This window comes from Neolamprologus brichardi, chromosome 10 (assembly GCF_056152115.1).
Source record: "Neolamprologus brichardi isolate AB-2024 chromosome 10, ASM5615211v1, whole genome shotgun sequence".
Lineage (NCBI taxonomy): Eukaryota > Metazoa > Chordata > Actinopteri > Cichliformes > Cichlidae > Neolamprologus > Neolamprologus brichardi.
In genome coordinates this window covers 17,739,035-17,806,734 of record NC_142113.1, presented here as the reverse complement: position 1 = coordinate 17,806,734, position 67,700 = coordinate 17,739,035, and the positions used below count along the sequence as shown (strand labels likewise).

At 41.2% G+C, this 67,700-nt stretch overlaps 8 protein-coding genes across 13 annotated transcripts in view; 4 read left to right on the top strand and 4 right to left on the bottom strand.

The window, feature by feature from the left end:
- Positions 1-12,360, top strand: part of synj1 (synaptojanin 1) — a 24,237-nt gene extending 11,877 nt beyond the window's left edge. For 3 of the 4 annotated variants that reach the window (XM_087847322.1, XM_087847323.1, XM_087847321.1), the window contains 16 exons: positions 397-588; positions 1,262-1,346; positions 1,689-1,829; positions 1,916-2,108; positions 2,191-2,349; positions 2,733-2,889; positions 3,051-3,177; positions 3,345-3,557; positions 3,642-3,720; positions 3,894-4,059; positions 4,177-4,359; positions 4,811-4,939; positions 8,520-8,572; positions 8,678-8,867; positions 9,332-9,660; positions 10,737-12,360. In XM_087847322.1, the coding sequence (XP_087703448.1) occupies positions 397-588; positions 1,262-1,346; positions 1,689-1,829; positions 1,916-2,108; positions 2,191-2,349; positions 2,733-2,889; positions 3,051-3,177; positions 3,345-3,557; positions 3,642-3,720; positions 3,894-4,059; positions 4,177-4,359; positions 4,811-4,939; positions 8,520-8,572; positions 8,678-8,867; positions 9,332-9,660; positions 10,737-11,732 (3,392 nt within the window). In that variant the 3' untranslated portion in view covers positions 11,733-12,360. Of the gene's footprint in view, positions 1-396; positions 589-1,261; positions 1,347-1,688; positions 1,830-1,915; positions 2,109-2,190; positions 2,350-2,732; positions 2,890-3,050; positions 3,178-3,344; positions 3,558-3,641; positions 3,721-3,893; positions 4,060-4,176; positions 4,360-4,810; positions 4,940-5,131; positions 5,171-5,375; positions 5,415-5,636; positions 5,676-7,865; positions 7,905-8,519; positions 8,573-8,677; positions 8,868-9,331; positions 9,661-10,736 lie in introns of all 4 variants that reach the window. The other variant, XM_087847324.1, reaches the window with a different exon arrangement.
- Positions 12,361-14,653: 2,293 nt separating this feature from the next.
- Positions 14,654-17,183, top strand: cfap298 (cilia and flagella associated protein 298). The gene is made up of 8 exons (XM_006800091.3): positions 14,654-14,782; positions 15,029-15,199; positions 15,384-15,551; positions 15,772-15,839; positions 15,932-16,090; positions 16,299-16,430; positions 16,546-16,641; positions 16,718-17,183. Exons 2-8 carry the CDS (start codon positions 15,061-15,063, stop codon positions 16,826-16,828), a joined length of 873 nt encoding a protein of 290 aa, XP_006800154.1. The 5' UTR covers positions 14,654-14,782; positions 15,029-15,060; the 3' UTR covers positions 16,829-17,183.
- Positions 17,184-18,283: 1,100 nt separating this feature from the next.
- Positions 18,284-23,482, bottom strand: eva1c (eva-1 homolog C (C. elegans)). Of its 3 annotated transcripts, none has more exons than XM_087847320.1 (9): positions 22,903-23,482; positions 21,906-22,105; positions 21,591-21,714; positions 21,282-21,434; positions 20,431-20,574; positions 20,172-20,255; positions 19,830-19,907; positions 19,646-19,738; positions 18,284-19,567 (listed from the first exon to the last, which is right to left on the bottom strand). In XM_087847320.1, exons 1-9 carry the CDS (start codon positions 23,012-23,014, stop codon positions 19,191-19,193), a joined length of 1,365 nt encoding a protein of 454 aa, XP_087703446.1. In that variant the 5' UTR covers positions 23,015-23,482; the 3' UTR covers positions 18,284-19,190. The 3 variants fall into 3 exon arrangements, with proteins under 3 accessions (XP_087703446.1, XP_006800153.2, XP_087703445.1); XM_006800090.3 differs by lacking the exon at positions 20,172-20,255 and having other exon boundaries at positions 22,903-23,192; positions 23,335-23,482; XM_087847319.1 differs by lacking the exon at positions 20,172-20,255.
- A 1,655-nt stretch (positions 23,483-25,137) lies between these two features.
- haus1 (HAUS augmin-like complex, subunit 1) lies at positions 25,138-29,285 on the bottom strand. The gene is made up of 9 exons (XM_006800089.3): positions 29,178-29,285; positions 28,918-29,092; positions 27,685-27,820; positions 27,454-27,588; positions 27,242-27,365; positions 26,011-26,076; positions 25,832-25,903; positions 25,576-25,623; positions 25,138-25,488 (listed from the first exon to the last, which is right to left on the bottom strand). The coding sequence occupies exons 1-9, from the start codon at positions 29,196-29,198 to the stop codon at positions 25,444-25,446; spliced, it is 822 nt and encodes a 273-aa protein (XP_006800152.1). The 5' UTR covers positions 29,199-29,285; the 3' UTR covers positions 25,138-25,443.
- A 1,492-nt stretch (positions 29,286-30,777) lies between these two features.
- On the top strand, positions 30,778-37,296 carry mis18a (MIS18 kinetochore protein A). The gene is made up of 5 exons (XM_006800087.3): positions 30,778-31,094; positions 31,643-31,709; positions 32,866-32,988; positions 33,684-33,786; positions 36,597-37,296. Exons 1-5 carry the CDS (start codon positions 30,854-30,856, stop codon positions 36,675-36,677), a joined length of 615 nt encoding a protein of 204 aa, XP_006800150.2. The 5' UTR covers positions 30,778-30,853; the 3' UTR covers positions 36,678-37,296.
- A 4,891-nt stretch (positions 37,297-42,187) lies between these two features.
- LOC148100892 (homeodomain-interacting protein kinase 2-like) lies at positions 42,188-44,913 on the bottom strand. The gene is made up of 2 exons (XM_087846839.1): positions 43,903-44,913; positions 42,188-42,712 (listed from the first exon to the last, which is right to left on the bottom strand). Exons 1-2 carry the CDS (start codon positions 44,911-44,913, stop codon positions 42,596-42,598), a joined length of 1,128 nt encoding a protein of 375 aa, XP_087702965.1. The 3' UTR covers positions 42,188-42,595.
- A 4,820-nt stretch (positions 44,914-49,733) lies between these two features.
- Positions 49,734-59,587, bottom strand: hunk (hormonally up-regulated Neu-associated kinase). Its single transcript, XM_006800086.3, has 9 exons — positions 58,873-59,587; positions 55,991-56,283; positions 55,319-55,374; positions 54,983-55,118; positions 54,761-54,888; positions 53,478-53,604; positions 53,206-53,374; positions 52,766-52,928; positions 49,734-52,089 (listed from the first exon to the last, which is right to left on the bottom strand). The coding sequence occupies exons 1-9, from the start codon at positions 59,110-59,112 to the stop codon at positions 51,341-51,343; spliced, it is 2,061 nt and encodes a 686-aa protein (XP_006800149.1). The 5' UTR covers positions 59,113-59,587; the 3' UTR covers positions 49,734-51,340.
- A 3,667-nt stretch (positions 59,588-63,254) lies between these two features.
- scaf4a (SR-related CTD-associated factor 4a) overlaps positions 63,255-67,700 on the top strand; it is a 10,625-nt gene continuing 6,179 nt past the window's right edge. Inside the window, exons 1-10 of the mRNA XM_006800085.3 lie at positions 63,255-63,424; positions 64,874-64,957; positions 65,059-65,103; positions 65,197-65,358; positions 66,213-66,345; positions 66,442-66,578; positions 66,708-66,902; positions 67,148-67,233; positions 67,360-67,441; positions 67,660-67,700. The exon at positions 67,660-67,700 is cut by the window's right edge and continues 136 nt beyond it. Of these exons, the coding sequence (XP_006800148.2) occupies positions 63,395-63,424; positions 64,874-64,957; positions 65,059-65,103; positions 65,197-65,358; positions 66,213-66,345; positions 66,442-66,578; positions 66,708-66,902; positions 67,148-67,233; positions 67,360-67,441; positions 67,660-67,700 (995 nt within the window). The 5' untranslated portion in view covers positions 63,255-63,394. The remainder of the gene's footprint in view (positions 63,425-64,873; positions 64,958-65,058; positions 65,104-65,196; positions 65,359-66,212; positions 66,346-66,441; positions 66,579-66,707; positions 66,903-67,147; positions 67,234-67,359; positions 67,442-67,659) is intronic.

Here is a 67,700-nt window from a genome sequence, read left to right as displayed (position 1 = left end):
TAGTGGTTTAATTGACTATCTGTTGCATATCATCAGGCTTCTTAAACTGTCATTTTTAAAAAAGATGTTTTTAATTTTGCATTGAAATGTAACACGCCTTTAAGTGAAATTTAACAGACAGCAGTGAACCATTACCAAGGTTGATTATGTGAACCTTTTGTTGTATTTCAGCACAAGCTCTGATTTGCATCCTTTTCTCCCATGCCCCATGTTTTATGACATTGTTGTGGTCTTCATTCATAGTATATGAATACCACCTTTCCATTGGTTTTGTTGCTTTTGGTTAGCGTTTCCCATTCTAGTTTTGTTACCCTGAGTGCAGCCGTCCATATATACATAAACTTACTAAACTAACTGTAGAATTACATTTTAATTCAAATCCTTTCCCTTCTGCAGCATCTCCAAGAGTATTGTTGGGAATGTGTCAGAACTACCATAAATACACAAGGCCCAAGCAGATTCGTGTTTGCATCGGTACCTGGAATGTCAATGGGGGTAAACAGTTTCGAAGCATTGCTTTCCGCAACCAGACACTCAACGACTGGCTGCTGGATGCTCCCAAGAATGCAGGACATCCTGAGTTCCAGGGTATGTCAGTGTTTTGGACTTTTTGTATATATAATCTACAGATATATATTTATATATCTGTAGATTTATTGGGTGCATTTAAGAGGGTAAGAGAAATATTTGAGTGGGGTTTTTTTTTTTTGGTTGTTTTTTTCTGACAGTTTGCACATTTTTTCCCTTAGATGGGAAGAATTCTCATGTCTATACTAAATATGAAAAGTTACTGCTTATATAGGTTCACGAAACTGAGATAGCAATTGGAATGGCAAAATAAGTTTGATGTCACATCTAAATCTGATTATTTAACGTTTATAGAGTACAATAAATTGTAATTAATGCTTCTAGAAAAGGTGGATTGTTATGAATACATTTTCATGCTCCTTTTCTGGTACTTAATGCTTATTGGTATAAATGTTAAGATGCTGATATTTTCTGACTAACTTGTACAGTTATATACTTGCTTGCTGTCCTTTATCAGAACCCTGTAGGTACAGTATAGTTAATCACTTTTGCTGTTCCTACAGTAATTATGCAATACTATGCCAACATACTTTTTATTAGTTAAAATTGAAATATTGCATGTGTAGTTAAAAGACATTTATTGAAATCCTCCATATTCTTATGATGGAATATATCAAGGTATTAGAATATTTACACGTATGGATCATTAATTAGATTTTTGTCCTTTTTACAGACAGCAGAACAAACCCCATAGATATCTTTGCCATCGGTTTTGAGGAAATGGTTGAACTGAATGCGGGAAACATTGTCAGTGCCAGGTATGTGTGCAAGATAGTGATCTAAGATTAAAGACCTTTGTCTCGTAGTTATTACAACGACACTAGAGCTTTTTTTTCCTTTAAAAAACTGAAGATAAGAAATATAAGCTTTAATGATACACTGATTGCTTTAAAAGTGAAAAATAAATAAAGTAGAAAAAAAAAGGTGTTACGGATTTACAGTTTGGACCTGAGTTTGCTAAAACTTGCTCAGGTCATTAGACAATGCCAGAACTATGACATGAACTGCTTTGAGGGTTTTTTAACAGTTAGACAGTTAACATGATAATTTGGTTAACTTTATCATCTGCACTGTAATGCCTCATTTTGTTCCTGTCTCAGTACTACCAACCAGAAGCTGTGGGCTGCTGAGCTCCAAAAAAATATCTCACGGGACCACAAGTATGTGCTGCTTGCCTCAGAGCAGCTGGTGGGAGTGTGTCTTTTTGTTTTCATCCGCCCACAGCATGCACCATTTATCAGGTATAAGCTGCACAGAAACCACATTAGTAGTTATATAATTAGGGGTGTATGGTAGTAGATGTAATCTGATATTCGTTGTGTTCCAGGGATGTAGCCGTTGATACTGTAAAAACTGGAATGGGTGGCGCCACAGGTAATAAAGGAGGTGTGGCAATCCGCCTGTTGTTTCATACCACCAGCATCTGCTTCGTCTGCTCCCACTTTGCTGCCGGCCAATCACAGGTCAAAGAGAGGAATGACGACTACAATGAGATCACACGCAGACTCAGCTTCCCCATGGTAATAACCATAACATTATTAAGTCAAGAAAACACCCTGTTGTCTAAGTTAAATGCTTAATAACATCAGTCTTACCCTCCAGGGCCGTCTGCTGTATTCACATGATTATGTGTTCTGGTGTGGAGACTTTAACTATCGTATAAGTCTGCCTAATGAGGAAGTAAAAGACCTCATCAAGCAGCAGAACTGGGATGCCTTGACAGCAGGGGACCAGTTGTTGGACCAGAAGAATGCCGGTTTGGTAAAGCCTACAGCACACATGCATAATTATGCAGATGTTATACTTTATGCATCCACGTTTGAGTGTCTGCTAATTTGTGGGACTGAGCCTGGACATCTGCTAACAATGTGATGATACCAGCAGAGCAGTATTTTTCACTGTTTCAATATATATTGCAATATGTCAGATTTACATAAATAATTTATGTTGTGCTTTTCCTGATATCAAACTTTTGGTACTCAAAAGTTTGTAAAAATAAATAAATAAATAAAAATTGAGTGTTCTGTGTTGTAATGTTAATTATATAAAATGACAGTATAGTATGGTCTCTTCCTTCATGTAAATGTACTTTGGATTACAAAGATCCTGTGATGAAGATATTAATCTAAAAATGTCTTCCACAGGTCTTTCGAGGTTTTATTGAGGGAAAATTAGATTTTGCCCCCACCTATAAGTATGACCTCTTCTCAGAAGACTATGACACCAGTGAGAAGTGCCGCACGCCCGCCTGGACTGACCGTATACTTTGGAAGAGGAGAAAGTGGAACTTTGACAAAACAGGTTAGGTTATACTCACTGACTTTGCATCTATCTAAACCAAATTATTTTTCCCTTTTTATTACAGATCTCTAAAGCAACACAGGGAAAATAGAAATAGGAGCTCAGAGGATATGCTTGCATTGATATATATTTGTGTTTGTGTATTTTTTTTTTTTTTACAGCCGAGGAGATGAATATAGTAGGAGCAGCTTCTTCATCTAGAGATAGTGATGATGATGTAGAACAAACCTGGAGCCCTGGCACTTTAAAGTACTACGGAAGGGCTGAGCTGAAGACCTCAGACCACAGGTAACTCACAGCATGCATAGAATTGTGAAGGTTTAGATTAAACTTTGTAAAGTTAAACTATCTCAACACATAGATTAGAAACAGCAGTGGTTAAAATGTGGCATTTTTTTGTAAATCAAGTGTTGCTATAATCGGAGTGACCTGCGTTCCCTTGTATCTATCTGTAGGCCTGTGGTGGCAGTGATAGATGTGGACATCCTAGAAGTGGACCCAGAGGCTCGGCATCAGGTCTACAAGGATGTCATTGCCCGGCAGGGGCCTCCAGATGGCACCATTCTGGTGTCACTCTGCTCCTCCGGGCCTGACGACTACTTTGATGATGCACTCATAGACGAGCTGCTGGAAAAGTTTGCTAATTTTGGAGAAGTTATCCTCATTAGGTGAGCCTGATATCCTAATACAAAGAGGCAGGCATATCACCTTCAGATGGTTAGTGTGTATTGACAGTGGCCTTGTTTGGGCAGGTTCGTTGAGGAGAAGATGTGGGTGACTTTCTTGGAAGGGTACTCTGCTCTAGCTGCTCTGTCTCTCAGTGCTTCCACTGTAAGTCTTCACGAGTATAAAATTATTCCAAAGCTAAAAGACAAAAAATTTTAAATCTCTATCACTATTAAACTCTCATATAAATATCTATCATCTTTCTATCTTGTCAGTGGCGTATGTGGTAACTACTCTCTTTATTCTGCCTTGTCTGTATCACCTGGTTTACATTTAAGGTCCTTGGCAAGGTGATCGATATCCGTCTGAAGAGTCCAGGCTGGATCAAGAGTCTGGAGGAAGAGATGAGTGTGGAGAGGATCTGTGGAAGCATTCCTACATCTGCCAGCTCCACCCTGCTTGCTGAAGATACAGACGTGGGTGATGATGATTACGACATGGAAGGTGAAGAATGGCTGCCAAGCAATCCCAGTCCTTATCCTGAAAAATGTGCACTATAAATGATGGCTGTAGGGCACTGTTTCCAGTTATTAATTCATGCCCTCTTGTGTCCCGTACCAGGTGATGTGGACGAGGAGGTTGAGGAGATCCTTCCTCAGCACCTGCAGCCTGGAGCAGGGACTGGCCCTGGATCTTCCCCTCTCCCTTCGCCCAGGAGTAGCCCCTGTCCCTCCCCCACCCATGGAGAACCTGCTGCACCCAGCAGACCTAGCCGTGGAGCACAGCCCTCCCGACCATCACAAGGTAAATACGGCACTTAGTAAAGAAGTGCTTTCATGGCGGTCTGTGTCTGCTGGAATGTAAACTGTAATTTTGTTGTTTGTAATGTGTGGGAGCAGATTGAAGTCCATTGTAACTGAGGAAGGAATATCAGGGAATGTTATACGTGATGATGTAATTTATGTTTAGTGTTGGCAGATGATGTGTATATTACAGTAAACTACTTTTTTCTCTTTGTTTAAGTGACATTTTTAACATAATCTTTTCTTAAGTCCAAACTAAACAGGTGCTTTGTTAGATCAAGAAATTGTATAAGAACCATTGGGGAAAATGTGCATGTTTTCACAATGTCTCTAAACTGGGCAGGAATACATTTTCTCAACCCATTTGGAAATGGTGAAAATTGTCACTTAATCTACTTACTTTTTTAAAAATAAATAAATTTACCTCTTACATATATATCTTTTCCTCACAGGGCCTCCTGTTGACTTCCAGCCTGGTGCCCCCACAGCTCAAGGCCTGGAGCCCAAACGTCCACCTCCTCCTCGCCCCAACGCCCCCCCTGCCAGAGCAGCACCTCCACAACGCCCACCACCACCTTCAGGTAGAGTAAATTCTGGAGTCTTATGCATACATTTCATTGAAGCCTGATTTTTAAGAACAAATAAGCAGGCAACCTTAGAGAAAATAGATGTCACTTTTAAGTGGAAGTTTGTAGATTTGATTTTTCTGGCTGGTATTGCATTGTGGAGTTTAACATTTTCACTTTCTCCCACGCTTTGCCTTATTTCTGAAGGAGGCATGAGCCCTCTGCCAGTTAGAAGGTACTCTGGAGGTAAAGTGATTGCTGTGCAGTTAAATGCTTAGGTTGCTTAAGCATTTCATGCAGTAGGCACTGTTTTATATGCCAGCTACACAGCTGAAAATTAACATTAATTAGAAGTTTGAATATGTTTTTTAATTATTCTGCCTGGTTTTGTGACATATAGGCAGACAATAACATTTTCACCTTTTTTCCATGCTTTGCCTGATATCTGAAGGAGGCATGAGCCCTCTGCCAGATAGAAGGAGCTCTGGAGGTAAAGTGATTGCTATGTAGTTAAATGCTTACATTACGTATGCATTTGCTTTTAGCAAGTGCTGTTTTCCATTAGAGCTATGCAGAGAAAAATTGTTAAATAAATCTTTAATTTGAAGTTTGGATTTTAATTTGTAGTTTAATATTTTTCCCCGGTATTGTATGGCACGTAGGCAGATGCTAACAATTTCACTTTCCCGCATGCTTTGCCTTATTTCTAAAGGAGGCATGAGCCCTGAGCCAATTAGAAGGCACTCTGGAGGTAAAGTGATTGCTGTGCAGTTGATGTGTGTAAGCACTGGATGTAGCAGATGCTGTTTTTCATTTGAATTGCACGCAGACAGGAGCAATGAATCTGTGCTAATTTGGGAACATTTAGTCTTTGCGTGTGCGTGTGTGTGTGTGTGTGTGTGTGTGTGCTGTAAAACAAGAATATGCTATGAGATTTCAGATTAATGTAAATATTGAATATTGTCACCATTTTGCTTCTAGAGTTTAATTACAAACAAGCTTTGTAGGAATAACATATTACAAAAAGCTTATTAATAATTACTGGCCATCCATGCTCAGCTGTCATAGAGATGCTCTTGAGCAAATAACACCAGACGTTGTGCTGGATATATAACTTAACATTATATAGTCTGATTATTTTTTTTTTTTTAATTTTGCTAACTGAGAGCTGCTCAGGCTTAAAGGCATTTCTTTTGAAATTGGCTTATAGTTAAGTTTAATTTACACACAATATTTTTCTCCCAAATTTATGTTTTTTTGCTGCAACGCTAATGCAACACATACCTTTCACACCTTAATGAATGTACACACATCTGGATGGACTGTGGATTTAGCTGGAGCTTTTCAGCTGGGGTGTCATGAAAACTTGAAATGAGATATTTGGATCTGTTGGTTTACGGGGAGCAGCTACAAGATTAACTGTGTTTATGAAGTTTGTCAGTTGAAATGTGCTGAAGACCACTTAGGTCAAGTTTAAATGTGCATCCTCCCAGTACTTCCCATAGTGCGTGTGTGTGTGTGTGGTTTTTTTATTTGTTTGTTTTTTGTAGTTGATACAAATCAGGGATGTCAAGCTCTTTTTACATTGCAGTCCACATACAACCTATTTAGATCTGATATGGGTCAGACTGGTGAAACCAGTGATTTATGTCAGCATAAAGAAGTTTTATTTTCAACATTTGGTCTCAGTTTTGCTACGTTATAATGAAATGCTGGTGTGGTAAGAAATCTGTCCGTATGACTCTTTGGGCTTAAATTCTAAAAAGTAAATGTGTAACATTACTAATTATAATTTATTATGTTGATGTGTTGTGAATGGCCATGGTGGAGGTCTTCATCAGTAAGAAAAGCAGTAAAACTTTTTAAAACGCAGTTAAAAGATAAAAATGTATGACGTCCTTCACAGGTTGGAGTCTTGGCAGGCCAGTTATGGCCCCAAGACCTTATGTTTGATACCCCTGATATAAATTCTTATATAGTCATTAGTGTCTCCCCCTCTGTACTCCCTCTGTGAGTCCTGCAGTATTCTTAGTGTTTTAGACATTGGTTACTCTTTCTTGTATTTATTTGATTTCTGAGTAGTATGTAATATACATATATATACATAGTAGACATTGTCATGATGTTTCAACAACACCAAAACTTGGTAATTTTGGTTTTAATAAATTGGTTATCATGTGTCCTTCTGTACTTTATTTTCAAAACATCGTTTTCCCTCTTTGACTTTAAGACTGTGTCCAGTTTCCCAAACCACGGCTTGGTAGGAGGGGCAGTCAAGGTAACCAGAGAGGAGTTGTTTTTAGATCCCTGTATTTTTGCGCCCGGTCATCAATGTGAATTAGACTTTTTATGACATTGATGATTTACAGATGTTTTACTCTGGGTTTTTTTTTTTTAATCTTGTGTGTGCGTGTTTGAGAAAGAGAGATGTGTTGCAGGTTAGGTTATATTTCTTCCTTCCCATTTAATATTCACTGGCAGTACACGACATCCACCAGAGGTCATTGGGTTCTAGAAATATATTTTACAACTGTATAAAAAGTTGGACAATGAAAATAAATCAGGGGTCATGAGTTCCATACTTTGTTAAAAACCATTTGCACATACTGATGAAAAGGATACCTGACAAGTGTGTCATTTGTCATTACGGACTAAACGAGTAGTTGTCTGATTGTTGTCGTCAAAACTGGGGAGATGATGTGAGTTGAAGGGAAATCTCTTGGTCTTTGAGGTGGTCTTTAATTCAGTTTGGCTAATCCCTTTTGATAAGTTGGAGGTGGCAGGTGGGTGTTCACAGCATCACATGCTTCACTGCACTGCTGCATTATTGCCAGCATATGCTTTTGCTACTGCTTTTTATACCGTACTATCCTTGGGGCCATCAGTACTATCCCAGTTTGTGTATAACAAAATGTGGTTTGGTTTCCTTTGTGCTGCAAAGGACAAAAAAGCCCTGCTCTTCCTCGGCCAGATGCTGCAGGTGAGTGCCTGATAGCATGCAAAGCTTCACTGAGCATCCATATACTATTAAAGACAAGGGAGCTTATCTTTGTGTTGTGTTTTACTTGGGTATGTGTTAATACCCTGATACAAAATACGCCTGTCCTTGGCTGGAGGATGGTGACTCTGGTTAGCTAAATTTCTCTGTTACATTAAGGGTGCGTGTGGTTGGCAGGGGTAACTGTATAGTTAACGGAGTTAGTTAGACAGAGACAGACATCCAAGTGGCGTGAGAAAAATGTTTGCAGGCTCTGAGAGGAGCTCAAGAAGAGAATAGTGAAAGATGAGGAGTATGCTTTCTCTGTGGTAAGCAGTTGGCTCACAGAACAAGGCCTGCCTCTCTCCCAGACCTCCTGCAGCTCAGGAATGACTGAGTCATCATTAATTATAAAGTCAGCCACAGGGAATTTGGTCTGTCATAGGTTTGGGTCAGTTTGCAGTCTGTTCGAATGATATTTAGTGCCGTTTTAAAATTTTCTTTAGCTTGAACTTATTAATCTTAAGTCCCTGTTCTGTGAATCTCAACCTACAGGGCACACCCTGCATGGTCAGTATTGTTTGGAACAAATTATCTTACACTTTGTTTGTCTCTCAGGTCGAGGGCAGACAGCAGCAGGAGCACCTGGACCAGGAGGTGCTTCCAGACCAGTGAGTTTAATACTTAAGATTTATCATCATTCTTTCTTTTTTCCTTCTTTTTTAAATTTTGCCCACCTCTTAATTTCTATTCACTTTTCTTTCTTCACCCTCCAGAATATCCCTCCTCGAGCTGGGGTAATCAGTGTGACACCTCAGTCTCGCCCACCACCTCCATCTCACCCTGGAGCACCAAGGCCCATTCCAGAGGTGCATCCCGGGGCCCCTCGCCCTATTTCAGATACCCACCCTGGAGCCCCACGACCTGTGCCCAGTGCCCAGACCAAACCAGCTGACCTGCCTCTGGGTAAAGAAATATGTTTTCATAGAGGTTAATGAATTATATTTTCGATAGTGGGGCATTACTGAGCTATTCCAATGTGAAAAATGTCGCCAAAATCGTCCTTCAAACTAAAACGGCTTCTGGTGTGTTTAATAAATTGCCATTTTGATTAAAGAACAAGATGAATTGGTGAAATCCAGCTACCACTGTTTGTTTCTGTAAGGATCAAAAGTCTTAGAGGGGCAGGTTCCTATTGCGAGCCAGTCAGGACATGTTAGGCTCAAAGGAAGGACAGCTAAAAGAGACGGGAGCTAAAACAGCCCATCTCAGACAGAGGCTACATTTAGAGGTGTTCAAATGTCCAGTTAATTTAATTATACACAGAAAAAAATAAACCTGGAAATTTGATTAATAAGTCTTTTGTTGTGACACAGCAACTTTAAGCCTTAACCGTTTTCTGTTTCCTCACTCTTGCCTCACTTCTTCAGGTCCTCAACCCTCAGGAGCACCTCCTGCAGCTCCACCTGCAGTGAAGCCCCAGGTTTCATCACCCATGCAGCCTCCCATGCAGCCTCAGCCAGCTGCCCCTCCAGCTCAGTCTCAGCTTCCACCTCCAATGCAGCCCACACTTCCAGCTCCTCTCCAGCCACAGCCAGCGCCAGCCCCTAAAGCAGCAGGTCCATCTGCTGCACCTGCTGCTGCCGCCCCCGCCGGGCCTCAGCCGAGTTTAGCCTCTCCTAAACCCCCACCACGTTCCCGCTCCTCTCATGCTCTGCCGCCTGACGCTGCCAAGTCTGAGACTGCCCCAGCTGCACAGGTAGTTGCCAACTTTCTTTTCATTTAATTATTGGAAGTAGTGAACACACACTTACACAATTATTTAATTAGTACAATGAGATTATTTTTCCAGATTGCTGTTTGGGTTTGCTTTGACAGATTTTGAACTCCGGTTAACTAAATAAGATGCTATACACCTACTTATGAAACTGATGTGGGTTAAAGACTACAAAAATAGAAAAAGATCTTTTTCTGCTTCCTTTTCTGTCAGATGAGCTGAGTGTTCTTTGTCTTTCTTCCTGCTTTGCTCTTTCTGATACATTTGTCTCTTTTTCACAAGCTGGAGAAGCCCTCAGGGTGAAAGGTACTTAATATTAAACCACCTTTTTGTCTCATCACCCATAGCACAGTCCTGATGTTAAAACCTTTCATACATTAAACCCAGTAACTTCCCTTTTTCTTATTTTGTAATCGATTTTATTTTTAATGCCAAACCTGAATGTTTTGCTCTCCTATGAGGCCTTGCATATTTTTTGTGTTTGTGTGTTAGGCTCATAAAGCGGAGCGTCATTTGTTTTTACTTCTTTTGTCCGTCAACATACCATAAAAAAACCATAAAAGATTTGAGAAGGATGGGAAAAAAAGAAAAACAGATGAAAATGTTATGCTTACTGTTATCCATTTCCTGTCACTTGTCCTTTCATATGGGTTCACTGTGCTGCAGATGTTGAGTGAGCTCATATCCAATGACATCAGAATTTTTTTTGACATTTCCTTTGATTTGTTTTATTTTAACCATTTTTTTGTAGATCCTAGTGATGTTTGTAGAGTCTGTGTGTGCGTGTGTGCGTGTGTGTGTGCGCGTGTGTCACACCATTTATGGGTGGGGAAACAAGTTGGAGGGGGGAAAAAGCTTCGGCAATGTTGTGTTAGGAATGTCATTCAAGTCAAGTTTGTTTACAAGGAATAACCAAGGGGTCCCTTCAACATTTGTTTCAAAATATATGGTTCATTTGATAGTTAAGTACTCCAGTCATATTAGTGCGTGGTTCGTATCTTCACAGTGCATTTGTTGTTGTCTCTCAGAAGCATTTTCTTTGTTTTGTCCTTTCTTAGACAAACGGACTGAATGGGATTCAAGGAGAAGCACAATGGAAGCCCGACCCCTTTGACACACTTGCATCTGATTTATTGTCCTCCTCATCCTCTTGGCACACCACCCAATCACTGACCAGAGGATCCTCCCGGCGTACGCCAGCTGTCTTTTCCTCCACCACTCTCCCATCATCCTTCTCCCACCAGTCCTCCACTCTAGCAGATTTGCAAGCCTTTGATTCATCCTCTTCTTCTTCACTCTCCACCCCGTCACCATTTGCCTCGACGCTGCTCCCTCCTCCTCCGTTCCCGTCTCGCAGTCGCTCTCAGGAGACGCTACGCGCCTCCCCCAACCCTTTCTCAGCTGACCCACTTCCTGCCCGACCCAGCAGCACCAACCCCTTCACTGGCCCGCTGGTGCAGCAGCAGCATCGCCCGCTCACACCTGACTTCACTTTTCAGCTTTCGCCTCCAACAGCAAACCCTCAGAGAACTGTGTCTCTTACTCCACCACTGATACCCACCCCAGCTCAAACAGGAGCTCCTGCAGCTGTACCCACCACCCAACTCCAAAAGACCATGTCTCTGTTTGGACCATCATCCAGTCTTAATCCTGCCCCTGCTTCTTTACTCCCTCTTACCCTTAACCCATCTCCTCCTCCCACTTTACCCATGGTGGCACCCTCATCTCTTCCACCTGCCGTCGCGCCTCGACACCAGCCACCTGGCCCAGTAGCAAAGCAAGCTAAGCAATGGGTCACTTTCGATGATGATTTTCAACCTCCCAGCAAAACTTCACAAAACCCAGTCTTTCCTCCCAGTTCCCTCGTGCCCCAAACTCAGATGCAGCCTTCCAGCTCTGTGTTTAATTTAGAACCAGAGTGGTTATCTTCCATGCCTGCAGCAATCCCGACCCTCTCTCCTCCCATCCCAAATAGAACTGCAACCAGTAACCCAAAGCTCCCAGAGGGACCCAGTGACAACGGCTTATTCCCCAGGGATTTAATGGAAAGATAGAATCACAGTTCATATGTAAAGGGCATATCCAGATATGTATAGATCTATGATAAATGTGTATATGTGTGTATGTACAAAAGAGACAGTATTTAAGAAGTATAGACCAATTCCCTTCTGAATTACAGGAAAGGCTTTGTACCTCAAGCAGTACGATGAGAAGAGTATGAGCCCAAAAGTGTGTTGTTGACTTTACGTTCCCGGATATTAACACTTATTTTACTAAGAATCATTCTGATCGTTATTTTTTATTCATGGCAGCAAACATGTGCTTGTGTCTACAGTATGTTAATCAAAGTATATCTATACGCACAAATCATTTGTGTAGTCACTTGTGCAATATCAAAATATTCCTTGGCCGTGCACCACGCTGCATTTGCCTGCAAAGTTTTACCTAAACCTGTGTAACTTTTAAAATTGCACACCACGGTTCATATCCTTCATTTTGAATGAGCTCCTCGCCGGAGTTGATCTACTTTTCACAGTATCGTCACAGAAGGTTATGCACTGCAGGTTTACATTTGCCCCGATGTTTGCTGCTGTCCGCAGCAGTTTTCTTTGATTTGCAAATATAGTTAATTCTACGTTTTATTTCTGTTCTTTTGTATGTGAGATAAAAATTGAAGCATTACATGGTATGCTTGCTTTTATCATGAATGTACTTTATTTTGCACTGGAGGTTGTCATCACCTCCTTGCTAAAGCCACAGTGTGGAAAAAGACAGCACAGGTCAGTTAATGTGACTGCTCACCCAGGGAGCCATGCTCTTTAATATCATCTCATCCAGCTGATAGAAATGCATTTTGTTTTCTCTCTGTTCATTCAGGTTTCGTACGCTTAGCTGAACATATTCTGTAGCCCTCTATCAAAACCTATACATAGAAGTTATGTATAAATGTGTGTTTCCAGTATGGAAAATAATTGCTAAGTGTGTGTGTGTGTGTGTGGGGGGGGGTTGACCAGTGTCAGTGGTTTGCATAGAGTAACTGAAATGCACTGCGTGTGCGCTCCTGGCTGTTGAGCCTGAAGACTGAGTGAGCATAAGAGGGCTTTTTTTTTTTTTTTTTTTTTTTTTTTTTTTTTTTTTTTTTTTTTTTGTTATTTTGATCCTTCTTGATTCATCCAAAGCATCACACTAAACTATTAAAGAATGTGGTGTGTGTGTGTTACAGTACAAAGATGATGTGAGCTGTGTTCATGGCAGCAAGCACATGCCATGCATCAACAAGAGGGCACTTCTTTTTTTTTCCACTTTAGTCTTTGTTTAAGATGCTTCTTATTTCTAATAGAACTTATTCTGAATAATCGTAATGTTACTGTGGTGAGAAGTGATGTGTTTGAAGTGCATACTCGTCTCTTATCGTGTTTGACAGTGTTTGTATTTGGATGTGAGTGCGTGTACAGACTTAAGAGTGGAATACCGGAGCTTTTCCCTTTTGAGTATAAGCGGTGTATTTCCTTACAGACTCTGCACTAACAGCTACTGTATTCACTTTTTTCCTGGCTGCAGCTGTGTATGTATTCCCTCAGCCTGCCAGAGGCTACACACAGGCTGTTACGCAGCAATGTTGACAATACAAGACAGGACTGTTTCGGGGGGTTCTCATGCCACTCTCCATCTAAATAAGAATGCCTCTGTACAATTGAGTACTCTGAGTACCATCTTGACTGACTTCATTAGACTGAACTACACACTCTGCTCAGACCCAGGTGCGTCAGCAGAACACATTTCCAATGTGGCCCACATTCCTGACAGAAGTTTGATTTGAGTGTTGGGTGTCAAAATCTCAGCTTTTTCTGATCCACATGTGATATCTATCCCTTAGTTGTTTGAGGGTGTTTTATGACTGAGCCTCACTGATATCGTAACCATTCTTCAGGTGTGTGCGCGTGTGTGTTGTCAGAGGTGATGTGTCAGTATTTTGTCCTGTATTACCTACTTCACTTTTTCACTGCTGTTAGTCAGCGTTAACGTTGACGGTGATGATAAGCAATAGATTTGCAGAAGGATGAGCAACAGGTACCATGCCTCGACACATGCCATTTCCCCCAGCCTTCAGGAATTATGTTATTTGAAAAGCATTACAGTGGTTCATGACAGATGAACATCAGATTTATGAACGCGCCACCTAACTAATGCTTCTGCTTTCTGTTCAAACACTTGTAAAATACGCAAAGATAATCTTCATTCACTGCAATGAAGGCAGTAGCTCTCTATGTAAGCAAGTGTATCGGCTGCCTCTGCTTACATGTAAGTGTCATCTCTAAAATGCATTTGTGTTATTCAAAGTGTGCAGTAGATACTGTATCTGCATTAACAGTAGGTGACTAGCCAGCGCTTTGTGTCATGTCACAGTTCGAGATGACATTTTATAGGAAATAAAATGCTCCTTTTGTGAGGTTGGTGTCCCTTTTTATGGCTATAATCCATAGTAACTAAGAGTCTGTGTTGTGGAACATATTCTGTATGTATTAAAGTGAAAACTTGGAGCTGTAATTCACATTAATATCCAATGTTCCATAATTTATGTGCACAGCAGACAGCACATTTATGTATGAAGCAGTTTATGTTGTATGTATGCAAAAAATAAATAAATGTATGTTGACATGAGTACTTGTTGGTTTTTGACTGCATAAAAATGCCCCTTATTCCTGGAAAGTCTTTTCAAATTTTAGAAACATACAGTACATTGTTATTCCATAATATTTATTTTAAATTGAGGACTTTTAAAAGATCCTAATTATTTCCTTAAGACATCATGAGTAACGAGGAAAGGATTTTAACGTGACGAGCATGGCAAACAAGGTGAGCGCTTCTAGCCGGTTTCTCTTTGCACAGTGGAAATGGAGCACAGTGTTGCCGCTGTGCTCCATTAGGGGGCAGTGTCATAACTTTTATAGCACGAAGTGTCCTCCAAATTACAGTCGAAGAAAGCAGCCGGGCTGACCAATCGTGAAGTAATGCCACCGGTTGTAAACAGTGTTAGCTATTTAGTGTGAGCGCAGGTTAAACTGGAGGGACCGAACACAGTGCTTCACGTTTTACTGCATAGGTACGTGTTACCGCTGTAGGTCACTGTGAGAAAATAACAACAGACAGTATGAGCTGGTCACTGTGAGCAGCCATAACAGTTAGCTTCCATAGAGGTAATGTTAGCTACGTGTGTTCTGGAAGCATCCGCGACAGGCACGGCTGTCGCTATGGTTACGCACTGTTGTCCTACTGAGGGAAAGTGGTTGGTTGGTGTTCAAGTTTCATTTAGGCCCCAACTTTCTTCTCTTTCAACCATATCTTTCAGGAAGGTGGGGTAAGCAGGTGTTGCTTAGCGAAATGGTGCAACTTCACGTGAAGCGTGGAGACGAAAGCCTTTTTCTTTTTAACACCACCGTGGACACCCCTCTGGAAACTCTGATCCAGCAAATTACTGCCATTTACAACGGAAGGCTCAAAGTGGAGAGACTATGTTCAGGTGAAAACACACCCTCGGTGCTGCCACGACTTAAACCTGCACCTCACTACTGTTGAAACTTTACATCAGTGCTGGTGCACTCTATTTTGACCAGTTTCGTGTCTCTGAGTTCCCTAAATAGCATAATTCAATCCTGTAAGTGGACCTCTGACAAAGATCTGCTTGTTCCTCTGTGTGCCCTCAGAGATTCCCGAGCTTGTAGACCATGGCATCTCACTGCCACCCAACATGCAGGGGCTGACAGAGGAGCAGATTGAGGAGCTAAACCTGAGGGATGAATGGGGAGAAAAGTGCATCCCCAGTGGAGGCTCTGTGTTTAGAAAGGATGAGATTGGGAGGAGGAATGGACAAGGTGAGACTGTAACATGCGTTTGGGTTTGCATGATTTAATATAGCTCTGTAGTTAAAGCCTTGTTTCCTGACTTTGTGCAATTATATGAAATGATATCTGATAGCATGTAACAGCTGTAGATAATGCTACTCAAATTTCCTTTATAAAGATGACAATTTTGCAAGCAATCCTTTTTATTTGCAAGAATGCATGTTTAAACCATCCCTTTGCCTTCTACTAGCGCCTAATGATAAAATGAAAGAGGTGCTGATGAGAACGGTGGAGGCTGCAACGGCGCTCATCTCCAAAGTGAGTTATTTGCTTTAACGGTTGATCGTTACTTTTTGCTTTGTTCAAAAAGGGGGTCACAAACAAATTACGTCATTCTCTTTATCATGCAGAAACAAGTTCAAGCCAATGTTTGTGTCACTGTGGAAATGATAAAGGAAGCACTGGATCAGCTAAGGGGGGCGGTCATGATCGTGTACCCCATGGGGCTGCCTCCTCACGACCCAATCAGGATGGAATTAGAGGACAAGGAAGACCTTTCAGGAACACAGGTGAAACAGCTGAAATGGAGGCTGATGGCCACATAAAATTAGCAGAAGCATTTAACTTAACTGCTATAGGAATTTTTATCTTCCATTTATAGTATGATCATTGGAGGTGTTATTTTAAAAAGGTGTTTTATTTTTAAATTAATTTGAAGCTCATGAAATTGCCTTCGCCCTCTCTCAACTGTTTCTGCTACTTTTCTCTTCATCTCAGGCGTCTCTGCAGGTGATCACAGAGGACGAATGCCAGCTGTGGTGGGCTGCCAAAGAGATGCAGAGGGGCAAAAAACTGCAGGACTACATTGGCAGAAATGAAAAGACAAAGCTAGTGGTTAAAATCCAAAAGGTGAGAGCCATTTCAATCTAAAGTATGTTTGAGGCCCGTGACCTTCATCATATCTGACATATTATGTTTTTGAGAGTTTTTTTTTTTTTTTAAACCCTTTTGCTATTCGCTTTAGAAAGGACAGGGGGCGCCAGCGAGAGAACCTGTGATCACCAATGAGCAGCAGAAACAGATGATGATGCACTATTACAGAAGGCAGGAAGAGCTCAAGGTGAGGAAATGTGTCACATGTTATAAACATTTGGCTTTGAACAAACATTCTAATCTTTTCTTTGTCACATTTTTAGAAACTGGAGGAGGCGGACGATGATAGCTACCTGGACTCAGAGTGGTCAGACAGGCAGGCCCTCAAAAGACAGTTTCAGGGTCTCACTAATATCAAATGGGGGCCGAGATGAAGACCAGCAACACTCTACAAACCCACCTCGGAGCCACTTCTGTCATCTGGAGTTCAACAGCTCTGTATTCAGCTGGACAAGTTGCCTTTTCAAAATCTTAAAATGAGCTTCCTCTTGGTCTCATGTGACATCATCCAGATAGTACTAATGATTCAGCCTGTGTGCTCTTATATCTTGGAGTTTCTCCTACTCTGTAACCGTCCTGAAGTTCAGATCCTGACATAATGTGAAACTGAGGCTGGTGTTTGATTTATTTAAATATAAATTTGCTCCCAGTGTTCCTTTATCATTTTCACCATGTTGTTTTTTATTAAATCTGTACAAAAAAAATAAAGTTTATTCCGTGTTTTTATATTTTGATCACGTGAACACAAAAATGTATCAATATCAGTAGTTTTACATCCCTGGGAGTGCAGGGACAAGGATGCTACACCTTTCCTCTCTTTGTCTTCTCGGTAATGAGACAAACAAACGCCTGTGAAAGTTGCTCGCAGTCAGGAAGTTTCCACACAGTTCAGGTCATCCCAGGAGGACTGTAGAGTTCAGACTGAGTTGTCATCCCCTTGAACTTTTGACGGAGACGAAGCAGTTATCCAGAGAGTTCTATCAAGTTTCACAAAATGCCTCCAAAAAGTCTGAAATTCTCCTAAAGTTTTTTCTTTTTTGATTGGTCAAAGCTTTACTCTAGAAGATTATATCAACCTCATCACCAAAGGTGCTGTCACTTGCTGTGTATTAAGTCCGCAGTGGATGATCCAATTAAAGAATATCTAATAGGAGGTGATAAGGAAATATCTGTCATAAAGTTATCACTAGTCTCAGAGAATACCTTAGACTTGAACATTTGTTATTTTTCCTCCTCCTGATTCTTTTTTTGTAAAACATCAAATGGTCTTTACATGCATTTGTATTTCTTAGTTTAGTGATCTCTTTAATAATGGATTGGATTTATATAGCGCTTTTCAAGGCACCCAAAGCGCTTTACAATGCCACTATTCATTCACTCTCACACTCACACACTGGTGGAAGCAAGCTACGGTTGTAGCCACAGCTGCCCTGGGACAGACTGACAGAAGCGAGGCTGCCATATCGCGCCATCGGCCCCTCTGGCCAACACCAGTAGGCGGTAGGGTAAAGTGTCTTGCCCAAGGACACAACGACCAGGACAGAGAGCCCAGGGATCGAGCCGGCGACCTTCCGGTTACAGATACGCTTCCCAACCCCCTGAGCCACGGTCGCCCCAACGATTAGATCACAGGATCTGTTCCCTGACATGTTCTTCGGTTTATATCACAAACACAGCCGCTATGAGACTGCTTGATCAGGAATTAGTGCAGTAATACACCCTCTAGCCGCTTAATTAGCTACACCTGTTCAAGAGATGCAAATATCTAATCAGTCACTCACATGACAGCAAGTAATGAATAGCCAGACTTCTTCCAGCTGATAGGAAACAGTAACTCAAATAAGCATCTTTGAAGCAGAGGACCACACTGCTGCTCCTGTCAGCTATGAGCACGAAACTGAGGTTACAATTCACACAGGGTCATCGAAATTGGACTGTAAAGACTGTAAAATCACAGTCAGCTGTGACGTTTGGATTGAAGGTGAGAATTTGGTGTAAACATCTTTAAAGTATAAATCATCATGCATTGTATTAAGTGATGGTGTAATGATGTGAGGAATATTTCCTTGGCACGGCTGGCGCAAATATTGTAGCTGACCATGTCCGTCCCTGTATGACCACAGTGTACCCATCTTCCCATGGCTGCTTAAAGAGCCGTGCCACAAAGCTCAAGTCATCTCACACTGGATCTTGAACTTGACAGTGAGTTTACAGCACTCAAATGACCTCCCTAGTCACGGGATATTGGTCCAATAGATGTCGTGGAACGAAGATTCCACATGGATATGCAGCTGACAAATCTGTAGTGACTGTGTGATGCTATCATGTCAATACGAACCAAATATGGATCAAAATGTCAGCATCTCTGCTGAAGAATTAATGAAGTTTTAAATGCAAAAAGGGGACCAACGTGGTACTAACCTGTGAACCTGATAAAGTCGTTGGTGAATGCTTTTTTGTTTGTTTGTTTGCTGTTTTTTTTTTTTTTACAATAAATAATGTTTCAGCCTGAAATGTTAAAGCTATATTTAGTGGTGAGTCTGTATAAATGCAAAAGACATAAAACTTTGTTGATCATGGAAACTTTTGAAAACTTTTTCTTCACATATTGTACGCAAAAATGGCAAAACACAACAAACTGCAATGTTAAAAAAGGAGCTTCTTGCGGTGGTGATCAGTATACCTGCTGGGAAAAAAACACCAGATGCTGAGTAGCATCCACAGGTCATGAGTTATTTAACACGAGCTGCCATTCAGATAGGCGTTCATCCAGATCTCCTGCATGATCATCTCTCTGCGCTCAATCCTCTCCGCCCGCTCGGCCGCTTCGCTCACATAAGTCACTTCCTCCCAACTGTATATCGCCTTCCTTTCCGTGGCTGAGAGCAAAGATCTTCCCGTTCCCTCGTGGTCATCTTCTTCTTCATCTGTGTCATCCTCATCCTCGTCATTTTCCTGATATTTAACAGTAGGGGTTCCTGCCTTGGGTGCAAGTCTGTGATCTCTGACCCAGTGTGCCCTGCAGGTCACTCGAACAGATACAGCCAGCAGGGTGAGCAGGAGACCAACACACACGCTGGAGGTAAACAGCAGAGCTGCCATTTCAGGATGCTCTGTGTAGGAAACAAAGAGGGGGAGTTGCGATAAAGCATGGATTGGGAGTTAGTTCATGAGCGCATGTGTGTCAATACCTTTGATGTAAGCATATGTCAGGAGAGAGTTGCTCATCATCGCTCCTGAGTTGTCAGGCCTTCTTGAGCCTTTAGGAAAGGGCTCCTCCAGATCTGCAGGAGAAGATTGTGAAGATTACAAGTACGATGTGAAGAAGTCACAATAAAATCTTGGAACTGCGTGGACGGCATGACGTTATTGTACCTTTTTCTGGGCCCACGCTAGGAGATGAGGTGAGGCTTACTATGTTGGGGTCTGCCACCCTTAGTAAACTCTGCGGTACTATTGGGAAAAGGACAGAAGAAGTCTTTGTATAGCTGTGAACAAAATGACTACACATTCAGATCAAAAATACTTTCCCTACTATTGTATTAATAATAAACGCCCTTCAAGGCTAACGCACATTGTTTTGCTCTATATGGAGCCAACACATCCAGTCAGAAGAATTCTTTCAACACCAGGCTCCAAATCACAATGCATGAATGGGACCTCGATGGCATTTGTGCCAATCACAGGAAGTTTATCAGGATGTCAACTCCAACTCACAAATCAGTTGCTCACAGTCCAATCTTCCCCTGCTACTGCGCTCGTGGGTGTGATGGGATAAGAGCAGCTGATAGCTGGGATCAGCTGATAAGAATCCAGAGTGGGAAGTTAGAAATGTTCACCGATGGAGCTACCGCGTAATGAACGAGACCAAAACAAAAACCTTCCTTTGTGTATGTGCTCCTACTTTAAAACAGCTATGTTCAATTCGTCACAGGGGTTGCAATGAAGGTGAATGAGGAAACAGAGAGGGTCCTACCACAAGAATAGATCACACTGAGGTACTTCCTGGTTCCTGGAAAGCATGGGTCCCTAAAGGTCTGGTTGCTGACGGGAACAGCACACTTCTGTTTGCTGTAGCAGGACTTGGAGACCAAGTGTACGGCCTCGTGGTTCAGACACTCTGCAGGGAAAGAGTCAATTGCAAAAAGAGTTACTGAATAAGAAACATTGATTAACTGTAGTTAATCCATCCATTGTCTTCCGCTTATCCATATCAGGGTCGTGGGAGGGGCTTGAGCCTATCTCAGCTATTGTAGGGCAAGAGGCGGGGTGCACCCTGGACAGGTCGCCAATGTGACACAGGACTAACATAGTTGTGGTTAAATTTGAATAAAATCAAAAGCATCCAGAGAGCTAACTGTATCCTGTCATTGTACAATGTGAAAGCAGTCACGTACAGTTTGAATGTCACACCAGGAAATGTTCCCAGAACGAAATGATAACAATGGCTGTGACGGACTCAAATGAGTAAATGTATTATTCCATTATTCGTGTTATTATCTGCACCTGCTTTTTCATGCTATGGGAAATGTCAAGACAGATATTTGTTTATGATAACATCAGAACATTTTCTTCCGCTTAACCAGGTCTGGGAACAGCAGCAATTAAATAAGTATCCCTCCACAAACTGCCACCTTATCACGGTCCCACACACAGAAGTGTCACAAGATTATACAATGAATTATTCAATTATACTGAGAAGCAATATGTCGCCCTTTTTAAACTTTCACAGTGCTGTACTCTAAATGTAAAACAAACTGCGTCCTCTTTAACTTATTCGTGCATCTTGAGACCTTTCATTCCTGGAAACGTCTGCTAGAAACTCACCAAACGGGGGTGGTCTTGTCAGGTGTGAGGGGCAGGTGTCGGTGTGACCCAGCCTTCGCCCATAGACAGCTGCATAGATGTTCAGCAGCCTGGGGGGCTTACAGCGCAGGACCATGGTTTCTCCTTCACACACCACATGTCTTTTGTGTTCAGCTGAGTGAGGGGGAAAAAAGGAGTAAAGACAACTTGAAGGAGGGTCTGACGGTGGTAGGAAACTGATGGCTGAAACTGGGTGTGGGGAGGATTTTTATGTGTGGCCGTGTAGCTATTCGCGTAAGAATGAGACAAAATTTGACCTGATGAACTCACTAGGTTTACACTTGTAGTCCACATGGAGGTATTTGGTAGTGCCGGGGCAGGGGTCCTTCCCAAATAGCAGGTGATTGACAGGCATCTGGCAGTCTCTGTGGCTCTGACACTCCGACAAAAGCTTCTGCACAATAAACATGGACGACAGTCAGCAAACACCATCCACAGTGAAGGAAGGACAACCAAATCAGATGCAAAGAGCCAAGCTGGTTGACATGACGATTTTGAAACTGTGTGAAAGTGACGAGCAGCCACTAAGTAACAGCTGACCCAGTGAGAGTGAAAACAGCTCTTTACCCCACATATAACATGCACCTGTAGGGCTGTGAAAGCTGAGCAGCTGCGATTGTGTGCCCCGAGTGGAGGGTGTGGAGCTACTCTGCAAAGCTGCATCTCGCTGCTCCCGTAGAAGGCAGACTGGATGGAGATGGTGGAGTGGCGTGGACAGTGGAGCCGCAGAGGTTGCCCATCACACGCGTGGGCAGAGTGGCTCGTAATGATCCTGGACAGGTAGTCTGTTAGACAGAAGACATGTATGCATGCACAGAAGGGAGACTTTGCTAATTTTACACATTACATTCAGAATTTCACCGAATCGTACTCAATTAAAAAAAAACTAAACTGCAGTAATTTATTAGCTACATAAATAAAACCCTTTTTTTCTTGGATCTACTGCATCAGTAGCTGCAGAGCAGGTTGCGTGGCCTCTTTGGCGCTCTTGCAGGTGTCTCAGGTTGCTTTAAAAAAAATCACTGTGGTCTTGCCTCACTCACTGTCTTTTTTTTTTTCCAAAGGGGCATATTTGGCGAACCGGCATTCAACAAACATAACCGCCCTGTGCTGTACGGTTATACATTACATTACTTACTGATTCCAAGGTGTTTAGCTGAACATGTGCACAGTGTATCTAAAGATAAATACATTTATAAATCCAACACTGGGGAGATGGTTCAGATAAAACACTAGAGTATGAGAAGAAATGCTGCACAATCATTTTGTCAGCTTTACCAATACAGCAAGAAGACACAAAATAGAGAATTAAGATGTTACATTATACCATTCAGGCTTTCTTGCTGTATCATGAACACTAGCAATGAGAAAGAGTACAGCCACATTATCTATAACACCCCCCCCCCCCCCCCTTTCCCCCCCAGCCACCCAACCCCACTGGCAGCTGTTATTACACACCATATAACAGTGGGGCTCATACCCAACCTGCTGTAACAGAAATACTTCGTGTTCTCATTGTCTGCACGACCACCACCACCACCCTGTATCTGTGACGTGGGGGGCCACATCACCATCATCTTACCTGAGAAGTCAGCCAGTCCACTCATGTTTCTGGTCCACAGGAGTAAAGTCAGACAGAAGAGGCTGTGGCTCCAGTCCAGTCCGCGACAACGGGTCCAGCTCATGACTCGCATCCCCCGTCTCACTGATCATATTAAAAGCTGGGACGCTTAAAAAAAACCCACCGTAGGACTTCCCAGACTTCACAAGAACCCACGCCGGATGGTGAAGGCGCTCAAAGAGGCCGCGATACCGAGCGTCATCTCTGTGTCGCCTGAGCTGAGATCAAATCACTTCTTCATCCGTCTTCACCTGCAGCACAGGAGAGAGAGAAAAACAGCGGCCGTTTGGGGTTGAGTAAGATCTGCGTGCAGCAGCAGCAGCAGCAGCAGCAGCAATGGACCACAGAGGAGGTTGGGAATAGCAGCTGCGCAACAAGTTGTTCAAAACTGACAGACGAGGTGACGGATCCGAGCGACGCGTGGAGTGGCGAGTCTCCCACGGCGACTTCCCAAACGCTCAAGCCCGCAGATCCGTGAATGGATCCATGTGGAAACTGAAGGCGACCCACAGTAACAGCTGAGCGGGAATCATAATGTGGGCGTGGCGCATAAAACTATTTTAAAGGGAAGAAGGGCGACACACTCGCTGGTAATGACGCACTGGCTCCCTCCCCCTCCGCGAGGCACATGTTTACTTTTTGGAACTTGCTGTTTTATTCTGCCCGTTTCCTTCGCCTTTCTCTACAACTCCTAAGCTTTATTTGATTTTTCCACATCATAGCTTTATACCAGTGTATTATATTTGGCGGAATATTTCGGCTTTCTTCGCATATTCATCTTACATCTTCACAAAAGTAATAGAAAAACTCTCATAGGACATTGTCCAAAGGTTTAATCAGTAGAAAACCTCTTAGAATTAGAAGTGCCAAATTTTGAGGTTTCTAAGTGACATTTTGATTCAGTTTCTTCTCATAATCTGTTGACACCCTAACCATGGCGCCTTTCAGTGAAGCTGGGGGCCTACTGAGTAAACTGCTCCCCAGCCCACATCCATGACCCACTCCATGGTAACCAGTCAGTCTCCGTGTCAGACTGCACAGCAGACGTACAACAGTCAAACTGACAGAGACAGTTGGGGTCTCCACGCTCAGCTCCACATAAGTGGGAGAGAGGCAAGGGTGGGTTTGGATCACAAGGGGGGTATTTTGCATATAAACTGGACAAGTTTGCTGCATTCTCCGTATTTTGGCTCCGTGTGCTCAGGCAGTGGCCCCAAAACCACTTTTACCATTATCCTTCCAAAGCCTGTGGACATCTGCTGTCTATCACAAAAGGTTTCCTGCACTTTGTTTTTAAGACGTAATATAGCCATCTAGGCTAGTCAGTAAAATAACAGTGGCACATGGGTAAACAAGAAATTCATGTAATGAGGTAGTGGAAAGGCTTCTGAAATGTGTTGATGATGCAGTCTTTTTTTAAAGTATAGAAATAATGCTTTTTATTATAATTTCTTTTGTTCAAGACAACTATATCAACATTCACCACAGGTGACCTATCAGTAATAACACAGACTATAAATCAGGGGTGTCAAACATAGACCTGGGGCCCAGAATTGGCTGGAAAAAAGCTCAAATCTGACCCCACTGGGCAGCTTTGGAAAATTTCAAGGAAATCTTTGGATTTTTAACTGTATATTTACAAGTTTTACAGCTTCTTCTACAGATAAAGATCTCCACCATGGCCATTTATACTACACCAAAGTAAATAAGCAATAGAAAAATAATGAAATAATGTAAAGTTTCACTTTTCCAGGCAGTGAAATACCACAACCTTTCCTGTTATTTTCACACATTTACTTCTTACAATTTAGTTGTGTTGGCAGATTTGAGAAGCTTCTCTGGTCCAGCCCACTAAAGATCAAGGTGGGCTGTATGTAGCTCATGATGTAAGAGGAGTTTGACATTCCTGCTATAAGTATTTGGGAGACAAACATCTTTTACGTGGTTACCAAATCCTGTTTTTTTTAAATGTTGCCATCACAACAAAACTATTCATTTAATGCCATCTATCGTCTCTGTATTTGGGCAGAAAGATCAGACTCTCACGACATGTTGTTAGTACTTCTTCGGAGTGGATACAACCCCTCATTTAGACTGCAGTGAACAGAAAATAAAGACAACGCTCTTGATTTGTGTTAATGATGTCTGTAACAAACAGGAAGAGGTGCAGAAACAGAAAACGGATGAAGCCAAATGTTTTTGTTCACCCCCCTAGTTCTTTCTTTACTGCAGAGAGGTCACAGTGCCAGTGAAATACTCTAATAGGTAACTGTGAAATAAAGAGAAATGTAAAGAATAATATTGACAAGACTTTAAAGCTGGAAGTTTTAAAAAAGTGCCTCTAAGCAGCTCTTACTTTTAGAGCACAAGGAGACTTTTGTCTCTGCACAGATCTGTTGGGTTGCATAAAAAGAAGCCAGAAGGTGGCTGTCAAAGCAAAGAAATTTAAGTGACTTTTATTATTTAACAAACACAGTAAATAATACAGTAACATTAGACAAATTATTTAAAATCCACATTCATCTCAAGCTGGGAATCAAGTGCAGCCTGAAAACAAACAAAGAAATAGGATAAAATTCAATAAATCAGCCACCACATCTCATCCATTATTGAGCCAGTTTTTAGGATGCTTACCAGCTCTCTTTTTGCCTCTTCTATCTTCACTTGAGCCAGAGACGGGCTCTGTTTAGAGGAGGAAAAACAAAATTCAGAAACCCAAATTCAGGAAGTTTGTTTCCACACGTCTGAACACGGTTCAACCCTTTCCTTCAGGGTGGTTTTAATAAAGTCATTTGTGCGCAAAAAAACATTACCCAAAAGGATAAAGACAGATTAAGGGGTTTGGTCGTGGAGTCTTTAAAAGTCAGTAACAGAGTGAAAACAAACATACCGGGCTCAGGTCCATGTAGGGCTCCAGTTTCTTCTTTAAGGGGATTATTTCTTTTTTCAGCTCGGTGACTTCCTGTAGAGAGAAAAATAAGATGACACTTTCAGACCCTCTAAGCAGACGGTATTACATTTTCATTTCCATGGCAATGAATGGGGGCGCATGTGGAAAAGCTGAAATACCTCTGACAGCTGCACAAGAGCCTGGTGGGTGATAGACTTGTCCATGTTCCTGGACACAAGCTGAGCCTGCAGGACAGAAAGAGCAAAATAAAATCAGTGATCTTTAGAATATCTGCTCCCTCCTGACATTAACAGAAACTCTTGGACCTGTTCTGCAGAAACATCTCTGTTCTCTAAACTAGAGGCAGTAATGTGATGCACACATTATATGTGGGAGATCAAACACTGATGCATAACAAAAAATCTGGAAAACTGGTCATCCCAATGAGGAAAACAGTGCATTTTTCTACACCTTTTATTATATTATTTGAAACCTTTATCTCTTTTTTGTGGTAGTGTCGTCAACGCATCATACCATCCCTCAAACGTTTTTAAAAAATACTTTTTCTTCTGCATCTTTTCTCCTTTACTATGACCATTCTTAGAGTTTTATATACATAAAATTGATCTTTTTGGCTTCTGATGATGTATATTTTTACTGTAACTGGAGGGTAACTGTACCTCTAAAGCTGCAGGGCAAAATCTTATTTGTACATTTTGTTATAGTTTCTCATCCAAAGCAAACCTCCCATTAATTTAGTCAACACAAAGAAACACAGAGCACTTTTAAATATCTTGATGAGTTCTGCAAAAATGGTACAGGCAGTATTATCACTAGCTCTTCTTTCTTTTTCAAACTGCCTCAGATATCACTGCAATATACACATTATTCAGTCTGCCTATTGGAGTACTGGTAATGCAAGTACAAGTAGCCAATCACAACTCAGAGCATCAAGACCATCTGCTGAAGTTCAAACAGAGCATCAGAATGAGCAAGAAATGGGATTAAAGTGACTTTGAACCTGGTTGATGGTTGGAGGTGCAGACAGGAGTACTGTATTATTGTAGCTTCTGGCTGAAAACGCCTCATTGATGCCAGACGGGAAGGACCAGACTGCATTGAGCTGACAGGAAGTAACTCAAATAACCACCCGTTACAACCAAGGTATGCAGAAGAACCTCTCTGAATATAATACAACTAAGCTTGCAGCAGATGAGCTACAGCAGAAGAAGACTACACTGGGTGCCACTCCTGTCAGCTAAGATCAGGAAACTGAGGCAACAATTTGCCTGGGCTAAGAAAAAATTGGATTTCTAAAAAATGATATGAAAAAGAGCCTGGTCTCATGAGAAAAAAAGGGGTCCAACTCTACACTAACAAGGTATACCTAATGAAACACAAACAACATACCTCGCACCGCTCCCGTCTGTTACTGAGCTCGTTCACCTTTGCTGTCACAAAATCCATTTTGAGCAGCTTCTCCTCAGCTTTAGCGCTCTCCACTGCCTGATCTTTGACAGTTTTGTTGATATCCCTGAAAAGATATAAGATTGCCAGTATTACAAAATATGCTACATATCATCCATATAAGAACAGGTCAGTATCATCCTCTGTGTACCTACTCTTGTAAACTTCCCCGGAGCACCAGAGTTGACCCGAGTCTCTTTCTGAGGGCCCGGAGCTCTCTCTCAAGTCTTCTATTTGACTTCTCCGCTTCCAGAAGTTCACTAGTGAGGTTGTTTACAGCTGGCATAAAGCTGCACACAAGATGACGAGACACGAGCCAGTCTATCTCACCTGTTTTTTTAAACTGGCCAACTTCAATGAATTAGGGACTCAGAAAAAAAACATACCTGCCCAGTGAAGTGTCTTTCACTCCAAGCACCATAGCATTGTCTACTAAAGCAGATAAGCAGTCAGCAACTGGCTTTGACAAACTGGCAGAGGACAGGCCAACACTTTGTAGAAGAACATCCTGGAGATGAGCACCTGAGTGGAGAAAACACTGAAAACTTTAAGGTGGAAGTTAATGTCTCACATAAATAGCACAGAGAAAAGTAAATCATTATAAATAAAGCCTTATTAATATCATTTGTAACCACTTGGATTTTGTTTAATATTTTTGGCCGATATGCATCAGAGGATGAGTACCACAGTGCAAAAGTAAGACAGATGAGGCATCAGGCAAACCTACAAAGAGAAAACTAAGATGAACAGTTAAATGGTTTTAATGTAGAAATCATTGTATACTGTTTATTACTTCACTAACAGTATCTGTTCACTAGTTTAAGACTAGACAAATGTGTTTCTCTATACCAAGTATAATGTGAGCACACTTTATAATACACCACACGTTACAGTGTAAAGGTTGCAGGCACTTTGAATTTTTAATTTCTCATCCATCACATAATAGCCATGTGCAAAAGTCAGTCCTGAAAGAGTTGGAGTAACCATGGTGAACGTTTCGCTGCCTGCAACATCATTTGTGAGGAAAACGGGACGCTGGTGGGAGGACCTGCCAGTTCTGGTGTTCTCAGGCGAATGCCAGTTAATCTGCATGGTGTTCGGTTGTGAGCACAGGTCCCACTAAAGGACTTCAGACCTTAATGCCACCGTCATAGTGTCTGTGTTTAGGTTTGGTAACAAAACATGCACATGATTAGCCCACTGGAGGTAATTTTGCAGGGCTCTGGCAGCACTCCTTTTGTCCCTCCTCACACAAAGGGGCCGATACTGATCTCACTGCTCGGTCGATGCCCTTCAACCCTGTCCAGCTCTCCTTGTGTCACCACTGTTTTGAGACCAAGATGGAAGATACAGCAAACCGTACTGATGTACCATCCTGGAGAAGTCGCACTCTCTCTGCTGCCTGTGAATGACCTGCATCTACCCTATCAGCAGTTTCTGCCTCCTGCTTGGACAGACTGATATTCCTGAACTTTAACTGACTTTCTATTATACTGTGACCTGCTAAATGCCTTTAAAATGAGTGCAAGTGCACTTGGATGCTGTCTTAAACCCACAGCATATTTACCCCCCCCCCCCCGATTAAATGAACTTTGTATAACTGCCTGTAAATTACTCACCCTCAGCCTGGTACTCTGCTGCTTTCTGTTTGAGGTCCTCTATAAGGAGGGCTGTGTCACTGCAGCGGGCTTCGCTGGACTGGGCGAGCTGGTACAGGATGTCCACTGTCCGTGTGTTGACTTCAAACTGTGGCACAACCTGCTCACCAAACACGGCGCCGAGCCAGCTGTTCACCTGAGGATGCCACAACAAGCAGGGACGTATAAACACGGGGCGGCAAAAGTAATCAACAGGATATGCTCCCGAAACAGAAAAATACCTTCTTAATCTTCTCACACATGACTACTGAAAGGCCGTCACAAACCAAAACAAACGTCTTCTTGAAAACGGCAAATGTTTTCGCGCCCCCAAAATCATTCCAATAACTTCCTGGTTACCGGCCAATGAGAACACAGGGCAAAATCACGTCAAGTAACAAACGAGAGACATATGTTTTTCTATATTTTCTAAGATATTTCATAATATAAAATTAAATAAAAGATAAACAGGCGTAATCAATCACAGTTGGTAAGTTAAATAAAAATATATATTAAAATCTTTTTCCAACACACTCTTTCCGGTTCATGTTTCCTGTGGGGCAACAAAGATGAAGAAAAACTTAAAATAGATGCCCTCCATTTCCGTTCAGTTCGACGGAGCTAAAGAGACTTGTAGACTTGGATTGTATAGCTAACCAAAGCTAAACTCAAAGCTACAACTCTTGAAATGAAACTACAAATTACAATTTCAACAAAATAACAAAACAACATGAACCTACCTAAATAAAAATGTGGATGTGTCTTAAATTTTTCAACTTTTCCAATTTAGTCACATTTTTTACAAGTGATATTGGCTTTTTTGTTGTATTATTGTTCTGAATCAGTCTGGATTCAGTCTAACACTCTGACATTTTCTTCTTTTTTCAACTCCTTACTTTAGGGGTCATTACAACAGACCATCTGCTTCCATCTCACCCTATCCCTAGCATCCTCTTCTGTCACAACAACCTTCTGCATGTCTTCCTTCACTACTTCGCTGAATATTCTCTTTGGTCTTCCTCTTTCCCTTCTCCCTGGTAGTTTCATATTCATCATCCTTTCCCCACTATGTCCACCATTCCTCCTATGTCCAAATCATATTAGCTGTGCTTCTCTAACTTTGTCTCCAAAATGTTCAACCTGAACTATCCCTCTGAAGACTTTAGTATCTTCAGTTTAGCCACCTCTGGTCTTTTTGGGAGTGCCACTGCCTCCAAACCAAATATCATGGCACATCTCACTAGAATCTTCCAAAGCTTCTCTTTCATGCTCGCTGCTATCCTTCTGTCTTCTGTCTTTACATTCATATCCACCATGCTTGCACTGTGTTCTTCACATCTTATGTGTATTGTTTATTGCTTTGGATGACTGACCCTAGGTATTTATTCTCATTTACCTTCACCATCTCTACTCATCTCTGTGTGCGTTGAGACAACGGGTTTTGTGGTTTGGTGCTGTATAAATAAAACAGAATTTAATTACTCTTTGGAGTTTCACAACTTCTAGTAACGTTTTACCTGACCTGCTGTTTTTATTGTTGGTGTCAGATTAATTATAACACAGTGAATGATGAATGTTGGTTAGAGGGGGCCCCTGTGATTTGTTTTTATTTATTTATTTTTATTTATTTATTTGCCCAGAGACCCAACAGAATCGCCACTGATATACACTTTGTTCTCACCGGGCTGAGTGCCACAAACTAATAAATAAATACGTTAACGGACACCAACAAACAACAACAAGCTAAGAAATATTCAAATTTAAAATTATTATTTAAAAAAATGCATCCGAGCGGAAGGACGAAAGCGGAAGTGCGTGCAGGTTAACGTTTCGTATTGTCGGATACCTCTCGGATGCTTACTTCACCGTCAACAACCCGCCGAAGTTCAAAATAGCTTGTTTGAAAAAGCGAGTAGAAATGGCGACGAGGAAACAGTTGGAAAAATCATATACTAAAAGTGTAAATAACTCCACGTTTGACGCGTCCAGCATAGACTCCACCACGGTCGGGGAAAAGCTTTTCCGCCCCACCGAGGAGGAGGAGGAGAACGGCGATGACGGACCTGTGGTCTTCATCTGCGCGAAATGCAAGCTGCCTGTCGGCGATTCATTGTCCTGGGATGGAAGTGAAGATGGTCTAAACCAAATCAGACTGAAGCGTAAGTTTGGGATTGTTTGCCCCTTTTAGCCCAGAGCCGGCCCAAGTTGTTATGGGGCCTTAAGAAGCAGAATTTGATTTGTATTCTCAACGCCTACCACCCACCCCAGCACCAGCAATATTAACTATATGTTATTAATGTTTGATTGTTTGTGCATTGTACCCATTGTACAAAGTTAACTATTTAAACTGCTTCTGAAATTTGCAAAAGGGCAAAACAATCATAAATAATTGAACATAAATGTAAATATTATATTCTTATGTGAACTTCAAATGTAAAAAATGAAAAACATTAATAGATTAAATGAGTATATCAGTAAAAACACCCTCTACTTAAAGTCGGTGTTAATATATTTGTAACTTTGTGCCTCAACTAATGAAAGTGCCCTTCTGACATGCATTTTACCTTTCATATTTATTACTTTAAAAGGAAATACGTGTTAAAATGTATGAAAAGACTGATGGGCCGGTGTGTTTACATGCAGTTTTAGAGGATGTGAATTTACAGATTTTTGAGCTGTGTTCAGCTGACCTATTTTTTATCCTTAGGGGTTACTGACAATGTCATGATTGGAAAGGAGAACCGACTGTACGAAGCAAGTAAAAAGTCTCTCTGGTAAGATGATGCCCAGCAGTAAGATATGTATTCCAGTCTTTTACTACCACCTAGTTTTACTACTACTTAATACTAGTGTAGCACAAAACTTACAATGTTCACAAGTGGATGAAAGCACCAGAACTTGCACATAGGAGTCTTTTATGATTTCTTATTTGATCAAGCCCTTTAGCCATTTGAAAACTCAAGGTGGTCTCTAATTTCAGTGAGGAATTGGATTTCCCTTTTTTGATTGATGCTAGTGTCAAATTCTACACATCCAACCATGTGGGAGATGACTTTAGAAGTCTGAAATTACTCATAAAAACTTCCTGAGAGGATTGTGGAATCAGGTTGAACAGATAATGCTTTTTGTTTCAGTCACATCACCTGGATGGACCTCTCACACTCCTCACTCAGTTCTGTGGCCCTTGAAAAGCTTGATGCATAAGTAGCAGGTGATCATCGTCTTGCACTGCTGAGGTGTTCTTGAAGCAAAGGTTGCTTTGATGGTGGCTTTCAGCTGGTCTGTGTTATGGGGTGTTTGTCATCTTCCTGTTGACAACACCCCACCGATTCTTTCTCTGATTCAAGTCAGGGGAGTTAGCTGACCCATCGAGCACAGCAATAACATCAGGTGATCAGCAAATGGAAGAATGTGCTGTAGATGCTTCAGTTGTTTCTAGCCAAAGAAAGGCTTGATATTTGGAGTACAACAGTTGCCGGTCCTTCGCAGAGGATGTCTGTGTGTGGTGACAGCAACCTCGGAGCACTGTGAAGATCTCCCAAGTTCTTGATTCAACCTTTCTTGACAATCAAGTCTGCAATGATCCCTCCTGCTAGTTCACTTTTTCCTACCACACTTTTCCTCTTCATGCAAACTTTCCATTAATATTCAGTACTCTGTGAGCAGCCTTTTCAGCTATGAAAAGTGTTGATAGTTGTCAGATAACTGCAGTGGAATCTGAGATAGATCTACCTCTGAAGCGTTGCAGTTTTAGTACAGTTAGAGCACTAATACCACATGTGCATGCCACATTCCACAGTGTCCATGGGGCAGGAGCAGGGTAAGCCATTCTTTTGGCATTTTTTATATATATGTATGTGTGTCCTTGTTGGAGTAAATCTGTTTCTCTGTTTGAATGTTGTGTTTTTTCCTCCTTTCATTTCTCTACAGTTTGGTTGTGGATCTCATCTGTCGGGGCTGCCATTCTGTGCTTGGCATGGTGTACACATCCACCCCTAAGAACCTGGACCACAAGAGGTTTACCTTCTGTTTCAGTGTCGCTGACATCGACAGGTGCGTTTTTGGGACAGACTTTAGTTTAAACAACAACAAAACATGGTTCATGAATTTACTACTTTTCTGATGACTCCAGCAGGTTAATGCATCACATTGCAAAGCTCAAATCATCTCAATCAAGTTGGTTTGTTGAACCTGACAATGAGCTCAGTGCACTATAGAGAAGCTATAACAGAGAAAATTTGGGATGTGGAGGAACGGAAAATTAACATTATTGATGTGCCAACAATTCTGCAGCAACTGTGTGATGCCATCATGTAAATATGGACCAAAATCTCTGAGGAGTGTTTTCAGCACCTTTTTGAATCGACAGCAAATCCCGTGGCTCTTTTTGAACCTTGAAGGCAAAAAGGTCGTCTAACCCAGTGTACCCAGCAGTGTACCCCCACTTGAAACATGGATCTTTAGTATATACTCACGATGAAATAGAAAAGGAAGAAGTAAAATCTCCCGTGCAACTTTTCACAAAGATTTAAAGAGTAAAATCTTTTGGTGGTTTGTTAAAGTAGATTAATAACTGAGAAACAAAGCTTTGACATTTTACATATCAAATTTTTATTAATATTTTAGTTATTTTGCAATAAGCTGTACTGTCTCTGGTCATGATATTGTATTTAATACCATTAATCGTAAAGTGTTCGTGGTGTGAATCCTCCTTTTACAACTTCATTGACAATGGAAATCTTTTTCAGCTACGTGCTCGGCTCTGGAGGCCAGATGTTGGCAGCAGAGGGCCCCAAAGAGCAGCCAGTAACACTGGAGTACAGAGGCATTGTTGAACAACAGCTGACAGAGGTAAATTACTACTGCTGCTTCTCTTTGTCTGCTTTCCCTGATGATGTCTTGCTTTGGGAAAAACAAAATGTTTCACGTAATGAGCAGATTTTCTGCTCTAAAGCTCACTGTAAACTGAATATATCTCCAAACACAGGTTGACATTAGTCCTTAAAATTGTATTGTTGCTTTGCAAAAGGTATTAATGTTAAAAAATCAAAATCTGGTCAGAAGATCTAAACTCTATGCAAGGTTTTAGCAGAAATAGTTTTTCTTTATTGACCTGTCTCTGTCATAGTACTTTCTCATTAGCAACAAGCAGCGCTTTCGTTGATGGCCAATGCATAGGTTGTACTAACGGTGACATCAGCTTACTTCTGGGAAACCCTTTGTGCTGTAACGGGCAAGCAGACACTAATATCAGACATTACCTCATCTATCTGTCTCGTCTTCTGCAAGCACTATACCATTTTCTCTGAAATAATAGCAGTGTTAATATGTTTAGGGTTCAGTGTTGACATCCAAATCTCCTGTTTGTAGTTATCCAATATCTCAATTTAAATTTCCTTACCCTAATTTAGTGTCATCTTATGATTCTCATTATCACTGCTCAGGAATTCTAGTCAGATTTTTCACGGGAATAGTGGAGTGACTCCCAAAGTTGAAGTCTAAATCACCCTTTGTTTAAAATATCCCACAAAACCACTAATTGGCCAGTAGGCGGCGATAGCGCACAGGAGCGCCTGCCAGCCTTTCCACACTCTCTTGCACCGGGGACAATAGATGTGATACAGACCATGCTGAGGAATCTTCGCTGGAGAAAAACATGTTTTGGTCATGGAGTGTTTTTGTCTCAATAGCTTGGTGTGTGTGCGCGGTGCTCTGCTTTCACTTTGCACCAACCTGTGAGTTTTCATCACAGACCATGTGAACCATTGCATTTTGAGATGTTATCTGTGCAGCAGTATATTAGGAACAGGTTATGCTGCTTATGGGACAAGAAAAACAAAGCACGAGCAGCATATGTGTTTTTAAATATCTAGAAAGACTTGTAGGTGTGTCTAAAGTTTGTTAAATTTTTTTGTCCGTGACCTGAGTATTTTCTACGTATAATTGCCTTCCCTCTTCCTTTTCCATTTTTGCGATCCACCAAAAGATATACGTGAAAAAAAAAAACCAGTTCATCTGATTAAATTAAACCAGTGTCACTGCTGTGAGAATATTACTACACTGTGTGTGACGCAGACAAAGGGATACCCCAGGAAAGTGCATAATGAAGTGAAGATATTTATCTCATACTGGCTTTGGTTAATATTTAGGTTGGATTTACTTCTTAAATCCATCTTGCTTTGAGTGTTTAGTGCTTGTCTATATAGATTACAGATTAATCAGACTATAACTACACAACAGTTTTAATTTCTGCTTTATAGCCAGGTTGTCTTGTTAGCTATATGTGCATTGTAACAAGATTATAAAGGTTTTTTGATCAGATCAGATATTAACATCACCGCTTTCTATTATTACTTGTTTGCAGACAAAACCCTACATCAAGATGATACACTTCAAAAACCCAGTTTCAACTTTAAGGCTTCAATTTTAAGCGATATCTTGCTGGGTGTTTTTTTTTTTTAAAATCCAAGGCTCATGTAGGTGTAAAGTTAAACGTTTTATTGCTCAGTAAAATGTTTTGATAGTAACAGGTCTGAACTTTCATCAGTTGTTAATGTTTTTGAGTTTGAAAAGTGTCATTTTAGTCTGTTAACTGAATTTTGGTTTATGTTTATGACATTTATTGCTAACCAAGTTAAAGTACTGGTCAAGTTTTACTGTTTTCTGGCATTTTATATCAGGATTGCCTGATTTGGGGAAATAAATGACAGAACGGTAACTCAGATTTTCTAGATACATGTGCCGTTATCGACTCTGCTTATAGAGCCTAACCTTTATCGAGTCCTAAATAGTTTTCTGCGTCAAGCATCCCATAGCTTTCCACATCAACAAACAAAGAAACAGAAAGCGTGGGAAAAAAAAGCTGGCATGTAACTCATGTGTGCAAAAGCTCCATGCTTAACGAGTTTGACATCGTCTTCCTCTCAGTTAGAAAAACAGAAAAACACGTCTCTGTGTTTGCAGCACGGAGTGAATAATATGGCGTCTGTTTCTGTTTTACCAGTTCTCGTACACTGACTATGAGATTAAAAAAAAAAAAAAATTGTTGCGTGCGCCCATTTTGTTAAATGAAAGGAAGGTGTGATAGGAGGATAGTTTTTATTCTCGTTGCAAAATGTAAAACAACAAACAAAAATCGTGCAGCAGTTTTGGTAAACACAGGTGGCATTCGTGCTCTCTCTCCGAACCCTTTTGCTCATGGTCTTTGTTCTCAGCTATCTGATGATGCTCGTGGCTCCTGATGCCATGCTTAATGTATTCTGTCTGTCTGCCTCCCTGTCCCTCCGTCTGTCTGTCTGTGACTTGCAGACACTTGTTTGGGTTTTTAATCTTCTACCCTCAGTGACCTGTCTCCCCCACCCCTCCCACTCTCTCACTGCCCCTCGCACCCGTCTGCCCCTGACCACTTCCTCTCTGGGTTACCTCATTCTTCTTCACTGTCTCCCTGTACCAATTATCTTTACTCCTCCTCCCCACTTTCTTCCTCACTGCTGCTTCCCGCTGCTCCCTTCATTTCCCACCTGTCCCGTTTCCCCCTTTGTTTCTTCCCCGCTCTGAATCCCTCCCTCCTCTCTCTATCCTCTACCTGCCCAAAACGCAACACAATTTCTAAACCATCCTTTTCTCTCTTTCCATGAACCCCCCTCCCCAATCTTTTCTAGATGAAAATGCTGGTCATGTCCATGGCACACAGGCTAGAGGAGATCGAGATTGGCCTTCAGGAGGGATGCGATGACGCCTGACAGCGATGTTTAATATCCACACCCCTCAGCTGTACCTTTACATTAACGCTTTTATCTGTGACATATTCCTCGAGTTAGATGAGTCGTCCTGACCGCACCACCTAAAAACACACACACACACACAAAGCTTCCACTCTGCTTTGTCCTGATTACCAGTGGTGAAACAAAGCCTCCCTGCACTTGTAATCAATCACGTTGCCAGCTCTCGCGGCTCATGGCACAGTCTTCCCTGCAGGTCGTAGTGCAGAATGAATGCGCGCTACGAGCAGAATGTTTATTTGTTCGGGATCTCATCAAACAGGCTGCTCACTCAGCACAATGCTGTATTGATCTGGCCACTCGACTCAAGGCCACACACACTTTTTCTTTGTTCTCTCCCTCAAGTGTGGAGCCTTGAAATCAGGCTCGGATACATGCTTTTAATCGTCCAGTCGTCGCAGGAGCTGAAGAGTATTTGCATTATTCTGTTCCAATGATGACTGAATTTTCCAGAATGGGTGGAAATTACCATCTGTTTCTCTGTGCGTTTACTCATTGTTGGTTTGTTCGTTTTGTTCTCAAAGTTACATGTTTTTCTCATCTGCGTAATAAAGCATTGAAGTTTCAAACATGTTCCGGCATTGTCAGTTTCACATTGCAGTTTAAACCAAGCGAGACAACTTTAAACTGTCAGGATAATCTTTTTAAATGTTTCTTTTGCACTTAAATTGTTTGGGGATCAGTGGCTTATCCTGCTTTGTCTTTAATTAGACGTATTTCTTGGATTTAAGAGTTAAACAACCAGTTTAAGACCTTCAAAACTGGGAAGGTTGCTTAAGTCGGGGTCAGTGGGTTGATTAAATGTTAGAGCATTAAAAAGTGTTTGTTTGTTAGCTGACCTCTAATGTGCCTAGCAACACTTTCTACCAAAAAGCAGCTCCACGCCGTACCGCTTGCCCTCCCTCACCCACGAGGTTTCATCAGCCTCACACAACAACAACAGTGAGAAACGGCCAACCAGCACGCTGTATCCAAGGGCAGGTTGCGATGGCAACTGAGAGCACGTGCTACGCTGACTGCCTGTTGCCATCTCGTCATCGTGTTCACCGCCAGAGGAACAGCCAGCCAGCTCGCTGGCCAGCATGCCTGTCAACAGACGTTAGCTCCCCCCCCCCCCCCAACTCGTGTTCAACCACACGCCACACACAAGGGAAGAGTCGTGAATGAGCTCACCCCTCCAGCCCCCCAACCTTAATCTCTGTGTGATGTTTTTCTCTCTCTCTCTCGTAACTCCACCCTTGGTTCTCTTTCTCCCTCCCCCTCCCTCTAATTCTCCCCACCCTCGACTGTTGTTGTTGGTAGTTGGGGAGGGGTGGGGGCGAAGTCAAAACAACAACAAACAAACCGCATGGTTTTTGTTGTTTCGGGTAGCGGTGGTCGCAGCAGAGGTGTTGTCTTTATCCAGCTCTCGCTTAAGGATGAGTTGCCTGTTCGCATCCTGCGGATGGATGATGCAAGCCAGACGACCAGTCCAGATGTGCGCTGTTGCACCCTGTTACACAGGGTGGGTAGCAGGCTCGTTTTGGAATACATTTCCCAGTTTGCTTTGTTTTTCCCCATAGAATGAAATGAAGCTTAAAGGCTGTTACCTCTGTTTAAAGTCTGCATCTCAGGGAACGGCTCAGTGGATCGCCTCTGAACTCATCTGGCCGTTTTTATATATAGACTTGGTGTTGGTGGATGTGTTACACTACTGAGTGCAATTATTGCACCGATTTCACCCCGTTCACCTCTTACGTCTGAACCAATCGTTACCACCCAAACCAGCACCAACATAGAAACACACGTCTGTCAGTACCTCTCATTCTACAAGCACTCGGGGACAAAGGATGAATAATGCAGAGGTAGCGTCTGAGTGAAAGTCGCCTCCCCTCTCTCCCCTGTTTTCACCTTCCCTAAGCAATAAGGAAGCAATGTTGCCATGGAGGCAATGAAGCCTCGGCACGGCAGCAGCCAATTGAAGCCTTTTCTGTGTGAAACAGAGGACCAATGGCTGCTCAGACTGATGCTGTTATTGCCACGGACTCTGCGAGCTGATTGGCTGTGCTCTGCTCTTTGATTGAATTTCTGATCTTGTTTTTGGAGAGGAAAAAATATCTCAGGGAGTGCCACCTGTGCCAACTTTGAAAATATGTTTGGTTTTTTTTCGATGGATAGAAAAGGATTATCTTGTGAGAAGGCAAATGTTTCTGTTTTATTGGTTTTGAGAGCATTAAATGATGCTTCTTGTAATTTGGTTCTGATAATACTTGAGGGATGAGGGTGAAAGTGGCAATGAGATGGTTGCGTGTCAGATGTTTTGTGAAGGAAAACATTGAAAACATTATTTCTGTACTATTTTTTTTCAACCTGCGCAATAGATGACTTTATTTAATCCTCGTTTTCTGCCTTTTCCTATCATGGTATTTGGTTTTCCTCCGACAAAGGGACCACACCCCACCAGTTGCTCACAGCTGGTTTTGGACCATTTCCTGGTTTAACCCTTCATTTTACACAAAACTGTGCATGTTCGCTGTGCCTCCTAACACTGAGTGCTTTAAAAATGTTGTTTAATAAATAATAATAATGATGATGTAATAAACAGATAATTATTAAAAAATAAATAAATATCCCACTGGACTTTTGCCGTGGCTGATTGCCCCTACTTTTCCAGCGTGGTTGACTGACCAACAGTATGCTTGAACAGAATCTTTTTTTTTTTTTACATTTAAGTCATGGAGACAGTCTGGTGCCATCTTTGTCTTTGTTTCCCACAGATTTGTTGGAAGGTCGGTTAATAAACGTCTTCATCCGGGAGGTTCCCAAATGTAGGATGATCTTAGGTCTTTGTTCAACTTCACCCAGTTTAGATGAACTAATAAAACGTCTCTGCCCTCTCAAGGTTGATGGCCTTCCTCTGTGTCTGTGATGGAACTATATAACCGACCAGTCGGTGACTCGTCTGACGGAATAACCCCAATCCCCTCTGAGTGCTCAAACAAAGCCTCCTACTTCATTAGAAACATCTGCTTGTTTATTTCCCCCTAAGTCTTTGTGTACAACCTTGGCTGCCAGGTAGTCTGGCTGCCTCTCACTCTCTCCTCCTCTTCCTCCTCCTCTGCTGGTGTGAGCGCTGCTGAGGGAGGCTGTACTGGTCTGTGTGGCTGGACCTGGATGTTCAGGTTGTCTGTGTGCAAACATCCCTGGTGTGTGTAGCAGGTTAATCGTCTGTTTTTCTCAGACACAAAGCCTCGTCCCTTCGCCAGTGACACCCTGGTGAGAGTGTGTGCGTGTGTCTATCTGTATATGTGACGAGCAGGGGGCTGAAAAAGGGATTAGTGTCATCAGGACCTAAGCCTCAACAGACTGACAAAACTAAATTCCTGCTGGACAGTAAGTGGTCAGTTTGGCCACACATTAAGAGGATGCCAGCCATCTGACTAATAAGAATTATTATTTTTTTCTTTTTTCCAAAAAGAATTATTAATCATGCACAATTTTGAATATTGACAGCAAAGTCACAATTGTTCAACTTCTGTTCTAAATCTGGCAGGATAAGGTTTTATTAAATTTAATTTCTGTATCTGCTGTGTAACCAGACAACAAGAAGAAGTGTTACAATGTCTTTATATTTATAAATGTAATGATATGTAACAAGCTGCAATGTTAGCATTCCTCTAAAGCAGGGGTGTCAAATACACAGTGGGCCAAAATTCAAAACTGGAACAAAGTCGCGGGCTAACATTAATATTTATTGAAAAAAAAATCTTCCTCCAGATATAAGAATGAATCTTTTCTTATGGACTCAAATAAGTTTTGCTGGAAACTGAATATGGAACAAGCAAAGCTTAATACTAAACAATATATATATTAGCTGTATAATACCAGTAGGCCAGCTCTAATAGTAAGAGCGGGCCAGAGTTTGACACCTATGACTTATGGCAAAGTTACAGTCTCAATGTTATTCTTTATTTTTTTTTCAGTGTCTTCTTGAGGGACAGTATGTGTATATGTGTACGTGATATTAAATGAATGTTTAAGTGCAGGTTATTGTGCAGACTCAGCACAGAGCATCAAAGAGTTGATTTGTAGTGTGTCACATCAGTGTGGTGGCAGCTGTCCAGGCAGCCATTTTTGGAATTCCATAAGATACTATGATTCATATCAGTATGTCACACATAAACACATTGTATTGAATGACACAAAAACAGAATCTTATGAGAATTATAAGATTCTGCTAACATTCTGTCCACATTTGATAACCTGCTTAATGATGTGAAATCATCATCAATGTGTGTGGGCAAAACAGAAGCAACTTTTGATTTCTAACTACAAATCCATTCTCTCTTGTTTCTTTTTGTCTTTATCCCACTCTAAAAGTTGGATGTAACAGTGAGACCAAATTCACAACCCAATAGAAACAGATCCAGGTACATTTACTGCAATATTCAAACTGAATACAAGCTGCTGGCCATTGACATGTAGTATCCTTTTGACTTGAAGTCACCTGGAACTGTAGCTGTGCTGTAAACAAATAATGAAGCACAGTTTGACCAGAATAAGAACTAGAATCTTTAACACACTAAGATAATAAAATACACAAGCTATTTGGCTGGTAACTGGCAATAAGCCAGAGGACTAATGGCCCAGAAGGCCCAAATGAAACTAGTAATGTCCAGACATCTAGCCTATATTACTTAATATTCATTAACCTATTATAAAAGCACTTTTGCTCTGTTTCAGGTAAAGTGTAAATCTGCACCTCTGATTTGTGTGATTACATTTTCTTTTTGTCTTTTTCTGCTGCAGCAGCCAAAGTCTGATTTATTAATGACAAACCAGTGGTAGAAGCATCATAACATCAAGAAAACTGGACAGTTAAAGGATTTTTCTTTTTACATAAAAAAGAAAAAAAATGTTTGATGATCTGAAATGTTTAAGTGTGACAAACATACAAATAAATAGGAAAACACTTTTTCACACCATTGTCATATAAAAGACTTACTTCCTTCATTCTGTTCATTGACCCCATTGTGGACCACTAAAATTTTGTATACTATGTAGTATATACCTTATTTACTTTATTTATTAAATTTTGGGTTTGTTTTGTTTTTTGCACTACATTAGACAACATCAAAATAGCGTCGTCAAAAATGACAATAGCGTTGGCATTTTTGTTATTTGTGTTTTGTAATCTTTATAAAAACCTAGAAACAACCACCTCTTAATCTTTGGTATATGGCAAGGCGCTGTGGACATCCAAGTTTGTGATTGTGTAGATTTTTCAAATCAATACCATGGTTGCATCTACTGAAAATCTCTGTGAAGCTTAAATCTCAGTGACCTTGACTTCAAGGTCAGAGGTCAACTTTTCTGAAAATCGGAGGAGTTTCACATTTATAACACAGGTATGTCTACTAGGAGGCTGAAGGGTAGCACTATATATTTATAAACAATCAAAAACAACAATTTATTTCCAATTTGTTTGGAATTTATTTCTGTAAACATGGTGTTTTAGGTCGGATTAAAGGACTGATGTGATGGTAAGGTGTCCGCTGCTCTGCTTTGAATATTGGTAGGCTTTTTTTTTTTTTTTTTAATTTCACAAGAATTGCTAGTTCCCCTAGAGTTTTGGCCACCCCAGCAATCAGAAGATTCCCTATGAGCAAGCATTTAGTGACAGTGGGAAGGAAAAACTCCCTTTAAAATGGAAGAAACCTTCGACAGAACCAGGCTCAGGAAGGGACAGTCATCTGCCGCGACTGGTTGGGGTGGGGGGAGTGAAAATTAAAAAAAAAAAAAAAAAAAAAGCCAAAGTGATAATTATTGGAGCAGCTTAATTAATATTTCCAGTGTAATTTGCTGTTAATATCCCTTTCCAACCCCAGTTTGTGTTTTTATCACTTTTGTCCAGGGTGGAAGATGCCATGCTGGAGATTGACTCTGTATGGTTTTTCAATGTTGATACTTGGGAACCTGTTGGAGAGGCTAGGGTTGAAAAAGGGATGCCGTAGAACCTGAGAGGGTGTTATCCGCTGGTGTGCATCCAAGGCCAACATCTCTTTAATTAGGCTGACAAATAAGCGTTGGCTTCTGGTCCTCGTCTAAACATCATTATTTGTTCGAGGTCATCCAGACGTTTAAGTTTTATGTATCTTGTCTCAAAAGATTCATATCCTGTCTCGTATTTAAATTGTTGGGCGGTCTTAAATGTCCAGCGCTGTTGGTTGTAGCTGTAGTTGTCTTTTGTGAAATAGTCTTCAGTGTACACGCCAGGATCGAGAACATGATCTGGTGGCTGACCCTGAGTCTCTATGATGAATTTCAAAACATCATAATATTTTTTTCCAGGGTAGAGTGGCACCCCTGTACCAAGCTCAACAGCCACCAGCCCCAGAGACCACATGTCACATGCTTCGTTATAAGGAAGGCCAAGCATAACCTCAGGTGCACTATAACCAACCGTCCCCACACGGTCACCAGGCATCACTGCAGACGCAGGACATGCGAGACCAAAGTCTATAAGTCTGACTTTGACTGGAGACTCATAGCGATTTACAACCATGATGTTTCCAGGTTTGAGGTCAGCGTGCACTATTCCCAAAGAACCCAGGTGGGACAGAGCATTTGTGAGTTGACCTAAAATTGGCCTGACTTCGCTTATGGGGAGACGCCGGTTATTCGGGTCCCGTATGTAGTCCCACAGGCATTGATCAAGGAGTTCAAATTTCAGGCAAACCCGCTCTCTGTCAAGGAAAAAGCCATTCCATTGAACAATGTTGGCGGCATCTGGATCCAACCTTCGCAGCTGCTCCAGGATGAAAATTTCATTTTCTGCCTGTTGCAGAATATCAGGGCGGCTCTTGTTCACCTTAATAGCCACAGCTTGGTTGGTTTTGGTATCACGGCATTTGGCTACAATACCAAAGCCCCCTTCTCCGAGGAAAGCCTCTACCTTGTAGTGGTTTCCCAAAATGCTCCCTTCAACTATTTCAAGCTCATCTGAGCTGAAGGATGGGCTGGCTGACGTGTGGACGAATACTTGCTGAGAAAATTCAACCGAATTTTGAAAACTGCAGTTGATTTTCTCTGATCTCTTGCATTTCAAGTTTGAAGGGTGCTGAAAGACCACAGGGTTTTGTGGTCTTTCAGCACTCATGTCAATGCAAGGGGAACTCTTAGGGTTGAAAAAGGGATGCCGGAGAACCTCCGACGGTGTTATGCGCTGGTTTGCATCCAAGGCCAACATCTGTTTAATTAAGCTTACAAACAAACGTTGGCCATTTTCAGGTCCTCTTCTAAACATCATTACTTGTTCGAGGTCATTGAGACGCGTCAGTTTTATGTATCTTGTCTCCAGGGACTCATATCCTGTCTCGTACTGAAATTGTTGGTCAGTCTTAAATGTCCAGCGCTGTTGGTTGTCGTTGTCTTCAATGAAATAGTCTTCAGTGTACACGCCAGAGTCTAGAACATGATCTGGTGGCTGACCCTGAGTCTCTATGATGAATTTCAAAACATCATAGTCTTCATTTCCAGGGTAGAGTGGCACCCCTGTACCAAGCTCCACAGCTACCAGCCCCAGAGACCACATGTCACTTGCTTCGTTATAAGGAAGGCCAAGCATAACCTCAGGTGCACTATAACCAACCGTCCCCACACGGTCACAAGGCATCACTGCAGACGCAGGACATGCGAGACCAAAGTCTATAAGTTTGACTTTGATGGGAGACTCATGGCGGTTTACAACCATGATGTTTCCAGGTTTGAGGTCAGCGTGCACTATTCCCACAGAACCCAGGTGGGACAGAGCATTAGTGAGCTGACCTAAAATTGGCCTGACTTCGCTTATGGGGAGACCCTGGTTTTTCCGGTCCCCTATATAGTCCCACAGGCATTGATCAAGGAGTTCGAACTTTAAGCAAACCCGCTCTCCGTCGTGGAAAAAGCCGTTCCATTTAACAATGTTGGTGGCATCTGGATCCAACCTTCTCAGCTGCTCCAGGATGAAAATTTCCAGTTTTGCCTGTTGCAGAATATCAGGGCGGCTCTTGTTCACCTTAATAGCCACAACTTGGTTGGTCATGGTATCATGACATTTGGCTACAATACCAAAGCCCCCTTCTCCAAGGAAAGCCTCTACCTTGTAGTGGTTTCCCAAAATGCTCCCTTTAACTATTCCAAGCTCATTTGAGTGGAAGGATGGGTTAGCTGACATGGTGAAATGCGTCGGCTTGGTCAGTGAATTGCGAAATTCTCTCAAAACTCTCCAAAAGGGTTCACTTACTGTCAGGTCAAGGTCCGTTGAGCAGCAAAGTTTAACAGAGCAAAGCTCCTATTTAAGGGTTTTTTCTCTCAGCAAGATGATGACATCACAAGGGATCAAAGGCATTCTACTTTGGATCAAAGGCATTCTACTTTGGATCAATGGCATTCTATTTTTTCAGTTGAAACACTGAAAAAAAATAGTGTTTCAACAGGGCAGGCTGGCGCCCTGTGGGAGGCAGAGGTGATAGGGTAAGGATGCAGAGGATAAGAAAAGATCTTATCTGTCAGCTCATCAGCGAGCAGCCGCAGAATCACAGGTGCAGCTTGGCAGGGGATGGAGAGTGAAGACAAAATCAACAATGACTTATGGCAGGGGTGTCAAACTCAAATAAACAGTGGGCCAAAATTCAAAACTGGAACAAAGTCGCGGGCTAACATTAATATTTATTGAAAAAAAAATCTTCCTCCAGATATAAGAAGGAATCTTTTCTTATGGACTCAAATAAATTTTGCTGGAAAACTGAATATGGAACCAGCAAAGCGTAATACTAAACAATATATATATTAGCTGTATAATACCAGTAGGCCAGCTCTAATAGTAATTTGGTATGGCTTTGCGGGCCAAATGTAATTAGGCTGCGGGCCAAATTTGGCCCACGGGCCAGAGTTTGACACCTATGCTCTAAAGTAATAAAAATATCCACTTATCACAAGCTTGTTATTGCTACTTGATCCTTTTATATGCAGATTGATTTTAATAATAATCCGTTTTTCCAATAATGCTTCCTGAGACTACATAGATTAATAGCGCTATAGTCAGATTCTTACAAAAAGCAGTCTGACGCTTTAACTCACCGAATGCTTTTATTGAAACTCTGCTATTCTTTGCATAAATTGTTCAACCTTGAAAATGTGAGAGGTTAAAATCATTTTCCTCAAAGTTACATAGGGACTCACAGTCTGGTCCTTCAATATTTGGATGATACTGGGTTTTGTTTTGTTTTTTGCCTCTGTTCACCACAATAATGGACATGTTGCAATAAAAGTTTAGGAATTACAGCCATTTTCGCAGACTGAACAGTAATTTGAGAAACAACTCTGGTCGGTCTGAAAATGATGGACACCAAATGCTGAGTTTCTTGCCATACGTTATCTTCAGTTGCTGTTTGTTTCTGGGTCTTCCCGCCCTGAGTTTTGTCTTCAGTAGATAAAGAAAGGTCTAATCGGGTCACATCACTGGCTTATCTCAGTCAGCTTAGAAACAGTTGATATGGTGTGGAAAATACAAAAAAACCAAAACAAGAAGCACTCCAAGAGGACAGGGTTTACTTTTAAGGGAATAGTATTGTAATTTAAATACATTTATTTTGTTTTCTGCCTTCTTGTTAAACATTAAGTTTGCAGTGCAGTAAAAACAAGTGGAAAGTTGTTTTTACTGCACTGCAGATTTTGTTATTTGTCCTCTTACAATTGATTTTAATATACTTATAATAATAATTTTGAACATATTTATTTATTGGTTTTAATTGATCTAGAATTCTTTTTGTCTTGACAAGATTTCGTTATAAGATTTTGAAAGAAAGAAAGGCAGATGTGAAATGTTAAAGTGAGGTCAGAGGTCAAATGTGACATGATATTTGGAGGGAAACTATAAATATTTGATATTTAGAATCTTCATATACCAGTATAAAAGTTGCCAATACAAATAAAGGCAGTAGAAATTTTAAGTTCAATTTTAAAGATAAGACATTGTATGAAAGTTTGAGTCTAGTTTTATCTTGATGAAGAGATCAGAGGTAGCAAGTTCAGTATTTCGTTCATTGGTATCAGATGTGGGGTTGAAATGTTCCCATAACTTATTTGAGCTGTGTGCATTCTTTCAAAAAGGTCTTATGGAGTGATGAATTCAAATGTAAGATTTTAGGGTTAAATTTTCATCAACATGTAGTTCACTAGTGAGGTACAACAGTGAGTTTCTACAGCTACCTGTGAAACAGTGTGGAGGCTCTGTCATGGTTTAGGGCAGCATTTCAGTATTGAAGAATAAAGATCATCATTTTGAATTTTAAGCTTGTTAAAATTTTACAAACTCTGTTTTCACCTTACATGCTGCATTTCCATGTGTGTTCACACATTTCAATAAGTCACAGCTCCTTTTTCCTATTTTCCTTACAAAATATAAAGAAGAAAGTGTTGTGTAAAGACGTTTGCACAGTATGTTATGTCAGTGCGCCCCAGGGCAGGTGTGGCTACAATGTAGCTTGCCATCACCTGTGTGTGAATGGGTGTAAATGTAGTGTAAAGCGCTTTGGGGTTCTTAGGAACTAAGTAAAACGCTATACAAATACAGGCCGTTTACCATTTACCATTTAAAATGGGTGTCACAATTCAGATTACTATGATACAAGTGGTAGCTGACAGGCTATGAGGTGGTGCATGCACCCAGGCACTGGGGATGTGGGAAATGGTGGTATTTATGTCACTGGTGCAGTAATGGTAGAAGTAGTCAGGGGAGAAAAATGACTTTGATAAACGGTATCCAATATCTATTTGATAGAAGCTATGTTATTTGTTTCTAATGCCTTTTGTCTTGCAAAATGTATTCAGAGTGATGCCGTTGAAATACTGAAAGGTTTCTATCCATCTTTCCAGTTCAGCAGGATTGTTTTCTTAGCGACTGTTAGAGCTGTTAGTGTAATGTGAGTTGCTCACTTTTCAGAACTTGAATCAACAGATGTAAGATCTCCAAGCAGAAAAACAGACGAGAAAGCTGCAAATGAGCTGGTCTGGATGAGTTAATGTTGACTAACTGTTTCTACTCCACTTAATGATTATTTTTTTACAGCAGCTATTAGGGCTTCTCGGTGCATAGTATATTGTATATTAAACCCAAAGGATTGTTGTGGTTAGACCTTTATATTCAATCGCAGGTATGAATGTCACTCCTAAATTTGAGCTTTTTTCATGATTTTTTTGAACAGTTCTTTTTCCAGGGTGGAATGATTGTACAGCACATACCTTTAATGATTACAATTTTGAATTTATTTTGGATTTTAGACATATATGCTTGAATATATACAAATGCTTTTGGAAGTTTTCTGGCTGGATATTTGACCCTTATTATAGGCAGAATTTAAATAGGTTAATTTCCCAGCTTAAACCTGAGAAAGTACCAGTTGCTGTTAATTGTAATCACTAACAAGAAGTTAACAGGCCTCTTCTTGTCAAATTAAAATGCATTCAGCTCTATATATTAAAAGATGTAAGTGTAAGTATGTATATATTTTAGCCTTTATACACTTGACCCTGTGTGGATTGGAGTGTGAATTATTCCACCCTGAAAAAAAAACTATTTAAGTAAATCATTAAAAGTCACATAATAACCATCCCCCATAATGAGTGTTACAACATCTGTTTGTGCGTCTTTTTAGAGGTCTCCTATCGACTACTAATGTTATCTTTCTACTGTTAACGGTGGTAATGGTAAATTTATTAAAGTATCACTTGATCGTAGACTTCAACCAGGTTACATGTACCTCTGTGACAGTGTTTTACACTCTGCTACATGTTGTGAAGAGGTTTTATATATGCTAATAATTCCATGCTATGAGTCATTTGTCTAATTTCTTTGGAGCCTCAGGAAATGTAGATACTATGTTAAGAAAAATTGCTCTAATTCATAAATATATTAAATGTTAATATCATTTAAGCCCCTTGAACTAAAGCTACAGGTCTACACTTCAGTTATATCTTAATTGGTTTCAGTCCTTTAAGGTGGATTTTAAGTGATGCAAATTGCATTGCCCTTCAAATGTTTATGGTTTTGACTGTATTTTGTTCAGCCAACAACGTGTGAGATTCATATTGACACCAGAAAAAAGCAAATGCTTGTGTTCGTGCATTCGGTTACAGCCACGGTTTATTTTGCCGTAAACGTGATTCATCGATTTTGCTGAAATAAGAGGTAGAAACTGTTACAACATGTCCTTCACCACCACAATCTATTACCTCACTTTCCGGAAACAATACGTGTTTAGTCAAAAGCGGCGCCTTTTTGGGTCCTTGACTTTATCGGTTAATGGTAAATTACACAATTACCGCAGCAACACTGAACTATATTTCATGATATTATCTGTCTGTGTGCAGTAATATCCTTCATGCGTAGTATTCCTGGTCAGAGCTTGTTTATGTCACCAGATCACCCAGGGATTTTGAGTAACCGTTGGCCTGTCGTCGATAAACAAAAGGCTCTGGCTTTAACATATTTGAGGGCTCCTCTTGCCCCTCTGCTTTTATCAGCTTAGCCACGCTGATCTAATCGGACAGCCCTGTTTGTGGTGTCCTGTGCATGTGCTTGTTTGTCTCAAAGCTCTGGTGATCCCCCTTCTGTGTCTCGACAGGGCAGCGTCACCCAGAGAGGTTTAGGGAGGCACAGCTGAGTAGATTAGTGTCTATAACGTATGTGTTCGTAAGAAGGAAGGGCTTGTAGTGTATGTGTGAGTGTGTGTGTGTGTGTGCATGTAGCCAAACCAAGGATCATTCAGCTGTTGCATGGGAGTGTCATGCTTTTTTTTAACCTCTCATAGGTGTTTTGTGGGAAATGCATATGGTATGTGAGACAAGTGGCACATTCAGTAACATAAATCCTTTCACACATCGTCATCAAGTCCTCCAGGAGATCTCAGATGAGCCATGTGAACATGTGACGCGCAAGAATGAAGCCAGACAGCATGCAGGTGCGTTTAAAGAACTAGACAGACACATAAAGGATTCCGTATAAATATTTAAAATACTTTATACAGCATAGAAATCTCTTGACACTCAAACAAAACCATCCTTTACAAAATCTTAAAAAAAGACACCCCCCACCCAAGTCCGTATCAATCTCAGTATCAACCAGAAAAAAGGTACAAAGACATAATTTCAAATGCTGACAACACAAGTTTGACTCATGCAACTTTTCATTTGGACATGAAGAGATTCTACAGTATTTTAACAGTGAGAAGCCTCGTGTGCCCGTGGAAGCCGTTTTTTTTTTTTGTTCGTTTTTTCCCCCTTTGTTTTGTACAGGCAACTAATTTGTGACAGTGTCGGCTCAGATAAACGTCTTAAACTTCTGTTCATACAGAACGGAGTAAGCAACAGGAACACAGGAGCGCCACTGTTATTTACAGGAACATTTTTCACATGTCTCAGAGCTCTTGGCAAATACTCATCATTGCAGTTAACACTTAAGACTATTGCACAAACTACAGCGTTAAGACAAAAGGAAGTGAATTATTTCCGCAGATGATCCTAGTAGCAGTTCTTTCCACTTTCATACACTCAACCTGTGGTGAGGTTGATCTGTTTCATAAGGCTTTTGATGCTCTATTCTTTTTTCTTTTATTTATTTTTATTACAAACTGACTAGGAACAGGCATATCCTGCTGTGAGAAAGTCAAGACTTTTACAGATTCCCTGTGGGTCTTAGAGGTGAAGCAACACTTGTGGATAAAAAAGTTCAGTGCTGAGTGAAGGTTTATGAGGACGTTTATATAAAAGTGAGAATATGCTTCTGCTCTTGCAACCTACGGCTATTTTAGTGTGTTGATTCTAATGGCAACACTTACACACTGCTACACTGTGACACGATCCACACAAGCATGTCACAGCCGACTGCTGTTCCACATTTAATGCATGAATAAATGCAGTGAGGTAAAAGATGTTAAACACCGTTCTAAGTATACGTTTTGGTTTTCAAGAATAGTGCAGTGAGCTTCTTCATCCGGTCAGCATAGGACATAGTGCCGGCTGACTGGATGTCAGTGGCTATTATACAGAGTTTTCACAGAGACAAAACATTTATACATGTAAAATCAGGGTTAGGGTAAAAGTTGGGGTCTGTTAGCTGGTGTGAATCAGTTTGCGGCTCAATTAGTAACCAGTTACACCAATGTTACATAAGAGAGTATCTCTAAGTTGGTCTATAATACATCGTTCAGTATGTACTCATGTGTGTGTGTGTGCTTGTTTGTGTGTACAATTGTTATTGGCAAGGCTCATATTACACAATGTCCCATGTCCACTCCGTATTTAGGACACAGAGAGATTTAGTCATTGCTCATGGATCCGTTCAGATCTTATCTCCTCAGTGTCACTTCTCACATTACATAATAAGTGTGGTAACAAGAGGTAATACATTTTATATTCTCACCACCTTTTTTTAAATTTATTTATTTTTTAAATAAGTCTGTCATGAAAAGTGGCTCAGTCGCAATAAAGGGACAGTTCACAGTTCAAAAGGCCGCTCTGGAAGACCTCTCCCAACATAAAAATGTTGAAAGCGGCATCGAGTTCAGTCCAACTTTTTTTTTTTTTTTAAATCATCTTATAACTCAGCAGAGGGTCTTTAGTGCACCTGAAGCACAGAGGAGAGTCTGCATGGGGTAGGGAGGAGGGGACACGACTTCCTCGATGACTTGTTCTGGCCGAAATGTAAATGGCTGCAGCTGGACCTTCTTCTTTAGGATCTGTCCGATTCCCATCGAGGGGAATTTGCTGCGATGCGTTGGGCTCTCGGGATCGCTGCTACCGCTGCTGGAAGGAGGACTAAAAGCTGAGGTAGGATTGAGGGGACTGAAAGCAGACTTTGGAGGGCTAAAAGCTGAGCTCCCTGGGGGACTTCCTATAGTGCTGGGAGGGCTACCACTAGTGTCAGAAGAACCACACCAATCTGTCGAGGTGCTCTTCTTGGGCTGTGGATTGACAATGAGGACGGGCGGACTGGGGATTGTGGCTTTTTTCAAGTAAGAGGAGTCAGGCTGGAAGGCGGAGACGTGGCGGGGAGGGGACAGGGTCCCGTTAGTCAGCTTGTACCAGGGCGAAGATGGGGTGTCTTCGATTTGTTCGGCTTTGGCGAGCGAGCCGAAGGAATGCATGCCAATTGGCGACGGCGCGGGAGGAGCGGGAATGTTGTGTTCTGGGCTCGTGTTGACTTGCGGAAGGGTGGCCAGGCGCCTCCGTTGCTGTGGCGTGTTGGGGAATAGAGGGTGGATCTCTAGGTACTCCATGGAGGAAGAAGCAACTGTGCCCGGAGGTGCCAGAGGTGAATTACGATGCCCACCAGTTATGGCACGCAGTAAACCTGAGGATGAAATTAGAAGCACTTTAGCTTTTGTGAAACATTGTTTTTTGCTGTAATATTTAATGAAAATTCAAATAAATTCATTAAAAAAGTGGGAACCCCATCTTTTCTTAAACCTCTGCCTGAGTAGCCATTGTCTGTATGCCATTAACAAGATCCTGACAGACACAATGATCTGACAGCAGATATAAAGCCAAAGGTACAGAAGACAAATCTGTAATTTCTCAATACCACTTAAAGGTAAGTGAGAAGGGAGTTTAGGTGTGTGCTAAACTCTCTCTTGCAAGCTTGAGTCAGTTCAGTTATTTCTATATCATGAACTTACTTCTGCACTATGCTCTCTTAAGTAATTTCTGATTAAGATTTTAGTGTTTGTGTTTGCCCCACGAGTGACTGGCAAGTTGTCCTGGATGTTTCCTCTCAGATGGATGAGTGGGTGGTTAGATGGATGAACGAACAGACAAACAGTGGATGGATGGATGGATGGAGGGATGGATGGATGAGTAACTACGTGTGTGTGAAACAGGTCGCTGTACAAGAACATGCATGCTCAGTCAACCTACCCTGTATGAATGAAAGTAAATAAAATAGATACAATAAATAAAGTGAACATTAAAAAAGCTGCTTCCTAATTGTTGTTTTCATTATTTTTGCATTCAACTGTGCAAATCCTCACCTGTTCTGTGCTTCTTCTCCTTGCTGGGCCCCTTGCTGACAGCCAGGTAGACTGGCGTCTGTTTCGGGGGTATGGTCAGCTTATCGACGTGCTTCCTCCACTGGGTCTGGAAATATTCGTTTTTCTGCTTTTCGCCCTTCTTTTTCTCCTGGAACTGCATCTCCTTAACACACACACAAGCAACATTTGTTGTTGATGACTAAATGCATCCCGTCACAACACTTTATTGGTGTGAAAAACACTCCTGGTCCTTTTGAAATATTACTGTGACAAACTCCTTGGAAAAAGGATGTGCAAGTGAGTAAATTTCCCAGAGGAACCCACCCGAGGGATTAATAAAGTTTTTATCTATCTTTTATCTATCTATCTAAAATCAATTTTTCTCACTAAACTCACTTTACTCACTGACGTCAAACAGGAAGGTATATGAATATACATACCCTGTATTCTTTGGAGAGTCTCTTCATTTTCTTGTTGAGGAGGAAGTAGACAGCCAAAGTGTGGCAGGCGCGATTGGTGAGGACGGCGCTCAGAACTTCACTGTGCTTGTAGCCCATCTTCTCCGTCATATGCAGCAACACTGTGTGGTTGATTTCTTCAATGTGGATCCTTAACGCAAAAAAAAAAAGAATATTTAACAATGCTTGACAAATTAAGCTTTTAAATGCAAACTACAACAAACTCAGAGCAATTTAAATCTGTGAACATCTACCTGTTGAGGTATGGTGCCCCTGTGTTCTTATTGGCCAGCTGAAGCCAGGAGTCAGCCATCACCTGGTGGATATTGGGACGCTTGTTGGGGTCTGGCTCAAGAAGCTTCTTCAGAAGACAGATGGCAGCTGAGAAACGAGAAAAATCAAAATGTGTATATGTGTATCGTTATTCTTTCTGCACGCTCATCAACAGGAGCAGCTTTCTCTGTGCTGAAACACGTTACGACAAGTTTTAGAATCATGTTGTGTTATCATTGTGTTTATTCCCAGGCGACAAACTTGGCTCTCTTCCTCCACTTTCTTAAGATTCAAGATTCTTTTGAATTACCAACGCTGCAAAGTGAAACTGCTTATGCAACAACAAAATAGATGAAACTGATAAAGTTAGCATTATTAAGTAAATTGTTTCATAACGAACCCAGTTGCAAAGTCAGATGCATGTCGTTATAGTATAATAGGTGCTTATAAAAGTGAGTTAAGGTATCGTCCCTTAGTTTGCATATAAGCGAAATGCAAACGACTGTTCTGACGTGCCGTGAAGGAGTGACTGCAGAACGAGTGCAGAGATTGTGAAATGAATTTGACACCGTCATACCTATGCACACCCTTTCCACAAAACACGCAAGCTTCTGAGGAACTACCTTTGAATTTATCTGTGTAATTATATCTAAATATATATGTAGGACATTTACACTATATTTAATGACTCTAAGGCAAAGTCAAGCCTATGAACAATTTTAGTTTCCTAAAGTCTACAAAAACATTGACCAAACCTCTCAGGAACTGAATCATTTGTTTTAAAAAACAAAAACAAAAGAAAAACTGTAGAAAAAAATCTGAATCTGTGCCAGCGTCTTCACTGGAAGAGCCACCTAATCCCTGATAAAGAGGCACAAAAGGTTATCATGTTTTCGCCTCTGATGAAAGGTTACTAGTGAAATCACCGAGAATTTCTTGCTGTCGCGTGCAATTATGCGCACGAATGTACATCCCTCCGCCCGTCACCTGTTTTTCTGCTTTTTTGCTTTTCGGTTTTTAACTGCATTTAAGCAGGATATATGAAAACAGAACTTCTTTTTGAAGGGTGTAAAATAAGAATCTTAAATATGTCAAAGGCACTAACCCTCAAGTTATTTATCCTTTTGCTTCTAGCTTTAAGTAAGCAGTTTTTAAAATCATTTTTCGAAATTCTGAAGGCCAACCAGTCAGATTTCCTTCACCCTCCACTTTTACGTTTTATCTGCACACAGCAGGTTTGTGCCGTCGTGTTTTCATTCCTTACCTGTTGACAGCGTGGGAGGTAGCGGGTTCATCTCCTTGTCCACCATCTTCTGGTGCAGCGCCCGAAGACTGAACGGCTCCACGGTGAATGGGAGTGTCCCAGTCAACATTGCGTACATGTTAACACCACTGGAAGACCCAAATACACACTTCAGCTCTCTGTGCACTCATTAAATAAAACTGATGTTTATTATCAAATGTCTTAAAACAACTTTAAACTCACATGGACCAGACATCCACTTTTGGTCCATACTTTTTCCTAGAGAGCAGCTCAGGGGCGGCGTAAGCTGGACTTCCACACTGGGTGCTGAAGGGATCAGAGTATCCCAAGATACCAGCACAGTTACTTAGGCCAAAATCTGAGGGAAAGGAGTGGTGGGGAGAGTGGGTTTATTATTTCAACTTGCCCATTAAAGAAACACAGGGGTGTTAGCACTTAGGTGAGAGCTTAGGGAACATTACTCTTTTCCATGTGGATTCTTTTATGTCTGAATACATGTACAGAATTTCTGTATAACGTTTTGTGCACATAAACAACACTGAGAGCATCGGGGCTTACCTATAAGCTTTATGTTGTCCTGCTCATCCAGTAGGAGGTTTTCTATTTTCAGGTCCCTGTAAAACAAAGGTCCATGTTTATATTAGATAACCTTATATTAGATCATTAGATAACCTTTAGTATCACACAATCTACCCCCCGCTTCTTGAACCGTGACATAACCCCTCCTAATGTGGGTCATGCTGCTTAATTTTCATAGTCTATTGTGTATCTTCAGATCCCTCCTCAGTAGCAGAAATCCTGTTATCCACAGAGGCCATCTCACTGTGATAGAAATTCAGTTCCCAGGCTCTAAATAACAAAGACTATTCCTCACAAGAGCCTTGGGAAACATATGCGGAAACAGTGCATGTTTTTTTTCCATAAATCTTAAACATTTTATCAAAATCTATGTGAGAAAACCCTAGAATTAACAATACTGTGATTGCATTGCTGTAATGTTTTTGCTCTTCACACCTAAATGGAAAACATTAAATTATTACAATGTAGTTATTGTGAAGACAGATCTGCTTTCATAGATTAATAGTAATGTGCATAAGAAAGACTTAACCCACACTTTGGGAAAGAGGATCATGTCTGACCCAGAAGTCTTAAAGTTAACTTTGACCCACATCGAATGGCACAGTAATTATATGCTTATATACTAATGTTTTTGGGGTTTGTTTTTGTTACCTGTGAACCACACCAGCCCTGTGCAGGTGCTCCACAGCCAGCACCAACTGCCGGATGTACTTTTGCGTCTCTCTCTCATCCAGGCGTTTCTTGTCGTAGATGTGGTTCATGAGGTTCCCACCGGGACAAAGCTCCATCACCAGGTAGTAGCTGTTCTCTGTCTCCAAGATGTCCAGCAGCTGAGTGATGTTGGGGTGGCGGATCATCTGCTGGATGTGACCTTCTCTCCGCAGGTTCTTGGTAACATATGAGTCCTTCTTGGCCTTCCTCTTGTCGATCACCTTCACCGCCACCTGAAAAAGAAAATGCAGGAGGAGAGAGGAGGGTGAGGTTATATTTAGATTTTACAAAGCACTAAGTTAACAGCGATTGTTGGCCTTGTAAACTGTGCAGCATGCAATATTGTGAATAATATCCATGGAGAAGGGAGCACAGTGCTGATTTCAGAGCGCCTAGGCGTAACAGGTGAAGAGCTGTTCATGTAACTCAAAACTGACCTCTCCCTCACAGCTGCTACTAGCGGGGGAGCCACAAGGCCCTGCAGCTGAGGGGGAAGTGTGTGTGTGTGTGTGTGTGTGTGTGGACATGGAGGGGTTAATGAACCATCATAAACTGGGATATGTTACCCTATATGCTGAGAAGGCACCAAGGCCAAATGGACAGTTAACATTCCCCCATTTGTCTAGGTTTAGTTGCAGCCAAACCCACAAGAAGCTGAGACAAATACAGATGGAAAGCCACAGAATCTCCTCACGAACGCCCCAGAACATGTCCTTTAACTCAATGACTCTCCTTCAGTTTTATTGATAATTACATTCAATAACATACCCATCTACTCTATTTCATCCATGTCTCCTTGTATCCCGTCTAGACTGAGTTCAAGAGCATGGCTACCACGCACAACAAATCATCTCAAGGAGAGCCCACAGACATGGAAAGGCATGACAAGTGAACCTAATCACCATATCCATTAATGAAATGGTGAGGGCCAAAGTGGTAGTGTGTGCATATGTGTGTGTGTGTGTGTTTTTTCTTTCTTCTGACCTTCAGCTTGTCTTTCATTTTTACTTTCATCCTTTCAGGACTGGTAATTGATTCAGTGCTGAAAACCTTTTTACAACTGCTAATTAAACCTGCCTGTATGTGCTTGCATGTGTGTGTGTGTGCAGTGTTCTGTCACGATAATAGATGGCCTGTGTTTACACAATGTAGCATGGATAAGGAGTGCAGGTTATGTATGGGGTGGGGTGGGCACTGTATTTACAGTTGGCTACTCTATATGAGGAGGGGGTGGGATATAGAGGGGGAGGGGTGTGCACTCTTGCCTGGGGGCTATTGAGGGATTCGGTTGTTTATCATCAGGCGCCCCTCAGACAGAAAGGGGGGGGGGGGGGGGGGGGTATGGAGGGGAAAGTGGGTTACCGACATTAAAAAAAACACACATATGACCTCCTGAGCTGCCTGCCCATGACAGCCCCATCTCTCCCCTCTTCTCACCCCCATACCCCTTTTCTGCTTTTTAAATTCCATGCATTTACCATTTACTTTGACTTTCTAGTAATGTAAAGCAAACATAAAAGTGGGGGTGGGGGGATCTGGGAATCCTCATGCATTTCCTTTTCACCCCCATGTACTTGAATAAACTCACTACCCTCCTGTACCCTGCAAGCGCCTGTTGGACGCCTGTATTCAAATGAGTGAGGGAGAGTGTTTGGATGTGCGATTGCCAGCGTTTGCATCATCCTCAACAAAGACAGTGTGAGTGGGTGGGTGAGAGGAACGTTTGCTTTACAGCAAGGGAGGAGCTGGGTGTGATCCGAAATATTTTTAATATGCAAATTTAGGAATTTTCAGTGACACACGCGCAAATTATAGCCTGTGCATTACCTATAGAAATGGTATGCATTTAATGCAGGAGCGAACAGTAAAAAAGAAAGAAAGAAAAAAAAGCAGACGTACTTGTTTTTCCAATATGCAAATTTTTTCGGCTCCTTCTCAAAAAAGCCTGAACAGACAAAGGCAACCAGTGGCCAATGGTAGTCCGTATCAAACCCCCCCTGCGATGGCGGAATCATAATGAGGCTGAAGCCCATTTATCAACGACAAGATTTCATATTCAAGTAGCAGCTCTGCTCTCTTATAGGCCCGGCAGTTTTCCTCTCTGGTCCTGTCACACTCTAGCGCGCCCACCGCGGGGATACGGTGAGATCACCAGCACCAGCAAACAAAGCATAGGTTCAGATTCGCAGGGCGATCAACGCGTTATCCGCAGGGTTGGAGAAGGGACAAACACCCATAGATAACAGTGTCTCTTTCACGCACAATTAGCAAATATTGTCACTAGAGGAGCTCCTGCTGTGCACATCCTATACTCGGCATTCAGCAGCTGCTAGTGTGATGCCGCATGCGCTAATTAACAAAGGCTCAGCGCAACCAGAGCTGATCACTTTCTCTGAGGAGAGAACCACTAATTAGGAAGTCCTGGATTGGCGCATTGCATCGCAATATAAACAACTTTTCCCACTGTTCACATGCAGCCGAAAGGAATGCGTTGCCAAGCATGCATGGCATCTGATTCTGTCCATTGAAATGTAATTTAAAACCACGACAGACGCAATAAATGGTGAGGCACAGTCAAAATTAAAACTCAGCAAATTAAAAAGAAAATTCATTAAAATGACAAAAAGGCAATGAACTATAAGAGTCAAGCCAACTGTTAATTCCAGATGACATGTCATGACATCACAAAATAGATTTAAAAAAATAGATTAATATATATATATATATATATATATATATATATATATATATATATATATATATATATATATATATATATATTAAGAAGCGATGTTTTATACAGTCTGTTGCGGTCCGCTTACCTTTTCTCCTGTTAACGCATGGAGACCTTCTCTAACTTTGGCGAACGATCCTTCTCCCAGCTTCCTCCCGATCATGTAGTTCCCGACCCGTTTGGTGTGGTAAAAGTTCTTGAGGATGTCCGTTACAGGACTGCATAGGGAGGCCGGGAGGATACTCTCATTCCCGGCACTGTTTGGAATTTTACCCTCGTATAACCCGTGCCCGTTGTCCACTACCATGTCGCTGTCTGCAACAGGCATCACAGCTCCCTTGTCAAGTGTCCCCTTTTAACAAGGGAGGATAATACCCAGTCCGAATTACACCCACTTTCAATGCAGGTATTAAATGCTTAACGTCCGGTAAAGTATCTTAACTCCGTTATCTGCGTAATAACAAATTACGAGTACCGGAGCTTGCGCCACCTGTTCACCCAAAGCACCAAGTGAGCTCACTCAGCAGTTTCCGAGACCACTGCGAAGTTAATGAATGAGTTTAGATTAAAAAAAACGGTAGAAAAAAAGGGGGGACAGACTCAGTGACTTAAGTTAGTAACCTGACTGCCACGATCTATTTTAACACTTAGGTGGGTTTAAAAAAAAAAGCGTAACAACAAGCATCGGCTCTAATGAAGGTGAGCTCTGCCTCTCTTCTCCAAACACGCTCGTCTCCTGATTAGTCTGAGAACAAGCAGCGTGTTTTGCAGTTTGAAGCGACTTTCCCGGTCCTCCGTGTGGGCGTTGCTTAGTGCGAGAGGGTAAGAAAAAAATGCACGTGTTGTTGGTAGCCGGGGTAATTTTCAACCCAATCAGCGAAGGGGGGCGGAGCACGGGTACAGTTCCACCCGGTACCACCGCCTCGCCGTTTTGCTGCATGCGCTTGGTGGTGCGCTCGGATTGTAGGTGTGAACAAGAATACACGTGTAGTCAGGAGAGGGAGACAGCAACAGAATAACTATACATATTTATATATTTGTTTTAGTCCTCTTTTATTTCTGAGTGATTAATTTAGGCACAATTGTGCGTAAAGTAGCCTTCTAAACCAACACACCTATGCCTGTGCGCCAAGAGGATTCTCTTTAGTTAGCTGCAGTGGCACATATACAATGACACATATGCCACTGGCAATAAATCATCCCGTTTAAACAATGTCTCTGACCAGCTAGCATATATTCGAGGATTTTTTTTTCTCTCCTCTCTTGTGGTTGAACCCGGAGTTCTGCCAAAAATAGAAAGTTGTACTCCAGTAAACCAGAGTCAGACAAAGAACAATTTTCCTCCTCGGTGGCTGAGGTGTAGTCTCTGGCCTAATTAACGCTGGTGTTCATCACTCAAAGGAGGACACCTGCAGGGAGGGGCGAGATTTTCCTACTCCGTTTGTCTTCGGCTCAGGTTTGCCTGACCTAGTGTATGTTTTCCTACCCTGAAAAAAAAAAAAAAAAAAAAAAAAAATATATATATATATATATAAAACACCTGACGAGGAAATTTATGTAATCAAAATTGTTAAATAGTCCCTTTCAGTTTATATTAAAAAAAAAAAAATCCTGCCAGCATGAAGCATATGTTTTGAGTTTGTGTGAGAAGGTGTCAGTTTAGCTTCTTATACGGGTTTAGTTTGGGTTACTTCTCTGTTTCTGTTGTGTTTTGTTTTCCTCATTTCACTCGCATAGAAGGAGTGAGAGGAGTATATCTAGATATGCATATACAGTGCCAACTGGACCATGCTTTCTAGACACTAAACCAGACATTGGAGCAAAGAACTGATAGCACGAGTGCACCATCTAGTGGAAAATTTCTATACTACAAGCTCAAGCACTAAATCCTATACATTAAAAGTAATAAGACCGCAGAATTTTAATGAGATCATCAGGTCAGTTTTTTTGTCTGCACAAGTAGTGACAGGTATTAAATACAAACGTCATTTTTGTTACTCTGCACAAAACAGATTTATTTTGAAATAACACACTGAGACTTGGAAGTACTTCCAGGGTTAGGGGGGTCATCAGTGGTCAGATTTTAAGTCTGATGTCTTACATTACTTGTTTAAATGTCATGCTTTATTTTAGAATGTTTCACAAAGCGAACAGATGAAAGTTAACAAAATATTTAATAGTTTAATTATTTTAATATGATTCATTGCAGCTAATTTTGTTAAATAAGTGTGGTTTGGACTTTGTGGGTGGGGGGTTGATATTGCTCTCTGCTGAAACACCTCTGGTGTTTTCTCAGTGATATGATATCACAGATGCTTCATGGAACTATTTTATTTACTGATTTGTGGTGTGATCATTACTAGTCTGTCATGAATGGAAACCAAACCCTCAGCGATCTGAGTTATTTGAAACGAACAAACACTATCTGATTAATGACACAAAGTCACACATAAAGCAGGCTGGTAAAAGTAAATGAATTTTTTTTGACAGCAGTAAGCAATCTGACTTTTCTTTTTGCTGCTTATAAGATTTCCACAGCAGTAGAGAGGATTTGGACTGTTCCTCCCCACAAAGCCTTTCAGATTATTAAATTTCCTTAATGTTTTGATTGTACATGCATCAAGCTACAGCGTTTTAGGTGAGTGGAAGTTCAGCACTCTGACTTGGCCATTAGAAACATTTTTTTCCTCTTTTTCAACCATTCTGTTGTTGATTTGCACTTGGGGTCATTGTCTTGATTCGTTAGCCTCTTTTAAACATCAGTATGGCTGCAGTAGCTGAAGCCATGTCGTCTCATATCTGCACATGTGTTTACATTAGTGATGACAATAAAGTTTACTTTGACTTCAGACTGATGCGTTGTTTCTTCAGTGACTGCCAAGTGTCCAGATCCTTAGGTAGTTAAGCAAACAATGGTGCCACCATCACTGTGCTCAGAGGTTGCCTAAAGTTTTGTAAGTGTAAGTGTTTTTGTTTTGTTTTTTTTTAGCTTGAAACATTATGTTGTGAACAAGGATTTCATAGAAATGTAACATTTTGCGGAATCTCTGTCACATTCCTTCTATTCTTCAGTCATGTTGACTGAAACATGGTTCAAACAAATCAGTTTTTCTTGGAAAAGGCTTTTTTTTTTAGTAACTGGAGTTTGTAGTTAATGCTTTTATGCACAGGGAAGGACATCGCCACAAAACCACACTTTCAGGCACATCTCATTAAATGGAACATCATCAGTGGATCATCAGTGGACAGATTTTGGAGATATAACCCATTCTTCAAGCCTCCACTGTGAGTAATGACTGTGTTTAAAAAAGACACAAAAGTACACCTTCCTGGTTGATTTCTTAAAAAGAAACTAATTTAGCACAGAAATAATTTAATTAGTACTTCATTCAGCACTTCTACCTCTACTCTTTCAAAATATCTAGTGCACTTGTTAATACTGTATCAAAATCTACTAAGACTGAATTTATATTTAAAGCACATGATGAATAAATGCACCATTAAAAACCTTCTGTGTATTTATGTGGTAACATTTTACACATGCTTGTCTTATTGAAGGAATAGTATTGTAAATGAAGCTGCAGTTTGTCAAAGCTGTTAATGTTAAATGTGTTATATTAAAGGCCAAATTGTTTAAATATATTTTGTCTGGTTTATATATACATATGTGTGTGTGTGTATATATATATATATATATATATATATATATATATATATATATATATATATATATATATATATGAAATCAAATCAAAAATATCAGGTCTGCTTTGCTGTCATACTTTTGCAATAAAATATTTTTTGCACTGATTACTCCTTAAATGTCTTATTCTACGATGATATACTAAAATTGTACTTTAATTGTACTTTAATATTATATGTATATGTGTATAAATAAATAATGTATATATATATACATATATATGTATATACACATATATATATACATACACACACACACACACACACATATATATATATATATATATATATATATATATATATATATATATACACATTATTTATTTATACACATATACATATAATATTAAGGTACAATTAAAGTACAATTTTGGTATATCATCGTAGAATAAGACATTTAAGGAGTAATCAGTGCAAAAAATATTTTATTGCAAAAGTATGACAGCAAAACAGACCTGAGATTTTTGATTTGATTCTATAGTCTGCTTGGAGTGCAGTAAAGATGACAGTGGTCAAACCCAGGAGTTGCCTGGTCCCATTTTACCTTATGGGGAAAAGGAGATCCCGGACGAGCCCTCCACAACAATCCCAGTTTCTCATAAGGCCACTTGGGAAAATCAATTGCCCAACCCAGTCAAAACAAATGTTTGTGTCGATAGCTTGTCTCCTTCAAAGGGCACTATGTACCCTGTCCACGCAACATGCTTCCCCCTAGTGGACAAAGCTTAGAACAACAACATTGAATCCCATCATGCTTTGCCGTACCCGCCGACCCGAACACCTCCAATGCGAAGCTAACAGGCGTTAGCTACCGGGAGCGGACATGTTGTACCGACCCTTTCTTTAATAAACATCGCTGTAAGCGGGGAACCGGGAATTTAAGGGAAGGTTCGGAGCGTCTGGCAATCATGGATGCCGTCAACGCCTTTAACCACGAGGTAAGTGGCCTTCGCTGAGTGTCTGAACTCCCCTAGTGTGGTGCTGCTGATCATGGAGCTGCTACTGTTGCACTGGAGTTAGCCTAGCTGGTCGAAGCAGTGGGCCCGCTCGGTGAGTTAACTGGACATCTTATTCGGCTTAAGTGTTGCGCTTGTTTTGCACCCCTGAAGTAAACGAATGCCACTGAAAGGAATAGTTGGATTTTCGGCCACCCACTAAGCTTACACAGTAATATCCAGTCAGTAGCGTTTCCAGTGACTGCCGCTTTGCTAGCTTGTGGGAGTAAGTTGTGGTTACCAACACAATGCAAATGAGAACGCGCAACCACAGGTAGAAAGATCAATACAGCAATGGCTTGTTACCACACTGTACACAAACAGACTGAATGTTCATTACAGCCTCGTTAATGTTAAAACCAGTGCTCGGTAAGAAGATGCTAGGCCAAGTTACTACAAGGCCTGACTAAAGGCGGTTGATGTTGTTAGGAGTCCAGTCAAAACACTAGTCAAGCCATGTTTTGGTGTTTCTGCCTGCACCCGCGGATTTGACTCACCACAGAGACTGAGGGGCAGAAAGACATTTCTTGTCGCATCTTAACACGCTTGTTCCGATCATGTTTCTTGTACCATATTTGAGCTCTCGTGGTTGTGAACAGCCCACGATGCTTCTTGAGTCCAGTTTCAATTGCAGTTTCTATCTAACACCCAAGCAGAGAAAGTAGTGGCTGACAATGAATGCACATCACTATTTGATGCATATAGATACGCACACACGTGTGACTCATATTCGAATACAATCTTAACCTTGTTGTCAAAGGTGTATAGATGTCTAAATTACATTTTCTCCAGATCCTCTCCACCTTGTCTATTTTATTCTGAATAAACATTTTGCATGCTAAAAAGCACACACTGTCACAAAGCTGTATGTTGTAGCTAATGTGAGTTATGTTGCAAACCATTGAAAAAGGCCAACTGCACCTTGGCAGAGTTGAGGAACAGCTGAAATTCTGTTTTGATGTGAATTATAATGGGAAATTCAATACTGCATTATTCTTTAAAGTGTTTTTATTTTCATCATAGTGGTCCTGGTGTTTTGTGAATTCACCATACCGATTTATTTATGCGGTTTCCTTTTTCAGTATGACTAAATAAACTCAAGTTACCCTGAGCCATGCTGTAACATCAATCAACAGTTACAGCAGATGGGTTAAAAAAGATCCTCATTAATCTTTATGAGCCTGTATAAACTGGGATATTCATTGCTTGGATACCACCTGGTCTGCATCTATCATTTAATGCAATTATAACGTGAATGCAGTAAAGACCCAAATGTGGCTGTTTGATATGAGATGAGGACTAGTGATGAAATAGAAGTGATCAGCACCACCCTGGACACTCCTCCAGCGTCGTGACTCTTCATCTCACAGAATGATTATCTTCTCTGTCTAGTTATTCTCATTGATGGACTCCAAACCCCCAATATCTCGGGCAAAGATGATCTCCATCACCAAATCTGCCATCAAAGCAATGAAAGTAAGAATACGACATTAGAATGATTCTTGTATATTTATTCAATTTGTTATGTTTGGGGTCTATAATATAACGGCATGCTCATTTGCTCCTCTCTTCCTCAGCTTTACAAACATGTGGTCCAGATTGTGGAAAAGTTTATAAAAAAGGTGAGCCGAGTCTGTTTTCATTAAAGTTTACAGACTGTGTCTCTTCACTAAATACCAATGAACTCTGCTGTTTTCTTCCTCTTTTCCCTCCAGTGTAAGCCTGAGTATAAGGTAGCAGGCTTATATGTGGTGGATTCCATTGTTAGGCAGTCCAGACACCAGTTTGGACCTGACAAGGATGTGTTTGGACCAAGGTTCACCAAAAACATTACAGGAACTTTTGAGAACCTCTGCCTTTGCCCCGTGGAAGACAGGGTAAGAGAAGAGACCTGGTGACAATTTAATTACACTGGAAATATATTTGCCGCGTCTCAGTGTTTCCCACAGATTTACGTTCTCCTCGTGGTGGGTGGGGCAGGCATATGGACGCGTGTGTGCAGGAGCAAAAAATTGGTAGCATATGCACACTTTCCCAAACAAATTATTTAGTATACACTACTCCTGTGCAGTAGTCCCAGTGAGCTTGGCATTGCAGCACATCAACCAGTTCTACCCCTGCTGCAGATTCTGGTTTAAGAACTCCTGTCCCCAGCTAGAGATATAGAAGCTGGAGTTTGCCCAGGAGGCAAGTGAATGATGATGGTGTGAGTCTATCGTCAATCCCAGGGTTGATGGTTTGACCCACAGCTCCTTTACTTCATATGTTGAAGCATCCTTGGGCAAGATACCGAACCCCAAATTGCCTGTAACATATCCATCAGACTGTGATTGTGTGTGATAGATAGAACGCATTTAAAGCACTGCATGATTGTGGCTTCTAGTAGAGAGCCACTCTGAGTACTGGGTTGTATAACTTCCTGTCCATGATGACTAGAACTACCACAGTTGTGACTTAGAAAGCCAGCTCTCAAGGAAGTCGTGGATCTAGTTAGTCAGCAGTGATTAGACTTTACTTTTTTTTTTTCTTAAATCTATAACTGATCTTGAGATGTGATTGGCAGGATAAAAGACTAAAGATGTTAATAATAAAATGAGTTGCCAGTTATAGTTTGGTGGTGGTGGGGGGTTGTTAGTATATTTGGATTACCTGCCTGCCCAAGTTAAATCTGTTTATAGGTAGCGCTCCATTGTAATGATAAATGTCCTGTGCTAAATATTTTCATTCATAGAGTAAAATTGTGCGGGTGTTGAACCTGTGGCAGAAGAATGGGGTGTTCAAGATTGAAGTTATTCAGCCCCTCTTGGACATGGCAGCTGGCTCTGGCAGTGGTGCTGCACCCAACACAGGCGCAGATGAGCCAGGTAATTTTTGAGGTTGTGCATTGCTTTATTAATATAATATTAATATGTTGATGTATGATGTTGGCATTTGAAAACAAACGTTCTCTCTTCTGGCAGGTTCTCCTCCACCTCCAGCCAAAGAGCCAGTTACAGTGGTAACGGCAAACTCCACCATGATACCTGCTGCTCAGCTGCACAACTCTGACGCCTTTGCTGCCGTGGCACAGCTCTTCCAGTCCTCACAGGGTCAGCAGGTATGTTCATACTAATGCGGACTGGCATTAGATTGTTGCCTTATTCACTTTCTTGTATTTTTGTTACTTCTTAAGTATCTTTCACATCTTTATTACTGACTCTTCTTTCACTCTGTTTTGGGCATCTAGCTCCAACAGATGCTGCAGAACTTTCAGCAGCAGCCAGTGAAGCCAGAGACCAACACCCAGCCTCCACTGCAGATTATTCAACCACAGGCCCCAAATGTTTCTGCTGGACTGGGCACGGTCGTGCCACAACCTCCCCTTCCCTCCCAGCCCGCCCAACTAACCCAGCCTGCCCAGCAGAAGTCAGCCTTTGACAAGGTGACAATGCATTCTTGTATTTGCATGATGTTCTTTATTTTATTTTATTTATTTATTTATTTTTTTATTTACCCTCAGGCAAGAAGGTAAAGATGCCCACCTAAAACCTTTTCAAATTTATATCATAGGTGCATCTGCTAGAAGGCTGAAGGGTATCACACGGTATAGCACAGTAAAGGAAAAGTAAGGCTGTAGAAGCGTTGCCACATGAAGAAAACATCATTATTTGTGTGTTTCTCTCGCAGAAATTGCTGGACCGTTTTGATTATGATGATGAACCAGAAGTTGGAGAAGAAACAAAGAAGGATGAAATCTCCTCTCAGCCCCCCTTGTAAGCTTCTTAATTAATTTTATATGCTGCAGTCTGTGATACCAGAAAGCAGAAAGCTTTGATGAAAATGTATTTGTTTAACAAAATAAAAGCTGTGGAGCTGATAGTGTATTTTTATCATCGCAGTATGCAGCAGCCTCCAGCCTTTCCACAGCACATGGATCACTTTAAACCACAGATTAATATACCACAGGACATCTCACAGCAGGTAAAAAGAACACGACTTTTAAATGAAAAAGAGACAAATCTTAACATCTCATTTTGTAGCTTGTTTTAACAATAGGATTACATAATATTACAGCATATTATATATGCACATACAACTGTTTACAGTATATGCTGTCTATCTGAAATAAAACGGAGAACTGAGTTTGTTACTGAGAAACTGATTTGAGGGATCGTGTTATATGTTTTTCTTCCCCTCAGGTTCCTCTTCCTCCTAATGGGCAGCTCCAGGTCCACGGTTT

Excerpts from the sequence above, each read along its gene's own strand:
- hunk (XM_006800086.3), bottom strand. The coding sequence starts at position 59,112 with ATGCCTGTTGCAGACAGCGACATGGTAGTGGACAACGGGCACGGGTTA. Across the intron at positions 52,929-53,205 it reads GACTCTCCAAAGAATACAGG|GAGATGCAGTTCCAGGAGAA; the intron begins GTATGTATATTC and ends GTGTGTGTTAAG. Across the intron at positions 52,090-52,765 it reads GGAGAAGAAGCACAGAACAG|GTTTACTGCGTGCCATAACT; the intron begins GTGAGGATTTGC and ends TTTCATCCTCAG.
- eva1c (XM_087847320.1), bottom strand. The coding sequence starts at position 23,014 with ATGCGAGTCATGAGCTGGACCCGTTGTCGCGGACTGGACTGGAGCCAC. Across the intron at positions 21,715-21,905 it reads CAGCTTTCACAGCCCTACAG|AAGCTTTTGTCGGAGTGTCA; the intron begins GTGCATGTTATA and ends TTTATTGTGCAG. Across the intron at positions 20,575-21,281 it reads GACAAGACCACCCCCGTTTG|AGTGTCTGAACCACGAGGCC; the intron begins GTGAGTTTCTAG and ends CTTTCCCTGCAG.
- cfap298 (XM_006800091.3), top strand. The coding sequence starts at position 15,061 with ATGGTGCAACTTCACGTGAAGCGTGGAGACGAAAGCCTTTTTCTTTTT. Across the intron at positions 15,200-15,383 it reads AGTGGAGAGACTATGTTCAG|AGATTCCCGAGCTTGTAGAC; the intron begins GTGAAAACACAC and ends GTGTGCCCTCAG. Across the intron at positions 16,431-16,545 it reads TAGTGGTTAAAATCCAAAAG|AAAGGACAGGGGGCGCCAGC; the intron begins GTGAGAGCCATT and ends TATTCGCTTTAG.
- mis18a (XM_006800087.3), top strand. The coding sequence starts at position 30,854 with ATGGCGACGAGGAAACAGTTGGAAAAATCATATACTAAAAGTGTAAAT. Across the intron at positions 31,710-32,865 it reads GCAAGTAAAAAGTCTCTCTG|TTTGGTTGTGGATCTCATCT; the intron begins GTAAGATGATGC and ends ATTTCTCTACAG. Across the intron at positions 33,787-36,596 it reads TTGAACAACAGCTGACAGAG|ATGAAAATGCTGGTCATGTC; the intron begins GTAAATTACTAC and ends AATCTTTTCTAG.
- haus1 (XM_006800089.3), bottom strand. The coding sequence starts at position 29,198 with ATGTGTGAGAAGATTAAGAAG. Across the intron at positions 26,077-27,241 it reads ACAGACGGGAGCGGTGCGAG|GCTCAGCTTGTGTCCAGGAA; the intron begins GTATGTTGTTTG and ends TCTGTCCTGCAG. Across the intron at positions 25,904-26,010 it reads CTCTTGTGCAGCTGTCAGAG|GAAGTCACCGAGCTGAAAAA; the intron begins GTATTTCAGCTT and ends TTCTCTCTACAG.
- LOC148100892 (XM_087846839.1), bottom strand. The coding sequence starts at position 44,913 with ATGTCAGCTAACCCATCCTTCCACTCAAATGAGCTTGGAATAGTTAAA. Across the intron at positions 42,713-43,902 it reads AGCGCATAACACCGTCGGAG|GTTCTACGGCATCCCTTTTT; the intron begins GTTCTCCGGCAT and ends ACACCCTCTCAG.